The 72089-nt window shown below is 37.9% G+C and overlaps 3 protein-coding genes and 1 non-coding gene across 4 annotated transcripts; 1 reads left to right on the forward strand and 3 right to left on the reverse strand.

The window, feature by feature from the left end:
* Window positions 1-11670: 11670 nt before the first annotated feature.
* LOC120879001 (myelin P2 protein) lies at window positions 11671-16594 on the reverse strand. Its single transcript, XM_040262004.1, has 4 exons — window positions 16434-16594; window positions 14062-14234; window positions 13750-13851; window positions 11671-12732 (listed from the first exon to the last, which is right to left on the reverse strand). Exons 1-4 carry the CDS (start codon window positions 16504-16506, stop codon window positions 12682-12684), a joined length of 399 nt encoding a protein of 132 aa, XP_040117938.1. The 5' UTR covers window positions 16507-16594; the 3' UTR covers window positions 11671-12681.
* Window positions 16595-17582: 988 nt separating this feature from the next.
* On the forward strand, window positions 17583-17655 carry TRNAW-CCA. The gene has a single exon. It is a non-coding gene; the product is annotated as a tRNA-Trp (tRNA).
* A 10485-nt stretch (window positions 17656-28140) lies between these two features.
* FABP9 (fatty acid binding protein 9) lies at window positions 28141-31320 on the reverse strand. The gene is made up of 4 exons (XM_040262003.1): window positions 31201-31320; window positions 29397-29569; window positions 28491-28592; window positions 28141-28327 (listed from the first exon to the last, which is right to left on the reverse strand). The coding sequence occupies exons 1-4, from the start codon at window positions 31271-31273 to the stop codon at window positions 28277-28279; spliced, it is 399 nt and encodes a 132-aa protein (XP_040117937.1). The 5' UTR covers window positions 31274-31320; the 3' UTR covers window positions 28141-28276.
* Window positions 31321-43594: 12274 nt separating this feature from the next.
* On the reverse strand, window positions 43595-49087 carry LOC120879003 (fatty acid-binding protein, adipocyte). Its single transcript, XM_040262005.1, has 4 exons — window positions 48861-49087; window positions 45537-45709; window positions 44839-44940; window positions 43595-44375 (listed from the first exon to the last, which is right to left on the reverse strand). The coding sequence occupies exons 1-4, from the start codon at window positions 48931-48933 to the stop codon at window positions 44325-44327; spliced, it is 399 nt and encodes a 132-aa protein (XP_040117939.1). The 5' UTR covers window positions 48934-49087; the 3' UTR covers window positions 43595-44324.
* Window positions 49088-72089: the final 23002 nt, after the last annotated feature.

Genomic DNA, 72089 nt, shown 5'->3' on the forward strand with positions numbered 1-72089 from the left:
TTAATGTTCCCTGGAGTCAGGAGTTCTCTGGTGTTCTCAGGATTTGGACTTAAGCCTCCTGCTTCTGGTTTTCAGTCTTAATTTTACAGTAGTCTCAAGACATCTTCTTCTATACAGCACCATTGATAAAACATCTAGGTTAAACGTGAAAAGTTTCTCCACAGTGGGGACACCCAGAGAGGTTCACAGAATTACATGGAGAAGAGAAGGAGGAGGAAGAAGTTAGAGGTGACCCAAATGAGATGAGGTGGAATCAATAGAGGCGAGAGCAAGCTAGCCAGTAATCACTTCCTTATGTGCACTCCACAGCTGGACAGCTCAGAGATGTTCATGGAGTTAAACAGAGAAGAGAAGAGGGAGGAAGGAGACAGAGGTGGCTAGGAGGATAAAAAGGGGGAATCAAAAGGAGAGAGACAGATCCAGCCAGTAATCAGTTCCCTAAGTGTTCTCCACCGTCTGGAACACACAGAGATTCACAGAGCTGGGTAGAGAAGAGAAGGGAGAGGGAGGAGAGAGAGGCGACCTGGTGGAGAAAAAGGAGAGTCCAAAGTGAGAGAGAGCAGTCAAGCCAGTAATCTCGCTCCCAAGTAAAAATGGGTACTGAAGATTGGCTTCTTAAAGGTACAAAATTGATAACAAATACCAAAAAGCAAAGATTAAAAATCTAGTGTAGAGTTTGGAATTTCAAAAATACAATATTAAAGAAAAGAAGAAAAAAAAAGAAAGAGAAAAAAAACAAAGTCACAAAAATTATAATATATATATGAAGTTTGCTTTAAAAAAATAAGGTCTTTTTTGTTTTTGCAAAGTAATAGTAGGTTATAAAAGTGAAAATTAAAGGAGTAATAGAGGACTTAAAATTTTTTTAAAAATTTAAAAGAAAAGAATGATTGTAAAAATAGTAAAAAAATATATCTAGGACTTTCTCTGGTGTTGTTGTGGGTATTGTGGGGTCAGTTCATTTTCGGATAGTTCCTTGGTCTGGCTTATATTTCTCAAGCTCTATAGGCCCCTTCTTATGTAGTTGGTACTAATGACAGGGTGTTAATCTATTGCACCTGTCACTTCCAAGGCGGTTCCCTCTGTTTTAGCTTCTTCTGTTTGCTGCTCTCTTCAGTGTCTGATTTCCGACCTGACACAAAGGGGGCATTGGTGGACACTTTTTTTAGGCTCACTTGTTCAGTCGTGCTGTGGGGAGGAAGGGATGCTGCAAACAAATAACACTGGTGTGTGCTCACAGTGCCTCAGCCACATTGGGCCTGCCCCCACTTACGGCACATGTGCCCTCCCTGCCCACACTGCTCAGGCTCTAGGTTGCTCTGCCGGAACCGTCCGAGGCCGGCGCTGGGCTGCATGCACCTCCCAGGTCTAAGCCGCTCAGGTTCAGTCACTTGGATAGTCCTCAGAGGCGCAGACTCGGTTGGACTTGCGTTTTGTGCCCTTCCCAGATCCGAGCAGGTCAGGTGATGAAGTGTTTGGTGAGCACAGTTGCTGCGACTTATCACCTCCCCCGTCCCTGCCCCTTGGTTTTCTGGGTGTACAACAGGCGCGCCTTCTCAGGCAGATGTTGACTGTCCAGAGCCACAAGAAGTCTTAGTTAGCAAAGAAGCCTGCTTGCAGTTTGGTAGATAATGTCTCTCTGGGGCTGTGATTGCCCCCTTCCAGCTCTGGCTGCCTGTCACCAGAAGGGGATGGTCTGCAGCCAGCTAGTTCTGTTCAGTCCTTTGTTCTGTGCATGGGCCTGGCGGTGTCTTAGGGATTTTTGCTGGTAGCTATCCCACAGTCTGGTTTGCTAGCCCAAGTTAGTTCGCTCAGATTGCCCTCCGGGCATTCAGGCCAGATCCTTACTCTAAGCAATGCAGCCCGTGCCTCCCTGCCCAGCCCCCACTTGCTAGTGGCAGATGCAGGCGTCTGTGCTGCTTCTCTGCTGGAGGAGTTACTGTTGGGCTCGTAATCTGTGGGTTTAAATTATTTATTTATTTTTTCTCCCTGTTATGTTGCCCTCTGTGCTTCCAAGGCTCGCCACAGACTCGGCAGTGAGAGTGTTTCTTGGTGTTTGGAAACTTCTCTCTTTTTAAGACTCCCTCCCTGGGATGGAGCTCCATCCCTATCTCTTGTCTCTTTTTTTGTCTTTTATATTTTTCCCTACCTCCTTTTGAAGACAATGGGCTGCTTTTATGGGTGCCTGATGTCCTCTGCTGGGATTCAGAAGTTGTTTTGTGGAATTTACTCAGCGTTTAAATGTTCTCTTGATGAATTTGTGGGGGAGAAAGTGGTCTCCCCATCCTATTCCTCTGCTATCTTAGGACTGCCCTGCAAATGTTTTTAATAGTTCAGCTTAAGTAATTTTAAATTCTTATAGCTCAGCTTAGCTTAACTTGGCTTAAAAAAATGCAATTTAATAATCTTATCTGATGGGAAAATGAGAGAAACCTGGTATGTGACTGTATGCATTGTGGTTGTAAGCATTGACTTTGAGGAAGCTAACTGACCTAGTTGCACGACCTTGAACAAGGTCTCAATCACTCTGTGCCTCAGTGGCCCTATTGTAAAGGAGGAATTTTTTAGGGTTAGAGTTGGGATTAGAGTTAAGATTGGGGTTAGGTTATGTAAGAATAAAAGAGGGCTCTGTAACCAATGCTCTAAGAATAGTGCCAAGTTCATAGTAGAAGCTCAAAAAATATTATTGAACTTATATTTTTGCATAGAGTAAAATAGAAAAGGGAGTAATTGTCTACTGAAATTACTCTTTATGTAACTTAGGAGAAGTAATACAATTTTTCAGAACTTTTCCTCAGAGAACTATTAAAAAGCACTTAATTCATTAAAAAATTTTTTTCTCTCCTGGTGGCTCAGACAGTGAAGAGCCTGCTTGCAATTCAGGAGACTCGGGTTCGACCCCTGGGTTGGGAAGATCCTCTGGAGAAAGGAATGGCAACCCACTTCAATATTCTTCCTGGAGAATCCCATGGACAGAAGAGCCTGGCAAACTACAGTCCATGGGGTCCTGAAGAGTCGGACTCAACTGAGCAACTAACACTTTCACTTTTTCATTCCATGTAGGTTGTTAAATTAACTAACTGGGGTGGTTCTAATGCCTTGGCAGCCCATGTAAGCAAACCAAAGCTAAGCCTGTAAACACCTCAAGATTAAGAAACTGGAGCCAAAGGACAACCCATAACAAAGAGACAACTGGGCTTCTCTCAAGAAGGCAAACACTTAAGCTACAGCCAATTGAGTACTTTCTTGCTTTACTTCCAGGTCTCTTTAAGCTCCTATTGGTGGAAGGCTCCTAACCACTTTCGGTTTGTTGCTACCCAGTTAGAATCTATTTTTGCTCGAATAAACTCATAGAAATTTTAATATTCCTCAGTTTATCTTTTAACAATGTTGATATAGCATCACTGGAGGAAGTGTTTTGATTTGTTGGGCAATAAGAGACCAAATCATCTGAGCTAAACCACTCAGGACATGCTCCTCACAGAGTGCTAGGTTCTGTCAAGCTATTTGCATGCTGCTTTAAACTCTGAGGCATGAATAGAATGAAATTTTTCCTTTGCTCCAGTTGATGCTTGGCAACAGACATAAAAGAAAATAATATTTTAAGAACACTGAAAATACCAGCTGAAAAAACTTACTCTGCCTTGTTCTTTAAATAGGATATGTTTTCATTTCCAGGACCTAGCGTATTAATGTACTTAAGGTAAGGTTGCAGGCCTAAGTTTTAATTAATTTTTTTAAATTAAAAATATATATTGATGTTGGTTCAGGCTTCTTCAGGCTCTTTCAGTTAGTATCTTTTACTAATGATGTAGACTACTTAAAGAAGAAAAAGTAGAATTTGGCTTTCATATTTAAGGGGCTTCCCTGACCAATATAACTTGGTAAAAACAGAAAAGCCTGCTACCAAGAGTCGTAAGTGTTTCTACTTTACCCCTCAGATAGGAAGTACTTGATGTCTTCTTTTAGCACAGGAAGACTTCCCTTGTATTTATACAGCCCTGTTCTTGGTAGATCTGCTTGGTTGTGGTTGGTGATGAGACTGTGATGAAAAAGCAGGTTAAAACCCTGGGGCATCCTGGTCTGTGATCACACGGCAGGCAGTCCCCCTGCACATTGGGCCCTGCTGGGCTACACAGCAATCATCACCGGGCAGCCCTAGGGGAAATGTTGATTTGTGTTGTGAATGCCCAGGCTAAAGAAATAGAATGATACAACTGCTAAGGCATCTTCTTTGCCCTTCAGGTTTAATTCTTAATGAAGGAGAATGGAAGAGCAGAGGACCACTCAACATTCATGCATAAGAAGATCATGTCAACTACCTTTAGACCTATCCTCAAACAACATAGGAATTCCCTGGTGGCTCAGATGGTAAAGAGTCTGCCCTCAAAGTGGGAGACCTGGGTTCTATCCGTGGGTCGAGAGGATCCCCTGGAGAAGGAAATGGCAACCCACTCCTGTACCTAGGAAATTCCATGGATGGAGGAGTCTGGTGGGCTAGAATCCATGGGGTCGCAAAGAGTCGGACATGACAGAGCAAGCATTCATTCAAACAACATAAAAATCATGAACATTTTATTTATTTTTCTTAATTGACCTCCCTCAACAGGTATCCCTTCTCTCCTTCTCACCTGGCTCTTGCTCACTGAGTTGTTACCTGAAGGCTGGACCTTCAATCATTCATCTTTCTTCAGAAGTAATATTTGTTGAATGAATGACTCCGCCCCTTGAATTTAGATTGTGATTTCCTTGTAGAATGTGGTGTCTAACATATTGTTGTTAATGATTGCTGTGTAGAGAGTTTTTCTATAATTATTTTACTATATTTATTCGGATTGAGAAAACTGAGTGGGGGAAATAATTTAGTATTTCTATCGTTTATGTATGAATCATACTTTTATTTTCTGAGTAAATACTGCAAATAGTGATAGGCTCAATTGAATATTTGGTGATATTGCTTTTTTTCTACTTCTTTCTACTCTCCAAAAATAGGTGTGTGTTTCTTTTTGTTCACTTGTGAGTTATTTCAGTGCTTACCTGGGAGTTATTACAAATACTTTCACTCCATTTCTCACTGATGACCTATTGATGACCGGAGAGTTTTACCCAAAGGAGGCAAAGATGCTTCAGTTTAGACATTTGCTGGCTGTAGAATGAGCCAGCTAAAAGTGCCCTCACACAGCTCCCAGATGACTCAGCAAAACAGATACAAATCAGCAGGAAGACTAAGTGGATCTCTCTTGAAACCTGCAGGAATTCTAGATTCAATGAGCTATAAGTACAGTTCCCAAATACATGGAAAACTGAAAGGAGTTTATTCTTCTGTGCTTTTCTGACTATTCCCGGTGTCCTTTCCTCGCATATGTTATCATAGTCCCATCAACAATTCAAAAATCTAAAATCAACATGAATTTTCTATATGATAAGTACTGAGGATGCAGCTGGAAATGCTAGTTTTAATCTCTACTCCGTGTTACAAGTGGAAATAGATCTTCATCATATTACTAATTCATGGATTCCCTGGCTTTTGTGACTTCTGAACAAGAAAATCCCTTGGCTTTCCTGTGGAATCAGGAATGTAACAGGAAATCTGTTAAGTCAGGTTTTTAACTCTCTCTGTGTTATGCATGTGACTTCCCAGAGAAACAGAAGCAGACAGATTTCCTGTTTATAGTGTAGCACTCCAGACCAGTCATTTCAAGAGGAAAGAAGGGAAAGTTAGATGTGACAGCACATTATAGTGCTGTCTAGCATCTGGTTGCTTTTTATTGTCTGTAAAATTCCTGGGAAAGGATTTACCTTGACTAATCTGTGTAAACATCTAACCATCTGTTTATTTTCAAACTCAGCATGGAGAGAGCTTCTGTGTTCAGGAGACTGTGGTCAGAAGGGGTGAAGTTGTACTCAACCATGCATTTATCTATTCAGCAAATATTTGCAAAAACCTCTTCTGGGAGTTAAACACTGTGGCCTGGAAATTTTTAAAATCATAAGAATATTTTAAACGAAAAATTTCTTCAATTGCACTCTCAATCTGGAATTGTAGATGTGAATACATTGCTATATTGCCATGTAACACAGTGGAGGGAGTTATTAAATTCTCCTCCTTTGAGACAGGATAGAGAAGTCAGCATGGGATTGAAAGTTCTTGAAAAATGATGAGGAATCTATTGGATGGGAACTAGGTGAGATGGGAAAGTGAAAAAATATAAAATGCTTATTTCTCTTTCCATAAAACTTTCGGAAGTTTGGGAAATAGGCAGCTATTAAAATAGCTGAAACATTTGCAAACATAATAAGGTTATTTGAATATTAAATAGCCAATTATATTGATACAATGATATAAAATTTAGAAATAATTAGGGTCTTAAAGATCATCCAGATAAGATGCTTTTTTATTTTTTTAATATTTATTTATTTATTTGGCTGCACTGAGTCTTAGTTGCAGTATGTTGAATCTAGTTCCCTGACCAGGAATCAAACTCTGGCCCTCTGCATTGGGAGCATGGAGTCTTAGCCACTGGACCACCAGGAAAGTCCCAGATGCCCTTTTAAAGATGGAAAAACTGGACCATGCAATGGTAAATGATTTACACAAGGTCACCCAGCTGTGAGGCTGTAGAACCAGGATCTTAGCCCATGATTTCAGATGCTGAAGCATCTTATCTATTTAGTTTCCCTTTATTAGTGAAATGTATGAAGAGTGTAACATATTTGACTTTATTCACTTTAACAACTAATCATTTAGGAACATGATAAATAGAAAAGGTCTTATATACAGTCATTATTTGGAGTATTCTTATACAGAAACAAAGAAAATCCCCAAAGAACCTGTATGATGAATATAAGAATTCATATTTATGTGTTAGGTAAGAAGAGACATAATAATATTTCATGTATGAGTAATAATTTACACTTTACAAAGCATTTTCACATGCATGCTATTTTGTCCTCCCATATCAAATGTGTGGGATGCTGTTATTGCCTCCATGGTACACATTGGGAAATTGCAAATCAGATTTTTTGACAGAATGCCACACAGGTTCAAGGTAGCAAAGTCAGGGTTCAAATCCTTATTTTTCCACTACAGTTGCAGGACTCTTGCTAGTATACTCCCATTGTTTCTCTAACACTTGAAATATTCAGTAAATACCTGCACCTTCCCATATCAGTCAGGTATTTAGATCTAAGCAGCTTAGAATGTGATCTTATTTTCAACAGTGTACAATCTGGTTGAGGAAGATGGTACTTAAATAAAATGAGGCATATGAGATAGGTTTTAATAAAAAAAATCAAAATTTGTACCAGTTTCAAGTTTAGTTTAAGTTTAAGCCACAAGAGCTTCCCTTGTAGCTCAGGTAGTAAAGAATCCACCTACAATGTGGGAGACTTGGGTTCAGTCCCTGGGTTGAGAAGATCCCCTGGAGAAGGGAAAGGCTACCCACTCCAATATTCTGGCCTGGAGAATTCCATGGATTGTATAATCCATGGGTCAGACAAAGAGTTGGACACGACTGAGCAACTTTCACTTTAAGTTTAGTAAGTGTTCTTCAGATACCAAATTACATCAAGGGAATACAAGCCCACTGATGATTTATTTTGTAAATCTTAAAGTTGAACTCTTATCATCAACTTCCTTTGTATTAGTTACTTGTGTAATGTAATTTATATGCATTAATAACCTGAGAAAAATGTAAGTATAGAAAAATAATGGTACTCTAATGCTAGATTGTGAAAAAATTCATGTTCATATTGAATTTTAGCAATAAAGTGATATTATTTGGTCTTCTTCATGGATATGAAACTTTAGACTTGTCACAGATCCAGTTTTCAAGACCCTTTAACTGCAGACATCCATTCTTTGGCGGTGCTAGAATATTCACCTTGCACTACTAGACCTATTAGAACTGTTGCACAGGTCAGTTACTATGGGCAGGATTTTATACTTCAATAATAGTGCCAGAATTTCAATCCAGTAACTGGGATCTGAGCACACTGTGTTCCACTAATTTATTTTTTAAAATAGTAAAATGTGAGAAATGCTATTTCAAAATGTAGTCCTGTACTACTTTTTTTTATTTTTATTTTTTGAGTAATTTGAACTTACTTTCTAAATTCTGCTGAAAGGTGGTTTATATTCTGTAAAGGTTTAGCATTATTTTAGTTTGTTTTCCCTGTTGATCTACATTTAGCTATTTTTAAACCTTCACTTTTCCATATGTCATGGATAACAGCCAATTATGTCGCTCCCGGTGAAAATAACAAAGAGGTAAACACTGGCTTCCTGCTTACAACGGACCTGATTACATCTGAGTTGATTTTATGGTAGTATTTTCACTATGTGCTGCTATTTAGTGTCACATTGGGGACATTTAGTACTCCTAGTTTTTCTATGACATTTTACTCCATTTTAATTGATAACCACGTGAGAGACTACATTAAATGTCTAACTTTGGAAGACTTTTTAGCGCAGTGGTTCCGAAGTTGGCCACTCACTGGAATTTCCTGGAGTGTTTTTAGAAAAATACTGATGCCTGGGTCTCACCCATCACCCATATATTATGACTTAATGGGTCTGTGATGTTGTCTTGTTTTAAAACTTCTAGATGTTAAAACTTCTAGATGATTCTAATGTGCAGCCATACTTAGTGAGGTACCACCTGGTTTAGAAGAAATCATCCTAAAAGCTGAGCAGCAATGTCTTTTTAAGAAATCACCAGGTAAATCTCTACTCAAGAATTAGAAATATTGTGGTCAACATGAAGCTAAGACTCCCAATAGTAAAATCCAAGTACTATGTTACTTCTAGGTAGTGATATGCTAGTAAGTGTTTAAAGCTGTCTCAAGAAACAAAGCTCTCATTACTTGTGCTTTGCCTCTTTCCATGATGTAAATAAATATTTCCATCATGGCTGATTTCAAGCTACCAGTGGTTTAACAACCAGCTTGCCAAATTCTTGAAAATCTATCAGCTCTTGTGAAACAATTTGAGCCAGCTCCAGCACACCACTGCTGCTAAAAGAATGACTTCCAGGAAAGTTGATATCAGATAAGTTATTTACCCTTTGAGGATTAAATGTATTTATTTAGGCTTTGTTTAGCTCAGAGTAGATAATCAGCAATTGACATTTTTTAAAGTTGCTTAGGTTAGCAGTTATATAGCAATATTTGTTGGGTTTTCTTTGAATTTACCTCAGTAGGATTTTTGATTGTTTTTACTTTTGTGTAAATAATATTCTTAATAAAGTTAGTCACTTGGTATAGTAATCAAAGTCAACAGCTCTGAGATCCTGTGAAGTTCTCATCTATATGAACCTCGTGTGCATTACTAGGTAAATAATAATAACAAGACCCTTCTATAATGCTTTTCTTGTGCCATGCACTGTTAAGTACTTTGTGTATTAACTTATTTCTAATTTACAACTCCTTGAGGTATATTCTATTATTAACCCCATTTTTACAGGTAAAGATAAAATCTTTATGTGATTCTGAGAGGTGAAGTAACTTGCTGAATGACACACAGCTAGAAAGTAGCAAATTGGAATTTGAACTAGGCAGTCTGACTGCTCTTAATCAGCTTACATAAAAAAATAACTAAAGAATCAAAATAATTTTCTGAAATTATTTTTGAATCTAATTTTTCCCCCTCCTCTCTTCCGGTTGTTTGAAGATCTTTTTCAAATCTAACAATATGTAGTACCTGCTGAAACAATTACTTCATCTTCCTCATTATCAGCGTAATTCCACTTTTCCTGTTATGAGAGCAAAAGTTCCCATGATTTTTGTATAATAATGCAATTATATTTTTTGAGGAATACATTTTATGGTGAGTCATATTACCACAGACCTCTAAAAATAACACCATAGTTTTTAAAGTCTCTTTTTTATGGGTTTATCTAGCTGGAGCCAAAATATAAAAATTAAAAAAACATTACCTCAGTTATGATGTCTCCCAGACATGTGTTGACTGAATGTCCAGTGGCAGAGAAGAATCAAGTGTAGCTTTAAAAAAATTATTTGGAAATAACTTCAAAGTTGTATAAAATATCAAGAATCAGATTACTTGAAAGAGAACACATAAAGCTCTTACTGAGATTCATCTATTGTTCAATTTTACTCCATTTGCTGTACCTATTGCTTTCTCTCTGTATCTCTATGTAATGTATATCACACACATAATCACACTCAAAATATTTTTTCTAAAATTTTTGAGAGTAAATCATATACATTATAGTTCACTATTCCAAAATAGTTCACTGCATACAGGGAAATTTTCTTGCATAAACACAGTAAGCTTCTATTAGTATCTAATTTACTCCTTATATTCCAATTTACCAACTAACATAATACTGTCATTTGGAATATTTATTTTGTCTCTAGTACAGGATCCAGTCTGGGATAAATTACTGCATTTAGTTGTCAGGTATTTTTAGTTAAATGTAATCTGAAACATTTCAACAGAGCTTTTCTTTGTCTCATGGGACACTGACATTTTTGAAGAATTCCACCAACACCCCCTCCTCTTTTATAACAGAACATTCTTCATTTGGAATTTGTCTGCTGTTTCCTCATGGTTAGATCCAGATAAGGATTCCAGGCCAGAACACTACATAAGCCACATTGCTTCCTTCTCAGGATATCACATTTGAAGGCATATGGTTTTCATTTAACCTTATTGATGAGGGTTATTTTGATTAAAAAAGAGGTGGTCCAGGTCTTCTACTGAATGGTTATAATTTTTTCCCTTGTAACTAATAAGCAATCTGTATGGAGATATTTTAAGACCAAACAAATATCCTACTCCTAATCAAATCTTTGCTCTAGATTTTGCCACCAGGGAAGTCCTCTAGATTTTACATCCATTGACAATTCTTATCTGAGCCAGCTTTGACTGAAATGGTTGGAAAAATGTCAGTTTTTCCAATCTCAGCATTTTTCCCTACATTTATCAGACAGACTGTGACATTCTACTATAAGGAAGACACTTTCTTCTTTCTCTCACCCTCTTTTTCTTTCTTTTTCAGCGTATTCACGGATTCTTCTCTTTCTCCCAATGTTTTATTAATTTATAATTTTTCAACTTGTCCCCATTTTGGTCAGTTGGGAGTACCCTCAAGCTGACTCTGATATTTTGGTGACATATCTTTATTATTTTTTGGAAAACTTCCTTAATTTCTGGCATAACAAGATATTTTACACTTATGTTGTACCTACTCTGCTCTCACATCTTAATTAGCCATTTCTCTAAGGAACCATCATTCCTTTTAGTGGAGAATATATTAGACACCAAGATCTGAGCACTGGGCATACTTATTCCTACAGAGTTGTCTTTGCTTCTGAGTTCTTTAGGTAGAAAAATCTAAGAAAAGTATGCATGTGCATACATACCCATACGTATGAATTTACATTTATTCCAATCCATTTGTACCTGGTTCTCTCTTGTCTCCCTTCTGTCGTGTTTGCATGTTCCTTCTTCCAGAAGGAAAATTCTAGCTGCTAACAACATTAACACATCTTCTCATTTGCTCAATCATGTAATATATCTGAAATAATTTTATTACTTGGGCAGAATGTTACCCTATTCTTGCCTGCCAAAAATAAGTTGGACTCAGTAGTTTCATGTTTAGTTAATATTCAAAAGAAAAGGAACTCATATTTCCACAAACAGCCTTATACAAGAATGTTTATAGCAGCTTTATTCATAGAAGCCAAAACCTGGAAATAGCTTATTGTCTTAAGAGACGAACGGATGACTAAGCTGTGATATATTTATACAATGGAATATTACTCCATGATAAGAAGGAACAAATTATTGCAGCATGCAACAATATGAATGAATTCTTAAATCATTACGCTGACTTTTAAAAAGCAAATAGAAAAGAACACATAATGCTTGATTCCATTTGTATCAAGTTTGATTACAGGCAAAACTAATCTATGGTGATAGAGACTAAATCACTGCTTGCTTCTGTTGGAGCTGGGACAGGACAGGACATTGGGAAGAAGCACGAGAAAACATTCTGGGATTAGGGAAATGTGCTATATCTCAATCAGGATGTGAATTATATGAGTGCACACATTTGTCACAATGGTTTGAACTCTATAATATCTGTTCATTTCACTGTCTGTAAATTAGCCACCTTGTCTATGACCACACCACCCTGAACACACCTGATCTTGCCTGTAAATTAACGCTCAATTTTTAAATTGGTTGGAGTAGTGGCTGCTATTTTTAGCTGAAGCTAGAACTCCTCATTTTAAAACAGATCCTTCTTCTAGTTTGCCTCACTTCTGATCCTCTAACCCCCATCACTAGCATTTGAGCTTGCTATCCTGATCAATTTACTTACTTCCTTTTACTATCTTATTACTTCCTTTTACTATCGTTGCAAATATTTAAAATACAACATAAGTTAGAACATAACAGATAATTAAATGACATTATCCATTCTTTAGGTCTGGCCAATATACATACTTTAATCTTTAATATAGTAAACATGCATACAAATTGAAAATGTTTAAATAATACTGAAATTTAGATTAATCCTCAGTGTAAGACTTTGCTTATCTGACCTATTAAGACAAGAGCAAAAACAAACTGTAGTGTAGGCAGGCCTTGCTGATGGAAACATGATTTCCAATATCAGATGATCAAATATCACTTCAGTAAGAAAACTTTTCTCAGACCTTCTCATAAATTCTGGTGCAGATCACATCCTTCATTTTACATTCCTTAAAAAAAAAAGAAAGAGATTAATTGAATATCTAAACCTCTAACTAGGGTACAGCAAATTTGTATTAATAACAGACATTATAAGAAATCTCATAAGATTAAACTCAGAAATCAAATATCAATATGTCAGTTGATATATGGGAATTCAGAATCATGGCTGTTGAAATAGGGGAAACAGTTTTAACATTGATCTAAGTTACAACAGAGTTCTATTTTCTAAGTGGCAAGTTTTTGTGCATTATTTGCACAGACTGAAAGCTATTAAAACTGATTTTCAGGACAATCTGCACATTTGCATCATCTGGGGAATATTTAAAAATACCAATGGCTCCTCCTCCCTTAAGAAATTTGCTTTCAGTTGATCTGTATTGGGGCTCCCATATTGGTATTTACTTGCTATGTAAATCTGCTGTGGAGCTAGGGATCAGACCCTCTGTACTAAAGGAAAAAACATTCAAAGCACCACATGAATCTATTTATAGTCAATGTATGTGTTGATTAGTGAGAATAGCACCTCAAAAAAATTGTTAGAGATCATCTCATATAACCTTTGTCATCATTTTTATCTGCCATCTACAAAAGGTCTCCAATAATCTCAACTTATATTGATGACATGTTTTAGTACAAGTTACTATGGATTCTTGAAAACAATATGCTTAGATATCTACAAATATACTGCAATTGACCGTTTTGCAATGTGCTTTGCTTGTAAAACTTAGATTTGCTTTTGCTTTTCTCTTTGTGAGTCTAACCTAACTTATCCATACATTAAAAAAAAATCATTTTTAGATGTTGTTTCTAAAATAGCAGATAGGTTTTGTCATTTCTAAATCTTGAATCTGAACCTGAAGTACCTGTAGATGACTCTATGGTTTGAATTTCAAATGTTAACTCTGCCTTTATTCTTAACCATTTTTTCCATTTGTAGTCCAAAGAAGAAAGACTGTTTTGAAAATAACATAACCATTTTCTCTATTTAAATGCATTATTTCCATAGTTAGAGTGAAATTACTCACCACCACCATTTTTCCATCCACCAACTTTCTCTTTATTGTTGTCTCTTTGCCATCCCATTTCTGTACTTGATTCAGTGAGCCTCTTGCCAAGGTTACAGTGCTCTGCAGAGACACATTCATATAACTGAATTTCTAGGACTTTGTTTAAAGAAGCAGTTCATTCAGTATTGAATCATTTTCATAACAGATGTTTCATGAGGCACATTTATTTTTCAACAGAATGAAGGGGGCTACCCTTTTGAACATTAGTGGGAGTAATCTGTCTCAAAGCAGTTGATGGAACTAACTTTGAAGAGAAACAATAAAGTTTACCTTTGTTTTTCTATTGTCAGCTGTGGTTTCTTCAAATTCCTGGCCTAGCTTGAAGGAGATCTCTGTGTTTTTAAAGGGACTTTCAGTTCTTATAGTTATAATATCCCCTTTCTTGCTGATGATCACTCTGGGTTTGGCCAAGTTTCCCAGTTTTCTGGTGGCTAATCCCACACCTGAAAATCAAGATAGTGTTAGAATTTTGTTGACTCAGAGAGCATCTACCTAAAGGGATTATATGGGTGGTTATATTCTATACTCAGCTGTGCTTCGTGTGTGTAGGTGGCAGGTAATATCACTTATTACTAAGGATCTCCTCCCATGGTTCATCATCTGGTGGAAACACATGTCCACCAACTTGGACATTTAAAATTTTATTACAAAAGTAATGTCTGAATATTTTAAACACAGAAGTATTTAGCCTAAATAGTGCAAGTCATCTACTTTTACCTTATCCAATCCCATGCTCCATTGAGAAGCACTAATTATAGTTTTGTATGGATCATTCCAGACATTTTAGTTTGTACAAATAAATATTGTAGATATATTTTTTAAATGAGACTATGACTTATCTATGCTCTTCTATGATTTTTTCCCTCTGTAATATATTACAGATATAGATAAGAATTCTTCCCACATCCTTGATGGAAACTTATTTCTGAAAGTTTGTTGTAGCCCCTAAATTATTTGTACCACTGCAAATGATAAAGATAAATAAAATAATTAAAAAATATTTTTTCCATTTGATAGCAAAACAAAATTAGACTTACGTATCATTACTATATTACTCAAGATTATAGAAATACATAGAAAAATAGAAATGTGAAATGAGAGAGACACAAAAAGAAAAAAACTAGTTATATAGAAATATACATGTATTTATGGCTATATCTACATAAAGACGGAGAAGGCGATGGCACCCCACTCCAGTACTCTTGCCTGAAAAATCCCATGGACCGAGGAGCCTGGTAGGCTTCAGTCCCTGGGGTCGCTAAGAGTCGGACACGACTGAGCGACTTCACTTTCACTTTTCACTTTTCTGCATTGGAGAAGGAAATGGCAACCCACTCCAGTGTTCTTGCCTGGAGAATCCCAGGGACGGGGGAGCCTGGTGGGCTGCCATCTATGGGGTCGCACAGAGTCTGACACTACTGAAGCGACTTAGCAGCAGCAGCATACATAAAGAAGTGTGAAGAATTGGAGCCAATAAAGGATTATGAGCTGTATTCTTTTTTTCTGATTCTGATTAATTGTTTCTTATTTGATGTGATTTTGGACTATGTTTTTCAAACTAAACTTCTGCAATAGAGCCTAAGAATCTACATTTCACCAAGCCTCAAGATGTCTTTTTGCACTCTAAAATTTGACAATGATTCAGTTAGGGAGTCTTTTATTGAGATGTTCTTATATTTTGCTTCTACCTCAGCTGTACAGTGAAATCCATAGATCTAACCAAACTTAGAGTATGAATCTATTCCCATAAGTTCCCACAGTTTTTCAGGCAATACAACATGATTTTGCTTATTTTATCTAAAAATAGAAGCTTTCTTAAAAGCTTTCTGAATAGGTAAAATTACTAGTACTTTGATGACCATAGATACCTGAGGTCATTGGCTTCTTTCTCTCCTTATTTATACAGCTCTGGAAATTTCCAAAGACTATTCACACCACTTGTGCTCATATCTATGGAACATTTCCTCAAATAGTTGCAAATAAAGCTGATGGTGGTCATGACTAGACTTTCTGTCTCTATCCACTGCTCCAACTGCAGGAAAGCATGATATTAGTGTAATTGAACTGGAATTCACTGTCACAACAAACTTCTTTTTTTCTCAATAACTTTCCTAGACTGAATATCCTGCTTTATGAAGCATTCACTTTTCACAAACAGTTTATCCACATACTTATGTAATACCAGACAATCTAGAGGTAGAGAAAGAAAATTCTGGCTTAGCTAAATAGCACTTTTAAATTGAGGTTTTCCATTAACTTTAGTATATTTAACTCTTTACTTCATGAACACTTTAGTTGTTATACAACTAACTTTCAGAAAAGCTGAAGAATGGGTTGACTAAGTTTCTAAGATTTCTTTCCTCTGGGTTTGAACCAAAATCTTATTGATATGAAACTGCCTTTGAAATCAGTAGGCATTCTAATGCATTTAAGCAGCTCTTATTTGAGTTAAAGTCTATTAAAATTGCCACAAACATAATGAAAATTATCTGATTGACACCATGGAAGATAAATCCCAGAAGAGGGTTGTACTTCAACCTGTGAAGCTCCCAGACTCCTGGGAAAGGAGTTAGAAGGAAACAGTCAATGCATTTTTCTCAAAAAGGATCTTCTTAATTAGAACAACAAAGAACATTTCTTACCCAGAGCTTTCATGTACTCATCAAAGTTCTCACTGGAGACAAGTTTCCAGGTGCCTAGGAATTTGTTGCTCATTGTGATGGATGAGAATTCAACCCAGTGATAGGTGAGATTCAGGAGACTCAAATAAGATGCTGAAGCCTCAGAAGATTCTTTTCAAAGATGTCTGAAGCATGTGACTCTTACAGAGACCCAATGGGGAAAAGCAGTGTCAGGACTGGGCAATGAATGGCTCTTCAATCATCCACTGGGACAAAAGAGAACCTCACATAATGTCTCCTTCAGTCTCCAAAAATGTTTATAAAAATCAATGAGAGTACTATTTGAATCTTTAAAAATTTTGGTTGATCTTACATTTTTAAGAAGTGCTTTGGTCCTTAACACTTTGAAAAAGAGTCCATAAATTGAGCCCTATGCTGTATTAAATTTTATGGGCATGAATGAATGAATATGTGTGTGTGCGTGTGTGTGTGTGCTTAGGCATCTTGCTCACTCTCAATCCTGAGTCTGCACAATTAAGAATTCTTATTGAAAGAGAAGAAAGAGAGGAAAAATGTCCATGAGTATTGTGATAACTGCCTCAAATATGTTGTGGGAGAGAAATGCAGGAGAACAGTGTGAGGAAGTATTCATAGGTAAGGGAGGCTTGGAATAGTTGGCATATCCAAGGCAGGCAGAGTAGGCAGACAATACGGTCAGTTTATTACAGCAGAGCACAGAAATTGCTTTCATGGGTGAATAAAAAAAGTAGCACTAAAACATGCTCTTTGACCATAGCAAAGATTTTAATCTTAAAAAAACCTTTCAGGTCCAAATTAAGCAGGTTCTTGGTTAATAAAACAAGTTTGAGTCCTTTAAAATAAGTCTATAGTTTTAGAAAGGATATTCTATAAAAATAATATGTATTGAGAGCTCAATAGTCACCATGCTAAGTGCTTCTTATGGATTATTTTATATGATCCTTTCAACAACTCCAAGAGTAAGGCATTATTATTACATCCATCTTACCAATGAGAAAACTGGAACTTGGGGAGGTTAGGTAACTTGTGTCCAAACTTGAATAAGGAGAGGTATGATTTGAACCTGGTATCGTTTCTCAGTGCCTAGATGTTAGACCAATATTTTACACTGCTTCTGCTATAATATGGGCTTCCCTGGTGGCTCAGAGGTTAAAGCGTCTGCCTCCAATGCGGGAGACCCAGGTTCGATCCCTGGGTCAGGAAGATCCCTTGGAGAAGGAAATGGCAATCCACTCCAGTATTCTTGCCTGGAGAATCCCATGGACAGAGAAGCCTAGTAGCTTACCGTCCATGGGGTCGCAAAGGGTCGGACACGACTGAGCGACTTCACCTTCACCTTCTGCTATAATATATATGCTGGAGGTCCTGGCCAAAGATCAGGCAACACACTGATATCACCATGACTGGATAGAGACATTCACTCTCTGCTCCAAAAGCAAGAGAAGCGTGACTTCTTGGGTGGTCCAGTGGTTGGGAATCCACTTGCCAATGCAGGGGACATGGGTTTAATCCCTGGGGTGGGAAGATCCTAAGTGCCACATAGCAACTGAACCCAGGAGCCACAACTACTGACCCCATGTGCTACAACTAGTGAAACCCGCATGCCTAGAGACTGTGCTCTAAAACAAGAAAAGCCACCAGTGAGAAGGCCGTGCACCACAATGAAGAGTAGCCCCTGCTTGCGGCAACTCAAGAAAGCCGGCACAGCAATGAAGATCCATCACAGACGAAAATAAATAAATCATTTAAAAAACAAAAGAGGTGAAAGTCAAAAGATGAAGTATCCAGGTTGTATGATACATCAGACTCCCAGTCTTAGACCAAGCGGAGCAAATATGAAAACACTTTGAGCATAAGTGTGGCTCTTGGGAATACCAAGTTGATACCATACCCTTTCCTAACAGGTTTTTCATGCTGACATTAATCCTGGCCTTGAGACAATGGATATTACCAGGTTACATGTTTAGTACACAGTTTGGCACTCTTCCCAATAATTAAAATAACCGAATCAATTTACCCGCAACAGGAGAATCACTGACCTCTAGGTCTCAGGTTATCAATATCATAGTTGTACCATAACCATTGCAGTTATGTGTTTAGAGTCCAAGTTGGGTTGAAAAAATGCAAAATCATACACAGTGGGTCCAAGAATCATCTTAAATTACTTGTGCCTGGATAACTCAAGGTGGGAATGAAATAGTAACTAGAACAATTCCTCTGTTAGCTGGCTAACCCAATCCTAGGCCAGGAGAATGTAACTGGAGGAAGTATATTGTACTGGGATAGAAGAAACAGTTATGAAAGAAAGGGTTTTTGATTAGCAGAATGTGTTATTTTCTAAAACACTTAATAAAAATGAATAATGCTAGGATTTGTGTCTTCAAAAATTTAGGTATTTTGCCTAAATCTATATGTAGAATCTAAAAAGATAATACAAATGAATGTATATAGAAAAATAGAAACAGACTCACAGAGAAAACAAATTAGCAGTTACAAGTGGAGAGGGGGAAAAGCAGAGGTGCATGTTAGGGGTGCAGAGTAAGAAACACAGAGTACTTTGTATAAAACAGATAAGCAGCAAGGATATATTATTTAGCATAGAGAAGTATAGCCATTATCTCTTCATAATGTTTTGGAGTATAATCTGTAAAGTGACTGAATCATTATGCTGCTCATCTGAAACTAACATAATGTTGTAAACATTTCAGTTCAGTTCAGTTCAGTTCAGTCGCTCAGTCTTGTCCAACTCTTTGCGACCCCATGAATTGCAGCACACCAGGCCTCCCTGTCCAACACCAACTCCCGGAGTTCACTCAGACTCACGTCCATTGAGTCAGTGATGCGATCCAGCCATCTCATCCTCTGTCGTCCCCTTCTCCTCCTGCCCCCAATCCCTCCCACCATCAGAGTCTTTTCCAATGAGTCAACTCTTCACCTGAGGTGGCCAAAGTACTGGAGTTTCAGCTTTATACTTCAATAAAAAAATAAATAACCATGCCCATAGGGTTATTCCTGAACTCTCAGCTCAGTCATTCTTCTCTACCTTTGGAGTGACAGCCTTTAGATTTCAATTCAATCATCTTTCCTGACATTTTCTAGTATACCTTTATTTAGCACTCAAAGCAATTAGTCATTTAACATGTTAACTTTTATTAATTTTGGACATTACTTCATTAACATGAAAGTCATGCACTGAAGTCTTGATTCCATGTGTGGGGGGGAATAATACGTGAATATATTCACATAATGTAAGGAAAAGAGGAGAGTAAAAAGGCTGACTTAAAGCTCAGACTTCAGAAATGAAGAACATGGCATCTAGTCCCATCAATTCATGGCAAATGGATGGGGAAACAGTGGAAACAGTGACAGACTTTATTTTCTTGGGCTCCCAATCACTTCAGACAGTGACTACAGCCATGAAATTAAAAAGATGTTTGCTCCTTGGAAGAAAAGCTATAACAAACCTAGACAGTGTATTAAAAAGCAGAGGCATCACTTTGCTAACAAAGGTCCATACAGTCAAAGTTGTGATTTTTCCCACGGTCATGTATGGATGTGAGAGTTGGGCCATAAAGAAGGCTGAGTGCCAAAGTATTGATTCTTTCAAACTGTGGTGCTGGAGAAGACTCTTGAGAGTCTCTCAGACAGTAAGGAGATCAAAGCAGTCAATTCTAAAGGAAACCAACCCTGAATATTCATTGGAAGGACTGATGCTGTAGCTGAAGCTCCAATACTCCATACTTCAGTCACCTGATGCAAAGAGCCGGCTCACTGGAAAAGACCCTGATGCAGGAAAAGATTGAGGGCAGGAGGAGAAGGAGGTGACAGAGGAAGAGATGGTTGGATGGCATCACCAATTCAATGGAAATGAGTTTGAGCAAATTCCGTGAGATAGTGAAGGACAGGGAAGCCTCATGTGCTGCCATTCATGGGGTCACAAACAGTCAGATACAAGTAAATGACTAAATAACAACTACTCACATAAAGGCCCAAGTACTTAACCCCATGCAGGCATACAGTAGGTAATCGTTTGTTTACTGCCTGAATGAATAAATGAAATGTAAATTTTGTACTTATGAGGGATTTTCTTTGCATTAAATCATATAGCAAATATGAAAGCATCTAAAATTCATGCTTATAATCAATAATATGATTCTTCTAAACTTCCTTTCCTCTTCTCTTCCTTCCATTTGCATACACTCCGGAGTCATGGAAAGAGAAAGGCTGTGAGTTACACTTAAGTGTAAAACTTAGTTGTTGTACCCATTCCTTCATTTAGGCACTCCATTGGTCAGTAGCAAAGCAGACGGTTCTTTCCCTATTCAGGACGACACTATCTTATGATAGCACTAGGAAAGTGCATGTAAAATAATTCCAGGGTTCGTTGTACATATGCTCACTGCATGGACACAGATAATTGTTCAACATGAATTTATTGAACTGAAGTAGCACTGGAGATAACATGGTGAATGAAACAACTCTTCCTGCCCTCATGGGCCTTATACTCCAGTTAGGAAGATATGCATTAAACAGACGCCCAGAGACATTTTAGAATATGCAATTATTAATTTTTTTTATCATTTGCAGATGGATACAATGAATGACACTAAAGAGTCAGTGAACCATTTCTATGTTGGAAGATACTTTTCGTAATTTCTTACACACCAGATGCCCCGATTGCAATAGGCTTATTTATCTTTAGAACTCAGACACTAGGGCATCTGGTGCCCCTCCAGACACCTATTTGACAGAAAGCGACAATGGCAATTCAGGCTTGAGCTTCCTCTTTCATGTTGCAAGTAACCGTTTTCGTCTCATCTTAAAAATGCTGAGATTAAAGTTGTTTTCTTAATGAAAACCATTTCTTGGAGCTTTCTCAGCCACCAGTGGGTATTTGATTTTTTAGTTACTATGGTGACAGGTGCATTATGCTGCCCAAAGGAAGTTAATAGCTTTTCTTTTGTTGAATGGCAATAAATAGAGGGAAGAAGTAGTTTGTCATTCCTCCAAACAATGCAATTAGCTTTGTTTTTTACTAGGCTTGAACATACATGGCCTCTTTTAGAGACTGGTCTAAGATTTCACATCATTATTCCTAATAGAACACTTAAGATCTGGTTACTCATTCATTGGGGAGGTAACCAAAGACAGAATTTCTGCATTTCAGTGTTCTTCTCTAGTCATTACAGAATATACAGAGCTAGCCACAGTTTTTTTCTACCCCATTTGCATTTCTTCTTAGAGAGAAAGTGATATCAACAGCATTAAAATAGCTAGTATTTTCCCGGCATTAGCACAAAGAGCTGTAGGAAACACTTTTCAAGACTCAGCCATCTGCTCCCTTATAGTCTATGGGAGAAGGCAATATCTTCAAAATAATTCCTTGCAAAGCATAGTGAAAAGTGTGTGAGTATATGTGTGAGTGTGTGTATGTAGCTTTATTTCATAAGGAATAAATATAAACTCACAAAAATTCAGATGATTTTCTAACCATGTGTTATCCAGGTTTCCTATTTTATTTCCTTGATTACGTTTTACAAATTTTTTCAATAACTGAGATGGTATAATGTAGTTTATGGGCTTCCCAGGTGGCTTTAGTAGTAAAGAATCCACCTGCCAATGCAGAAGACACAAGAGATATGGGTTTGATCCCTGGGTCAGGAAAATCCCTTGGAGGAGGAAATGGCACCCCACTCCAGTATTCTTGCCTGGAAAATTCGGTGGACAGCCTGTCAGGCTATAGTCCATGGGGCAATGAACAGTCAGACATGAATGAGTGACTAAGAACATACAATGTGGTGTACACACACATATGTATGTGTATACACACACACACACAACCACGTATTTCAGATAAGGTAAAGTTAGATCAGAGAATCAATTCATGTATAAACTATACTTTCATTTATTCATGTCAAACCATGCCTTCCTTCAAGCAATGAAAAACTAGTTTTGTAGTTAAATTCTAGCCTGTAACATGCTCATGACTGGGGATACTTGGTGAAAATGCATTATCTTAAATGGGCACACTGACTCAGTAATGTGAGCTGCTGCCATGAATCCCAGGATTTCAGAAGTTTATTTCTTGCTCCCTGTATTGTCCACCACAGGTGCTCCTGATCTGTGGGTAGCTTTACTCCATAGAGAAAGGCTCAGAGGCTTTCAATCCACTCATTTCATGCCTATAGCACCCTTCAGATTTCAGAGTCCTCTCCTCCAAGCAGCCAGGGGTTAGGGGAGATGAAAAAGACACACTTGCCTCTTTATTCTCTTGACCTAGATGTGGCACATGTCATTTCCACTTAGACTCTGATGCAGGAAATAGTCACATGACCCCAAGGACACAGGTGGATACTGAGCCATGTCTGGCTTGCAGACGCTTCTCAATGCCAATACTGTATTGGCAAGCCCAGATATCTAGTGGGAAATTAACTATCTCTTCTGTATTCAAATCTGGGCACACTAAGTCCTGACATTATGTCTGAATAATTATCTTAAAGTCTATATTCTGATAGAATGTTATAAGGAACTTGGAATACTGGTCTAGCTTTACCACCTACCAAATGGATAGCATTTGAGTTGTAGCTTTATCACCTATACAATATTGATTGTTCTGAGACCCAAAAAAGAAAACCTTTGTGAAATTGTTTTGTAACTTATGTATTGACACATGAACTCTATATTACAAAGTAAACCAGAATTGATTTCTCCCAAATCCCATTTCTAACTGATTAGTTGCTCCTAGACCCTGCCTGCCTCTGCTGTAACACTCTTCTAATCCAGCTTTGTCTGCCCACTGTTTTAGTGCACATGCCTTCAGTTCTGTGGTTCCTATTCTTTGCATTGTAATTGCCTTATTATCTGGGAAGGGGATGTGGGAAAAATGAGAAGACCTGAGGGATTCCCTGTGCTGGCCCATTGAAGAATGTCTCATTTAGCCTCATCACAAACATGTGAAATAGGCAGTCTCCATTTTGCAAAGGAGAAAACCAAAGTGGGTGAACAGCTCATGCAAGCTCACACAACAGTCATTGGCAGAAGCAGGATTCAAGTCCTGCTTTGTCTGGTTCTCAAATTTCATTTCCTGCAATGTGTTTCGGAGGGTGGCAGTCACTTCCCATTCTATCATGAGGCTCGTTGTTAGAAGGTTCCTCCCAACTTGACCCCCTCAAAAAATTACTCAAGGTCTAGATACCAACCTTCAAAGCGGACAGATTATAGTTTTCTGTAAATGTTTAAAATAGAAATAAATCAAGGATTAGGTTATGTCCTGATTTCTTCATCCTAAATTTCTGTCTATTTTCTGTTACTAGCTTTGAAATAGTCAGTTGTCTTTTAATCACTTTCAAAGCATGTTCTTTTATGATTTTTACTTTTGTGCAAATGTATGAAAATTAAATACACTAAAAATGTTCAAAATAAATTATCTTTGTCAGCAGTTTTCTAAATAGTATTGGGTAGCAAAAAAGAAATCTGGTGAGTTATTCATTGATAATAGTATTAATCATGTTTTTAGTATGCTTAATAGTTGGATAATTAATTCTTTTCTGTAAACTTCAGTGTGAATTTAAAATGTAATAGTTTATCACTAAGTTTTTCAGTCTAAAAATATTCAAAAATACATATTTTATTTTATAGTTTATAAAATCTGTCATTCCCTTTACTTCAAACCTTTATGGAAAGTGAATAATGGCTTTTTATTGCTCAGCAATAATTGTCATTATTATCCTTTTTCTAGAAATCCAGTGCAACTTGACAAGTTGTTATTTGTTTATAGATGAATGGTGACAGTTTTTAAAGGTAAGTCATATCATGTCAATGTCCTTAGTAAAGCCTGATAATTCTAAGTATAAACTTTAATGAATTTTTTCTTATAGAAATATTAACACAATTTGACTGAGAATAAAAATAAAATCAATAGGGTTTCAAGATGCCTCTGTTACTTGTAACAATAAAAGGCAGTTATGAACTCTATCCTTAACTGATTTCTATTTGCCATCACCTAATAGAGTATTGGGAGAAGGCAATGGCACCCCACTCCAGTACTCTTGCCTGGAAAATCCCATGGATGGAGGAGCCTGGTAGGCTGCAGTCCATGGGGTTGTGGAGTCGGACACGACTGAGGGACTTCACTTTCACTTTTCACTTTCATGCATTGGAGAAGGAAATGGCAACCCACTCCAGTGTTCTTGCCTGGAGAATCCCAAGGATAGCAGAGCCTGGTGGGCTGCCGTCTATGGGGTCGCACAGAGTCGGACACGACTGAAGCGACTTAGCAGCAGCAGCAGCAGCAGCAATAGAGTATTGATGGAAAAGAAAATGGCAACCCACTCCAGTGTTCTTGTCTGGGAAATCACACAGACAGAAGGAGCCTGGTGAACTACAGTCCAGGGGGTCGCAAAGGAGTCAGACATGACTGAAACAATAGAGCATTGAACAGATGGTGGTCACTGAGTAAGAACTTGCAGAATGAGTGACTTTCTCAGGAGTAGCATGCTTGATTCTACCTACTAAAGACTATAACTTGAGTTGTGACATTATTTGAAGAGAAATAAGTCTTGAAAATTCAAAACTACGTAACACTTTTTAAAATTTTGCCTCTGTAAAGTCAAAGATTTAAATGAGTAAGTGCCTAGTGCTTTTTAGAATACCCTAATCCTTGACTCCCGGAGTTCACTCAAACTCACGTCCATCGAGTTGGTGATGCCATTCAGCCATCTCATCCTCTGTCGTCCCCTTCTCCTCCTGCCCCCAATCCCTCCCAGAATCAGAGTCTTTTCCAATGAGTCAACTCTTCACCTGAGGTGGCCAAAGTATTGGAGTTTCAGCTTTAGCGTCATTCCTTCCAAAGAACACCCAGGGCTGATCTCCTTTAGAATGGACTGGTTGGATCTCCTTGCAGTCCAAGGGACTCTCAAGAGTCTTCCCCAACACCACAGTTCAAAAGCATCAATTCTTCGGCACTTAGCTTTCTTCACAGTCCAACTCTCACATCCATACATGACCACTGGAAAAACCATATCTTTGACTAGACAGACCTTTTTGGCAGAGTAATGTCTCTGCTTTTGAATATGCTATCTAGGTTGGTCATAACTTTTCTTCCAAGGAGTAAGCATCTGGACAGGGAGGCCTGGTGTGCTGTGATTCATGGGGTCGCAAAGAGTCGGACATGACTGAGCGACTGAACTGAACTGAACTGAACTGAATCCTTGATTGGTTCCAAATAGGAAAAGGAGTACATCAAGGCTGTATATTGTCACCCTGCTTATTTAACTTCTATGCAGAGTACATCATGAGAAACGCTGGGCTGGATGTAGCACAAGCTGGAATCAAGATTGCCAGGAGAAATATCAATAACCTCAGATATGCAGATGACACCACCCTTATGGCAGAAAGTGAAGAGGAGCTAAAAAGCCTCTTGATGAAAGTGAAAGAGGAGAGGGAAAAAGTTGACTTAAAGCTCAACCTTTAGAAAACGAACATCATGGCATCTGGTCCCATCACTTCATGGGAAATAAATGGGGAAACAGTGGAAACACTGTCAGACTTTATTTTTGGGGGTTCCAAAATCACTGCAGATGGTGACCGCAGCCATGAAATTAAAAGACACTTATTCCGTGAAAGGAAAGTTATGACCAACCTAGATAGCATATGAAAAAGCAGAGACATTACTTTGCCAACAAAGTTCCGTCTAGTCAAGGCTATGGTTTTTCCAGTGGTCATGTATGGCTGTGAGAGTTGGATTGTGAAGAAAGCTGAGCGCCGAAGAATTGATGCTTTTGAACTGTGGTGTTGGAGAAGACTCTTGAGAGTCCCTTGGACTGCAAGGAGATCCACCTGTCCATTCTAAAGGAGATCAGCCCTGGGTGTTCTTTGGAAGGACTGATGCTAAAGCTGAAACTCCAATACTTTGGCCACCTCATGCAAAAGGTTGACTCATTGGAAAAGACTCTGATGCTGGGAGGGATTGGGGGCAGGAGGAGAAGGGGATGACAGAGGATGAGATGGCTGGATGGCATCACCGACTCGATGGGCATGAGTTTGGGTGAACTCCAGGAGCTGGTGATAGACAGGGAGGCCTGATGTGCTGCAATCCATGGGGTTGCAGAGTTGGACACGACTGAGTAACTGAACTGAACTGAATCCTTGTGGAAAACACTTCAACCAGTGATCTGAGTTGTTGCTGAAGTGCTGTCATCTGCGCTCCCATCGCAGAGACCATACTCGGATGAAGGCAACATCAGCCTCTGCTCCTCTGTGCACAGGATGCTACCTTGGGCCTTAAAAACCTCTTGGACTTCTGGAGAATGAGTACAGGTACATTTTGTACATGCTTGAGTCCTTTAGGAAGGACAGAGACAAGCATGGGGGAATGACTTTCACTGCCCACATCTGGCAGTAGTGTGGCTACTTCAAGTGCAGTTTTATGCTGATGTCTTCAGGTTTAATATGACAGTCCTAGCTCCTTTCCTTGGACAAGAATTCAGTTACTGTCCCAACTCCATGCTAAGTCCTTTTCATTACTCTTTAAGTTCATCCTTACTAAGGTAACCATACTTCTTAGTTTGCCTAGGACAGTCCCAGTTAATGCTTTTGGCCCAGCTGTAATTATTGATAGTGCCTCTCTCTTTCCACTTTTCACTTCTCATTCAGTTTAGATGACAAACTAGCACAAAATTAAACACCACCCTCAGGGGTTATTTTTGACTAACTAATTTAATTTGCAGTATGAGATATACAGAATTCTTCCTCTTTTTCCTTTTCCTCTTCTCACTGCCACAAACACACTCAATTTTAAAATTTTACCTGTAATTACTCTGTTTCGCTCTAAGCCCTGAGAGTACTTCCTAGCAACAGTAATCAGTGAAACTATTAAGGGACTTTATGAAGCTCTAACAATTATATTCCCACTAGGTGTTTAGAAGTCCAGGACTGGCATTCAATAAAATATCATTCTGCAAAGACTAAGTTGTAAGTGATGTTGACAGATGTACTAGCCTGATTATGTGAAACAGATTTATGGAAAAGTAGGATAATGACTGTTTTAAATGTTCTATAATAATTCAAGCACAGTGTAGAATGTTCGGGCTATATTTTGTAGCCTTTTTGTCTCTGTGTCTGTCTCTCTCCCCTTCTCCCTGTCTCTCTCATCCATCTATCTATTATTCATTATCTATCTGTTTATCATCTATCTGTCCTATCTACAAGACTTTAAGAAGGGACAACCTTCTGCAAAAATAGATAGCAACACTGGTTTTCAACACCTATATAGTTCAAGGGGGATGTTAGCTGCTCAGTCATGTCTGACTCTTTGCAACCCCATAGACTGTAGCCCACCAGGCTCCTCTGTCCCTGTGATTCTCCAGGAAAGAATACTGGAGTGGGTTGCCATCCCCTTCTCCAAGAGATCTCCCCAACCCAGGGATCGAACCTGGGTCTCCTACTTTGCAGGCAGATTCCAATGATTATAATATATCCCTCTTTGAAGTCACATGAATTTCAACAGAGCATCCTTTGACAGAAAGCCTTAACCTAAATAGAATGGGTCCATCAAAGGAAAAGCAAGGATTGTAGAAGTCAAGTGTGCAAAGTATAAAAAACACTTAGTGATCTTAAAATCATGCCAGAGACAGGTAGTTTCTTGTATCACCCATTTAGATTGTCCCTAACTCTCAATTACACAGCTTCATAATTGCACTTAATTTGGTTTTATTGAGCAATTTTATGTTGAGAAAGTTTTTTTAAATCACTGGCCCTGAAGCACATCTTCTTCAAGTCCCAGTTTCCTGTTAGTGAACAAGTTTTCACTGATGCATATAATTTCTTCACACCTTTTCATAGACACCAGTGCTGACAACATTATTCATGATATATTCCTAAAAGCAAAGAGGGATCTATTAGAGTTGGTACATGACAGGTTAAATTTGCTCTGTCCCTCTTTCCCCAGACTGCCTCCTTGGGCCATAAAGCAATTGAATGATTTGAAAGGTATGCGTCAAATAGTAGCATCAAAATTTTTTAAATTTAGAGAAAACTCACCACTACCATTTTTCCATCTATAATTTTTCTTTTGATCATTGTCTCTTTACCAAGCCATTTTTGAACATGAATCATTGAGCCACCATCTAGTGTTATGATGCTCTATAAATGTAGAAAGGAATCAGTCAGAAATAGCAATTCACAACATCCTAATGACACAAGACTAGATATCTATTTTTTTAATTTCCATTTTGAAATTCTTTTCTCCAAAATTCTTACATCAGTTCTTGTCCTAATTTAATACCATCAAACTAGGGAAGTCTTAAAAGATTATTCAAGTGATGCTCTTTTCCCCCAGGTAAGCAATACCTAAACTATTTGTGAATGATTGTTCCATATTCTGTTTTATAAAATGACAAAGAAGGGGCTTCTCTGATGGTTCAGTGGTAAAGGATCCACCTGCCAATGCAGGAGACAAGGGTTCAACCCCTGATCTGGGAAGATCCTACATGGTTCTGAGCAGCTAAACCCGTGCACCACAACTCAACTATTGAACCTGTGCTCTAGACCCAGGGAGCCACCACTACTGAAGTCCAAGCCCTAGAGCCCTGGAGCCTGGGCTCCACAATAAGAGACACCACTGCAACCAGAAGCCTGTTCACCACAACTAGTGAGTAGCCCCCACTCACTGCAACCAGAGAAAAGCCCATGGAGCAGCAAAGACCCAGCACGGCCAATAAATAAATAAATAACATTAAAAACAAATGAAAAATGTCAGAGACCAGAGAAGCAGTGAAAACGCGTTGAGTTTTTGGGCCCTAAATCATTTGCAAAAGAATTTACTTTAGAGATGTGCACTATTAATTAATAAAATAAACTCAAACTGACTGGGTGAATTAGAACAGATTATGCCTAACGGCCTTCTAGATTTTTCCTGATTATGGAGCAGGAAGATTTAGTTCTTACCTTCACTTTCCGGTTATCTATGGTGGTTTCATCAAATTCTTCTCCCAGTTTGAAGGAGATCTCAGAGTTCTTGAAAGAACTTTCAGTTTTGATGCTAACCTTATCCCCGTCAGCACTAATAATGATTCTTGGCTTTGCTGATCCTGCAAGGTTCTGGACTGCAACACTCACTCCTGTAGGAATGAGTGAGAAGAAAACTCAATGAATAGAGGAAACAACACGCCTTCTTAAGAAGTTTAGGAAGAAGTGTTAGCAATCATTTTGGAAAGCAGTTTAAAAAGAACGCGTCCTCTCCCCATTGACATATTGGATAGTATGCCATGTTTTTTCTAGTGCTCTCTGTATCAGCTGGTTGAGCCAAACCTCCCAATCAGAAGACATGTCTAGTAATTATACTTGACATTTTGAAAGCTAACTTCACTTTCTGAGACTATTGTGCTTCATCTAAAATCACAGAGACTCTTATACTTCATCTAAAATCTATATTTGTGTGGTGCCTTTCAATCATATGCTTGGGCTTTACCGCATGAAGTGTTTCAACAACACTATTTCAACAGCAGGGGGTATTATTACCCTCATTTTAGAGATGAGTATATTGACTCCCAGAGAGGTAGAGAGGCTTATTCTAGATGATGTGCTTGGTAATTAGCAGAACTGAAACTTAAACACAGGTTTTCTAATTGTCCATAAACTTTAGCATGCTTTATTATTTTCCTAAAAAAAAAAAAACAAAAAAACAAAAAACATTTCAAAGTATCTAACCTACTCTAAAAGAATATGACTTATAAAGTGCAGGCTTCTCTTATTTGTAGGTACAATTCAGATCTGGCTGAACAAAGAGGAGATAGGCAAATTAGACAATTTGGCTAAGAGCCTAGCCCTGCTATTCACTTTGGGAATTGTCCGTTGTTGAATTTGTCTCCTGCAATAGTTGAGCAGAAGGGTTGACTCCTGTCTCTTAATATAGAAATCGATGTCACATTCATATTGTGGGCAGATGGGAAGCCTCTGACTACATAAAAACAGAAAAACTTTATACATAGTTTTTTATTAAAAGGAAGGTCTCTCTTATATGTTTAAAATTGCTTAATTAAATATTAAAATTACTATTCTTCTAGCATTAGTAAAGAATAGTTTAGTTATTATTAGTTATCTGAGCCATTGTAAATGATATTAATTTCAACTTGAATAAGAGCTAAAGTATGCAGAACTTATAATTCTGAGAGATGTCAAATGGTGGGAAATTCCATGAGTAAAAATATTCTATTTCTATGAGTTCTATTTCAATAAAACATTTGAAACTCTTCAAAATAATGTTTTAAAAATCTCCCATGTGTATCAGAACTCTAAAAATTAATCCACTAGAAATTTTGCTTGTTGTTATTGCTCTTTTGAAGTTATAACTTAAAGTAAACCTTGAAATGAATTTAGTTAATAAATTTAATTATAGATAGATATTGCTATCTATAATGGGGAGCTGGGAAAAGCTATTTAATGAAATTACCAAGATAAAAAGAAACTCTATCATGAAGGTAGGATGAAGTATTTTCAAAAAGGATATATGGTCTAAAAATATAGATAATAATTAGAAGGAAATATCTGTGAGCCTAGTATTGCAGAAAGAGATAATTATTACTAGTAATAAAAGAATAAATGTAGATACATAAACTTTGTTAACCCCATGAATATACCCTAAGATCCCAAATGAACAAGATAATTGTAGGAAAATTCATTGTAAAGTGCAAGCCCAACCACATCACAAAAAGCATTGCCAGTTTCCAAATCTTGTAAAGCTATTTCTCACCCAGCTCTTTCATATATTCATCAAAGTTTTCACTGGAGACCAGTTTCCAGGTTCCCAAGAAGGGCTTAATCATGATGAAAAGCTTGCAGAGAAGAGCTGCTCACAACCAAAAGCCAAAGAAACTTAAGTGACACACTGCTACCAGAATCTTAATTTAAAAGACGTCTTCATCATGTGACTCTTCTGAAATGGCCAATGGGGAGCACAAGACCAAAGCTAGAAAATGAACATGTTAAGTTGAATTTAAGTCAATGATTATAGCTTCTAATAAACAGATTGGTAACCACAGAGTCACCTGATAAATATTGTGGAATGGAGACAACTTTCAACAGAGATCAGCATTTTGAACTATGAATGCTGAGTCAACTTTGAAGGAATAACCTAACAAATGTCTAATGAACACCTGACTGAGATGTTTTCCTACCTGAACCAGGGACATCCTTGCTTGCTTGCTCTACCTCAGCTGCTTTTTATTTGGACAAGTCACAGTGCCAGAGTACTCTCTTCATTATAAGAACATGCGCCCCTCCCTTCCTTGCAGGGCTGATGAATTGATACTACTTAATGTAACTGAAATGTCTACAGTTGATTGGAGTGAGGCGTAAGGCATCATTGCTGTTAATTAAGAGTAATTGCAGAGTGAGAAGAAAACTAGCAATTATCATTTATGGTGTTTTATAATTTAAGTTCTAAAAATGAGGGGAAGCTAATGCTAAAATTCATCTTTTAGGATAACAAAGAAATCTTGATATTAAAGGAAGAGTAATTAAAATATTAATCTTGATAATAAATATCAAAATATCTTGATGTGAAAATAAGATTAAATAAAATTTAATCTTGATAATTAATATCAAGAAATATTTATATTGAAGTTGTGAATGGAAGTTTTAGGTAGAAATATGATATTTTGATATCTTCATTCTAAAAGAAAGATGAAGGCAGGAAGTAATTTAAATATCTGTGCCATTACTTCTAAAATCTTCTTCTGTAACCCAAGTAATGGAAGTGAACTTTAGGCAGGTAAGGCCTTTACTGGGAAAGATTGGATTCTGAGGTTGTAGATTTACATGACAGCTTTGAACTCCAGTTGTTTTCAAGAAGGCTGGAAAATTAGAGTGAAGAATAATATTTATACGATCATCTGCCTGGGTCAAAATATTCCTTAAAGTCAAAGAAATCTTCATTCAGACCATCTATTTGTGGGGAAATTAAAAAAAAAAAAAAAGCAGATGCTTTGGCACCGCAAAGTTAAATCTTAAGTGGTATGAGGAATTTGTTTTGATGGAAACTTATTAAAAAGTTATTTATAATACAATATAGGGGAAATAGCTAAACTATCTGGAGGGCAAAACAAGGAAAGAAAAAACCTTAGAGTCAGTTTTAGGGAACTGAGACTGGACTGAATATAAGTGCCTTAGCAGTTGAAAGCACACTCAGAGGTGATGCTCATGTAAAGAGCAAGTGACTTGATCTTGCTTTACTGGTTCTGGATTTGTGTGTACTCAGTCTGAAACATGGCAGGCATACAAGTCTATGTATGTTTGCCGGGGTGGGGTAGCACAATCAAGGTCTGCCCTTAGTCTAACCAGTTTTGTTCCAAGTATTCTACCATCGATTGATTCAGTAATCAATCCTGTGGCCCATGACGCAAAAGAGAAGGTCAAATTTCTGCCTTTTATGAAATTCCCTCACCCTTAAGAGAGAATCACAGGGACGGTCCCCTCCTTGGCAACTTCTGCTCTCTTGTATGATATTTAGGGGCTTCACAGGTGACGGTGGTAAAGAACCTGCCTGCCAATTCAGGAGATGCAAGAGACACAGGTTCAATCCCTGGTCAGGAAGATACCTTGAAGAAAGGCATGGCAACCCACTCCAGTAATCTGGCCTGGAGAATCCCATGAACAGAGGGGCCTGGCAGGCTGCAGTCCATAGGGTTGTAAAGAGCTGGACATAACTCAAGTGACTTACCACACACACACACATACACACACACACGATATTTAAAACTGCCGCATCCATTGTGTTACCAACTCAAAAATGAGGCCAAAACTGAGAATGGGAGAGAGGAAAAGGAGGAAGAACTCAAGACCACTTTGTTTCTGGAATCTTTATAAGGAGAGTTGATGAATTCCATTATTATTTAAAAAACGTTGTGTCTGAGTTTTTGTTCCTTGCAGTTTAAACCATAATTGATATGCCTTTGTAAATAGCTCCACCTAAATTTGGACTTTGAAAACCAATTCCAGGACTTCCCTGGTGGTCCAATGGTTAAGTTTCTGTGTTTCCAATGCAGGGGGGTGGGGGTGGGGGGTGCAGGTTTGATCCCTGAACAGGGAATTAGATTCCATATGCCATTTGGTGTGGCAAAAAAAAAAAAAAATATATATATATATATATATATATATTAAAAGAAAATCCTATGTATCATGTGATATTGGCCTCATGCACCATATCTCCCAGGTCTCCAGATCCAACTCAAAATCATGTCCTATGTGAAACTAGTTCCAAGCTGGCTAATCCTTGTTTATGTGATACGATTATACCTTAATAAAAGTATATTCTGGAACTTTTCTCACAGTATTGCATCGAGTCCTCCTCCAGCTGTCCCCTGAGCTCTTTCATGAGTACATCAAGTAAAGAAAATATTTCTGATTCACTTCTGAATCCTTGAGAAACAGTGCCCGGTATATTGTAGGTGCTCAATAAATGTTTTATGAATGAATGACAAGAGGAAGAAAATGTTTGTTTTAACTGACAGTTTCCCTCATCACTAATATTAATCTCTCTAACAAGTAAAGATTTTTTAAATTAAAATAAAATTTATTCTGGTGAAAGTTACATAAAACATACTATTTTAATCATATTTAACTGTACAGTTCAGCGGCATTACGTACATTCCCATTGCTGTGCAGTTCTCACCATTATCCATCTTCTGAAATTTTCACTTTCCTAAACTGAAACTCTGTCCTCATTAAACAATAACTCCCCACCCCCACCCCCACCTTCCCCGCCTGCTGGGTCCCTGGCATCTACCAATGTAATCTCCAGCTCTATCAATTTGACTATTCTAGGTACCCCATATTAGTGGAATCGAATTATCTTTAAGACAGAGTTTTGGCTCAGTTTAAAGCGTCTGCCTGCAATGTGAGAGACCTGGGTTCGATCCCTGGGTCAGGAAGATACCCTGGAGAAGGAAATGGCAACCCACTCCAGTATTCTTGCCTGGAGAATCCCATGGACAGAGGAGCCTGGTGAGCTACAGTCTACGGGATCGCAAAGAGTCAGACACGGCTAAGCGACTTCACTTTCACTTTGAATACATTGCTCTCTCCTGCCCTGCTCAATGACACACCTTTCATTATGGTCATCAGACAGTATAAGGATTCTCAGACTCCTTTCATCTTTGCTTAGTGTTTCATTGTTATCATACACATTTACCTTCTCAACCAAGAAAGTTCTCTTCTAGTCCTGCCGCTATCACTACTAGCTTTGGCATCTTTGTTTGATTATTTAAAAAAAAAAAAAAAACAAACACCATTTCAGATATCCATGGTGGGACAATGGATAAGAATTTTGCCTGCCAGTGCAGGGGACATAGGTTCAATCCTTGGTCTGGGAAAATTCCACATGCCATGAAGCAACTAAGCCTGTTTGCTGAACTACTGAAGCCTGGGGTCTAGAGCCCATGCTCCCCAAGAGAAGCCACTGTGATGAGAAGCCCACACACCAAAACAAAGAGGAGACTCCACTAGCTGCAACTAGAGAAAGATGGAGTGTGGCAACAAAGACCCAGTGCAGCCACAAATAAACAAATGGTTTTAAAATGATCATTCCCTCCAGTAAAAAAACTTTTTAATTAAGATGTTCTTAATTGTTAATCCCAACAAAAGAACTAGAATACAATATTGTGTTATAGAACAGTTGCACATTTTATATTCATGACAGGTTAAATACTTATTTCTCCATGATCTCACTTTTCTATGCTTTTCCAGTATCTCATTTTCGACATTAACTTTCTTTCTTGAGACTGTTTAGCTATTAAACACTTTTAAAATAAATTTTAATTTTGAGATATTGCATTCCCCATTGGTACATGGATAAAGTTAAACATGTACTAAAAGCTACAAAATGATTCAGCAATACATCTGCTACTTTATTGCTGTGCATAAAATAGCTGGAGGTACACTAGATTTTTTTTTCTATTTTTTTTTATTGCGGTAGAATAGACATTACACAGAATTAACTATCTTTAACCATTTCTAAGCACATGCTTCAGTGGTATTCACACTGCTGTGCAACCATCACCACCATCCATCTCTAGAAATGTTATCTTACAAAGCTGAAACTCTACTCCGTTCTCCACACCCCTGCCTCCTGGTAACCACCATTCTACTTTCTGCCTCCATGACTTTCACTTCTGTAAGTACCTTGTCTAAGTAGAATCATGCAGTGTTTGTTTTTGTGTGTATGTGATCAGCTTAGTTCACTTAGCACAATGTCCTCAAGGTTTACCCATGTTGTAGGAAATCTCAGAATTTTCTTCCTTTTTAACACAATGGTATTCTGTTGGATAAAGCAAAATGTGTTATTTATATTTTGCTTATACATTCATCCTTTGATGGACATTTGGATTGCCTCTACATTTCAGCAATAGATGACAAATGTTGTTATGAACTTTTATTGTTGTTTAGCTGTTAAGTCATGTCCAACGCTTTGCGATCCCAAGAACTGTGTCTTGCCAGGCTTCTCTGTCCTTCACTATCTCACGGAGTTTGCTCAAATTCATGTCCATTGAATAGGTGATGCTATCTAACCATTCTATCATTTGCCACCCTCTTCTGTCATTGCCTTCAATCTTTGCCAGCATCAGGGTCTTTTCCAATGAGTTGACTCTGTGTCAGGTGGCCAAAGGATTGGAGCTTCAGTTTCAGTATCAGTCCTTCCAACACGGTTATACACGTATCTCTTTGAGACCCTGCTGTCAATTATTTTGGGTGTATAACCAGAAGTAGAATTGCTGGTGTGTGCATGCTCAGTCGCTTCAGACATGTCCAGCTCTTTACAACCCTAGGGACTACAGCCCAACAGACTTCTCTGTCCATGGGATTCTCCAGCAAGGATACTAGAGTGGGTTGCCACTTCCTACTCCAGGGGATCTTCCCGAACTAGAGATCAAATCCACATCTCTTGAGTTTCCTGATTGGGAGGCAGGTTCTTTACAACTGGTGCCACCTGGTTAATTCTATTTAAAATTTTTTGAGGAATTGTCCTGCTGTTTTCCACAGCAATTGTACTGCTTTACCTTCCTACCAACATTGTACAAGTTTTCCAATTTCTCCACATCCTCACTAACAAGTTATTTTTTTATAGCCTCCATCTTAATGTGTATGAGATGCATCCCATTATGATCTTGATTTGCATTATCACTAATAATTAGCAACACTGAACATCCTTTCATGTGTTTATTGACCATTTATATATATTCTTTGATACAAGACATTTGCCCATTTTTGAATCAAATAGTTTTTTTTTTGTTATTGTTTTTAGGAGCTCTCTATATATTCTGGATATTAGTTCCATATTAGAAATATCACTTGCAAATATTTTCTCCCATCCTGTGGGTCACTTCTTAAATTTTTATGTATGTATGTGTGTATCTATTTTTGGCTGTGTTGGGTCTTTATTCCTGGATATGGGCTTTCTCTAGCGATGAGCAGGGGCAACTCTTTGTTGCAGTGCTCGGGCTTCTAATTGCTGTGGCCTCTCTTGTTGCAGAGCATGGGCTCTAGGCAGGTGGGCTTCAATAACTGTGGCACTGGAGCTCAGTACTGTGGCCCACAGGATTAGTTGTTCTGCGGCTTGTAGAATCTTCCTGAGCCAGGGATCAAACCCATGTTCCCTGCGTTGGCAGAGGGATTCTTAACCACTGTACCACCAAGGAAGTCCCGTGAGCCACGTTTTTACTCTGTTGATAATGTCTTCTAAGGCACAGGATTTTTCATTTTCCTGGAATCAAATTTGCCTATTGTCTCTTTTGTTGCCTGTGCCTTTGGTATTATATTCAAGATATCACTGCCAAGTCCAATGTTGTGAAGTTTTTTCTAAAAGTTTCAAGTTTTAGGTCTTACATTTGAGTTAACTTTTGCATGTGGTGTTAAAAAAAGACATCAGTTTCACTCTTTTGCATGTGGATATCAGGTTTTCCAAGGCTTTCCCAGTGGCTCAGAAGTAAAGAATCCACATGTGATGCAGAAGATGCAGGAGATCCAGGTTCAATCTTAGGTCAGGGAAGATCCTTAAGTCTGGGAAGAGCCCAGCAACCCACTCCAGTATTCTTGTCTGGGGAATCCCATGGACAGAGGAGCCTGGCAGGTTACAGTCCATAGTGTCACAAAGAGTTGGACATGACTGAAGTGACTGAGCATGCATGCATCTGGGTTTCCAAGCAGCATTTGTTGAGAGGATTGTATTTTATCCACTGAATGGTCTTGGCAATATGCAAGAGTTCATTTTGGAGCTCTCTATTCTTTCCATTAGCCCATATGTCAGTCTTTAGGCCAGTATCACACTGCTTTGATTATAGTAGCTTTGTAATAAAATTTGAAATCAGTTCAGTTCAGTTCAGTTGCTCAGTCATGTCCAACTCTTTGCGACCCCATGAACTGCAGCACACCAGGCCTCCCTGTTCATCACCATCTCCCGGAGTTCATTCAGACTCACGCCCATCGAGTCCGTGATGCCATCCAGCCATCTCATCCTCTGTCGTCCCCTTCTCCTCCTGCCCCCAATCCCTCCCAGCATCAGAGTTTTTTCCAATGAGTCAACTCTTATGAGGTGGCCAAAGTACTGGAGTTTCAGCTTTAGTATCATTCCTTCCAAAGAAATCCCAGGGTTGATCTCCTTCAGAATGGACTGGTTGGATCTCCTTGCAATCCAAGGGACTCTCAAGAGTCTTCTCCAACACCACAGTTCAAACGCATCAATTCTTCGGTGCTCAGCCTTCTTCACAGTCCAACTCTCACATCCATACATGACCACTGGAAAAACCATAGCCTTGACTAGACGGACCTTAGTCGGCAAGGTAATGTCTCTGCTTTTGAATATGCTATCTAGGTTGGTCATAACTTTTCTTCCAAGGAGTAAGCATGGCTGCAGTCACCATCTGCAGTGATTGTGGAGCCAAAAAAAAAATAAAGTCTGACACTTTTCACTGTTTCCCCATCTATTTCCCGTGAAGTGATGGGACCGGATGCCATGATCTTCGTTTTCTGAATGTTGAGCTTTAGGCCAACTTTTTCACTCCCCTCTTTCACTTGCATCAAGAGGCTTTTTAGTTCCTCTTCACTTTCTGCCATAAGGGTGGTGTCATCTGCATATCTGAGGTTATTGATATTTCTCCCAGCAATCTTGATTCCAGCTTGTGTTTCTTCCAGTCCAGCATTTCTCATGATGTACTCTGCATATAAGTTAAATAAGCAGGGTGACAATATACAGCCTTGACGTACTCCTTTTCCTATTTGGAACCAGTCTGTTGTTCCATGTCCAGTTCTAACTGTTGCTTCCTGACCTGCATACAGATTTCTCAAGAGGCAGGTCAGGTGGTCTGGTATTCCCATCTTTTTCAGAATTTTCCACAGTTTATTGTGATCCACACAGTCAAAGGCTTTGGCATAGTCAATAAAGCAGAAATAGACGTTTTTCTGGAACTCTCTTGCTTTTTCGATGATCCAGAGGATGTTGGCAATTTAATCTCTGGTTCCTCTGCCTTTTCTAAAACCAGCTTGAACATCAGGGAGTTCACGGTTCACGTATTGCTGAAACCTGGCTTGGAGAATTTTGAGCATTACTTTACTAGCATGTGAGATGAGTGCAATTGTGCGGTAGTTTGAGCATTCTGTGGCATTGCCTTTCTTTGGAATTGGAATGAAAACTGACCTTTTCCAGTCCTGTGACCACTGCTGAGTTTCCCAAAGTTGCTGGCATATTGAGTGCAGCACTTTCACAGCATCATCTTTCAGGATTTGAAACAGCTCAATTGGAATTCCATCACCTCCACTAGCTTTGTTTGTAGTGATGCTTTCTAAGGCCCACTTGACTTCACATTCATTAGGAAGTATCAATTCTCCAACTTTGTTCTTCATTTTTGAGATTTTTTTTTGGGGGGGGCTTTTCAGATCCCTTGATATTAGAATGGGCTTTTCTATTTCTGCAGGAAACATCATTGGACTTTTGACAGTGATTCCATTAAATTGGTAAATCACTTCAAATGGTATAGTATTGACAACTTCCAGTCTATGACTATGGGATGTCTTTCCACTTATTTACATCTTTTATAGTTTTCATAGTACAGAACTTCCACTTCCTTGGTTAATTCTCAAGTATTTTATTCTTCTTGGTGCTACTGTAAATGGAATTATTTTCTTAATTTACTTTTCGAATTGTTCATTGTTAATGTATAGAAATGTAACTGATTTTTGACTAGTGAATCCAACTTCAAGTCTTTCTCAGGGACAGTTTCTGTTGGTTTAACTTTTTCTTTGAATGGGCCAAACTCTCCTATTTCTTTCTATGTTCTGTGATTTTACTGTTGAAAACTGAAAATTTGAACTTAATAATGTGCTAACTCTGGAAATTAGATTCTTCTCCTTCTCTAGGGTTTGCTGCTTTTTGTTTTTGTTTTCTGGTTGCTGGAGTCTGGCTCTGTGCCAAGGACCAGCCTAAGGAAGAAACTTAAGGTCTTCTCATGTCCTTTCTGACCCTGTACCTTCTCCTTGGAATGTACTGTGACTTCCTAATATCCTCTGTATATGAAATTGCTTTTGAATGTCCTGGTCTTTAATTATGGCTCCTCAAAGAGGAAATAGTAAGAAATGAAGGGAAGGAAAAGGTGCTGGCCCTTTAAATTTCCTGACAATCACTTGAGGAGGGGGAGGAGGGTGGTATTTGCAATGGGAGGAAATGCAACAATAGTGGCCACCACCTCTTCTTTGCACTTCAGTGATCAGAAGCAGCAATCAGTGATTAGAACACATATCCCAGGTATTTGGAGGATAGGGTCTTCATTGGGCTTTCCTAGGTGGCTCAGTGGTAAAGAATCTACCTGCAAAGCAGGAGCTGCAGGAGAGGTGGTTTTGATCCCTGGGTTGGAAAGACCTCCTGGAGTAGGGAATGGCAACCCACTCCAGTATTCTTGCCTGGACAACCCCATGAACAGAGGAGCCTGACAGGCTACAGTACATAGGGTCTCTAAGAGCCAGACACGACCGAGCGACTAACACTAAGATGGTTTTTGCCAAGTCATTCCACTGTAAAATTAATTAATAAGCAATTAATTAGTTTTATAGTTATCTTTCATGGCCTAGCTCAACTACACCTTCTATGCTGAAAACCTTCCTCCAGCACATACCGAGTACTCTGCTTGCCCTTGGCTTCCTTCCAATCTGTAAAATATACCACACAATTTATATGCAATTCATGTCCTCCTCTATATTTTGTCTTCATTCATTCCATTAAAATTTATTGAGTGATTACCACATTTCAGGCATTGTACTGGATACTACATATATACATAAGTGTCCTGAGGCTGTGTCAGCCTAGTGATGGAAAAGATGAGAAATTAAAATGTGGTAATATCATGTTATAGTAAGAACACGTATTTTTCCTGTGGTCATGGGAGGAAGAGTTTAACTCATCTTAGATATGGAGGGTGAGGGAGGAGGAGGAACTATTAGAAAAATTTTCCCAGGTGATGTGATGACATTCATGGTATTTCTCTACCACACTGAGGGCATGATCATGAAGTGTTTCTGTGTTACAAACCACACCTAGCACAGGGAAGAGTGTTCACTCACTTACTCAAAACTGTTTACTAAACTCCAAATCTGCTGTTTATTGTGCCAGGGTCTGGGGACGTGGCTATAAACAGGACATAATCCTTGCCTTGAGATGCTCTCAGTAACTGAGTTTTTCCTGTTGCCTAGCATTTTCTGGCTGTTTGGCTACACATAAACTATTTTAATGTCTTGTAAATTGAGATGGGGTGGTTGCACAAATGGATGGATAGATCCATAATCGGATATAACATTAAAATTGTGTTTTCCATATAACTGAGCACAGGGATGTCCATTGATAAGTGATCTAAGTGCTATGTCTCATTCCCTAATCCAGAAATTCTTGGTACTCATAGACTCTTGTTAGAAGTGCTATAACCACATTGTTCAGAAGCCAGATCTCAAATACCAAAAACATTGCTACCCAAAGGCCATCTTGGAGGCTTACCTATTCCAAGTCAATTATTCACAGAAATTGGAGCTCAGTGATAGTGACGGGAATTGTATTAAAGAAGGTATAAGTTGGCCCAGTATTTCACCCAATTCTTAATATTTCCAAGGAGGGAGTGAGTGGCTTTTTTTTCATATCTGTTTTAAGATATAGATGGGCTCTATGTCCACACATCTCTGAGAAGTACCCATTTGATCCTGTCTCTCTTCCTTTAAAAGTAGAATCGCCTCTATATTTCTTTGTGTGTGTTGATAGAAGCAATGTTAATGAAAAATTATATGAGGTTCCAAGAGGTCCCAGGGAGGATAAATCAGAGAACTGACATTGAAGACATATCTTGTTTCTACAGCTTTAATTTTATGGTGAAAACGTAGAAAATAAGAAACTGACTTATCTAGCAAATTTACATTGGACTGAATCTTCTTATTCTATGCTTCAACATCAACTGAAAAATAAGAAAACTTGAAGAGTAGATTTTGAAAAAAATCCTTGAATGATCACAGCACCATTTATGAATTAAGCCACCACTTGAATGCTGATGGTGCATGCTCAGTTGTGCCCAACTCTTTCCAACTTCATGGATTGTAGCCCACCGGGCTCCCCAGTCCATGGAATTTTCCAGACAAGAATCCTAAGGTGTGTTGTCATTTCCTAGTCCAGGGCTCGAACACACTTCTCTTACATCTCCTGAATTGGCAGGTGGATTCTTTATCACTTTGCCACCTGGGAAGCCCACTGAATACGGGTGGTTTCTGGATCTACGTCCCAGCTAGGATTGCCCTCTTGAATATCAAATTCCCATGTCTATTCCCTACTTACTTTTACAGACTTAAACTTTGAACTTTAGTTTTCTCATCTTTAAACAGGAATACCAAATCCTCATCATAGGATTATTTTGATAATAAATTAAGTTAGAGCATGCGAAGCACATGGACCATAGTAAGTGTTTAATAAATATTGATTTACCAAGAATTTTTCTAAACAATTCCTATAAACCTCTCTTTGAATTCTCCAATTCTTAAGTAATTTCAAAGTGAGAGTTTAACTCTCTGCTTTTGTAAAGTAAATTATTATGATCAGAAACTTAATTTACTTCTTCTGGCTTCTCTGTCTGTATCTTGGTGTTATATATATAGTGTGTGTGTGTGTGTGTGTGTCTGTGTGTGCTAAGTTGTTTCAGTTGTGTCTGACTGTTTGTGATCCTATGGACTATAGACCACCAGGCTCCTCTGTCCATGGGATTCTCCAGGCAAGGATACTGGAGTGAAGTTGCCATGCCCTCCTCCAGGGGATCTTCCTGACCCAGGGATCAAACCTGCATCTCTTATGTCTCCCACATTGGCAGGTGGGTTTTTCACCACTAACACCACCTATGCATATGGCGCATGTGTGCATGCTAAGTTGCTTCAGTTGTTTCCAACTCTTTGCCACTCTATGGACTATATTCAGAAAACAATAAATTTTTTTTTTTTCCATGCTGTGTGGAGTGTGGAAACTTAGTTACTTGACCAGAGATTGAACCACTCCTCCGGCAGTGGAAGCATGGAATCTTAACCACTGAACTGCTGGAAGTGAAAGTGTTAGTCACTCTCTTGTGTTTAACTCTTTGCAACCCCATGGACTGTAGCCCAGAAGGCTCCTCCATCCATGGAATTCTCCAGGCAAGAATACTGGAGTGGGTTGCCATGCCCTCCTCCAGGGGATCTTCCCAACCCAGGGATCGAACTGAGGTCTCCTGCACTACAGGTGGATTCTTTTACCATCTAAGCCACCAGGAAGTCTCTAATAAACTTATTTTTAAAGTAAGCATCACAAACAAATGTATCAATTGCGAGACACACTTTAAAAGATTTTGGCTTCCTATAAAAGCTAAGTATGTGATAGGGAAATTTCAGTCTATGTACATGGAACTCCAAGGATCTATAGAGGTGCCTCAAAGTTCCACAAAGTGCAGAAGAAACAAATTTTCTCTTTCTTTCTCACACACACACATGAATGAAAACACGCCCTTACTGGCTTTATTATCATTTTTGTTTGTTTTATATATTGAAATTCCAGGAAAATTTTATTTGCATTAAAAATTCCAGGACATATTCAATATTTTTTTAAAAAAAATTCCACTGGTAAGAAAAAAAGAAAACTTTGGAAATGACTACAGGAACATTTACATCATAACTCATTACAAGCTTGTCATGTCTTTTCTGGAATAAATGTAACATGTGATGATTTGGACTTAATTCTAGACAGATTCCAGGGATACCTTGGTTTACTAATAATTTTTCAAGTTAAAATTTATAGCCCAGAAATCTTTTTCTACACTCTTCGTTCCTATTCCACCTCTCTTTCTTGATGCTCTAGGACAGATTTTTGTGAAATGACAACACTTGGCCCAGCTGACTGTGGACAATTTCACTACATTTAAGTCTATCTTAGGTCCCTGAGAGGGTGTTGCTTGACTGTAGCTATGGTAAAGAAGGACTTCATATTCAGTAATAGTACATATTTATCATTTTCTACCTAAGGCTATGGGAAATTCATATTTTTTTTCACCTTGTATTATTATTTTACAAATCATATTATACTGGAAACAAAGCAATAATACAATTTTATATTTCCATCACTAAATTATGAGTAAGAAATTGTTAAACATAATGAATAAATCATTACATAGCTTTATAAATCTAAAAAGTTTTATTTAACCAACACAAGCATATCAAAATCAGTCTGGGAGAAAATCAGTTTCTTGCTTATTAGTGGAAAATAACAATATATGTTTGGACAACGCATCCAACAGAAAGTCATGGAGTTCGATGCAAACGTCATCCATTTCAATATCCCTTGGCTTATGCTTTCTCATAAACTCTGGTAGCAGTGACACCATTCATGACACATTCCTAGGCACAAAGGGAAAATATTGGTAAAAACCTCAGGACTAAACAACTTATGGTTCATTTATTTATTGTCTCCTTCAATGCTGAGAAGGAAAAAATGTTCATCAAAAGATATTCACTCTTGGCTCTTCTTATATACCTGATATTGTAATAAACTAGGGAGACACAAAGATCAAGAAGATACAAGTCTTGCCCTCAAGGAATCTTACAATCTATGTAGTGAGTGAAAAACATAATTAGAAATGCACAATACAATACGGTTCACATTGAGAGGGATAAGAAAATACTTCCTGGGGCACAGTATACATAGACGGAGCTTAGAAGGATAATTGCCAGAGTGAAACCATAATCCCAATAGACTAACTTTTCATTCTACAAGGGTGATTGTCTTTTTCTCTAGGTAGGATAACGATTATGGGATGACCTAGCACTAAAATCTAGAATTAAGTAGTGAGAAGATACTCACCAGCACCAGCTTATCATCCACAAGTTTTCTCTTTATGGTGGTTGATTTCCCATCCCAGTTTTGTACTTGTACCAGAGCACCTTCATCTAAGTTTATGATGCTCTGTGGGGATAATTAAAAGTGATTACAATTATGGAGGGAAAAAAAAATAGAGCGCTTTTGTTTGCTTATTTTGAGGTACTTAGCAATTTTAAATTACAAGAAAATGTTGCAAAAGAAAACAATGAATGCCAAAAACAACATGCAAAATTACATGTATATATGATCAGAATATTATACAAACATGCATTTGAAAAAAATACTGTGAAAGAATATAGATAATAAATTTATGTGGAATAGCATCATAGGTGTTTTTTTTCTTTCCCCCCATTCTTTTAAAAGTTCTCTAACATTGTTATGTTACTTCAATTTACTTTAAATAATATATATATATATATATATATATACACACACACACATATATATATGGTATGACAAACAAATTAGTATGTTAAAGATTTTTAAAGTAGTAAGGACAATTTTATTAAATGGGAGAAAATTCACCAACTAAATATCAAAGGTAACATGGTTCAGATCTAGCAATCTGAGCTTTTTGGCTTATAATGGAATGGCTTTCTTCCTTCTACAAAATGGCTTGCTATAGGCAGCAGTCGTTTATAAATCAGGCTTTTACTCTGCTCCAGTTCTTTATTCCTCACCTTGACTTTCCTGTCATCTGGAGTGACTTCATCAAATTCCTGGCCCAATTTGAAGGAAATCTCAGTATTTTTAAAGGTGCTTTCTGATTTAATGTTGACCACATCCCCATTTATACTGATGATCAAAGTGGGTTTGGCCATGCCAGCCACTTTCCTGGTAGCAAAGCCCACACCTATAGATGGGAAAAGAAAAATGTCAAGTATACGATCTTTCTCTCATGTATTTATCTAAGAAAGAGCAGGTGTGTGTGTGTGTGTGTTTAGACGCATGTGTGCCTAGGTACCTATCTGCATTCCAATGAGTGTATTAAAGGAGAAAGACTCCAATGAGTTTATTATTAAAGTCTTTATTTAAACATCTCCTGAAAATAAGTAAAATCAGCTAATACTTAAAGAACACACAAGGCACAATTAGATGTAAGTCTGTTCTTTAAATTTCCCTCTCTGAGTTTCAGATGAGACTCTTCAGGAGACCCATTGTTAATTTTCCATAAGCATATGTAAAAGATTATATTTTCTGGGACATATGTATTTTAAAAATCACTGCACTCTCAAAATATCTGGCCATCTCAACCATGAGAGTAGATACCTTCATTTGACTCAGTTTGTGAAATACTTGGGAATCTCAACCATTGCTTCTTGAATAACAAAAATGATCTAAACCATAGTCAAAGGTAGAACTCTCAATAGGATTCAGGGGACCAATAGAGAGTCACTCAGTTAAAATTTAATTTGGGTGTACAAAAACCACGTTTTATGGCATTCGCTGCCATGCCTAGTTTTCTTGGCTTTTCATGATTACTCTGAAATGAAGATCTTGATTAATTTTTCTGAAAGGCAAAACGTTTCTTGCATTCATACCATTTTAGAATGGTGATGGTATTCCCAATAAATTATAGAAAATTTTAAAGAGGGTTTAAGCCTCAATTGAAAATTTCAAAGTTTAAGAAATCATTATTTTAGTACGTTCAGAAATTAATACTTTGCTTCCCAATCACTTAAGTGGCAAACTCCTCTTTAAAAAAAAAAAGAAAGAAAAAAAATAGGAATGTGTTTTGGGGAATGTTACAGCTTTGGTTGAATAAATTACAACTTAACATAGGAAACAGTACCTTACCATCACTGCATATGTTATAGAGATTTTGCAACAGTCATAGTTGTGTTGGATTTTTTAAATGCACATGCACAAATCTACTTCTTGGACTATGTATAGATACCAAAATTTAAGAATAGTGGGGAGGCAATATATCATTCAAAACAAGCAATGCCAAGGCTCTGATTTGAAGCTCCCTGTCTGAAAGTGGTGACAGGTGGGAAGATAATATGCTGCTTCATCAAGTCTTGTCTCTGTTACAAAATGTAACCTCAAATTCATGGAGTGAGTCAGCACAGTGAATGCATGAGGCATCGGGTGTGGTTCCAGATTCTCCGAGCTTAGGAAAATCACACTTTCCTCTTGCTTGATTCTGTTTTCATTTGACTGATGAAAACGATACCTGCTGACTGAAGGTAATCAGTTAGAGCAGCTAATTTCAGAATGTATCTTATTGTCTTTCATTATCATCAATACTTAATCATTTTAAAAGGCCATGGTGCCTGCACGTGTGCGAAGTCCCTTCAGTCATGTCTGACTCTGTGCAACCCTGTGAACCATAGCGCACCAGGCTCCTCTGTTCGTGGGATTCTCCAGGCAAGAATACTGAAGTGCGTTGCCATGCCCTCCTCTAGGGGAATCTTCCTGACCCGGGGATCGAACCCTCTGTCTCTTAAATCTCCTGTATTGGCAGGTGGGTTTTTTATCACTAGCACCACATAGGAAGCCCACATGCAATGGTATAAGAATTTAAATAAAATACGAAAAGTGAAGACTCTTGAGAGTCCCATGGACTGCAAGGAGATCCAACCAGTCCATTCTGAAGGAGATCAGCCCTGGGATTTCTTTGGAAGGAATGATGCTAAAGCTGAAAGTCTAGTACTTTGGCCACCTCATGCGAAGAGTTGACTCATTGGAAAAGACTTTGATGCTGGGAGGGATTGGGGGCAGGAGGAAAAGGGGACGACAGAGGATGAGATGGCTGGATGGCATCACCGACTCAATGGACGTGGGTTTGGATGAACTCCAGGAATTGGTGACGGACAGGGAGGCCTGGCGTGCTGTGATTCATGGGGTCGCAAAGAGTTGGACACGACTGAGCGACTGAACTGAACTGAACTGAAAAGTGTAAAATGCTTCTAAAAATAAATAGGTAAATAGACTCAAGTCCTGTAATATCAATATCAGTGCATATTGATTAGTTTGTTGAGTTACAACTAGTCAGTAGTCTGGAAAACTAGTTCTCATGGACTAGTTCCATGAGATGTTCCTGATTTCCTTCTTGTCTATAGACATGGAAAACAATAGTTATAAATAAGCAAGAAATAACTATAAGATGTTCCTGATTTCCTTCTTGTCTATAGACATGGAAAACAATAGTTATAAATAAGCAAGAAATAACTATAAGATTTAGAAGAAGGTTAAGTCTTGAGGTTTAGGGATTAAATTATAACCTCTAATAAAGATATTGTGAAAAAAATCCCTCCCCAATTTGCAACCTGTGGATACATCTTCATCATGCATGGGTGTGGCTGCCTGACTGAATTCCCGCCTCTCTGCTTCTTTGCTTTACTTTTGTAATTATCTGGGGAACACACAGGCAATCTTAGCAGAATCCCAAAACCTGAAAGCCTCTATTATTAATAATTCTGTGTCATGCCTTGTAATATTAAGTCAAACAAGTATCTAAGAATTTTAAGGAGAACATTTTCAGAAATTAGAATTTTCCTTCCATAATACAACCACACATTTTAACAGACTGACTTTAAAACAATAAAATAATTGGTTAACATACATTACTGAAAAAATTACGTTAAGATGATACAGTGCTTTCAGTTTCAAATGGAAATTATCACATGCCAGGGAATAAATATAGGCTTATTTCCAAGTTATTGCTTATTTTATATGCAAAAGAAATGAATGAAAAAGAGGCAGAAAGCCAAGTAAACCAAAGTTATTCAAGTTTAGCAATCAAATAAAATCTTGTCATTTCTATACAATGCCACTTATACTCTTTTTCATATCAGTTCACCTTTAGGAAAGGAAGTATTGTGACTTCCGTCTAGAATGTTGCTGGAAACAAATGATTCTCACTTGTTATTTTTATCACCTCTATATAAAAAGCAGCATTTCATGTCAGACCAGTGCTTCCAGAGTGAAAAAGAACCATAGTCTTCTCTTTCCTAGAGAAAAAGTTATAAGCCCAGCCATTCAACAATACATTTCCTTACCCACTTCTTTCATGTAATCATCAAAGTTTTCACTGGAGACAAGTTTCCAGGTACCTACAAATGCATCACACATTTTGTGAGCTTTCTAGATATATTCTTCGAGGTGAGAAAGAAGTGCAGCTTTCAGCAAGATGCTGTTACCCTCTGAGTCCAGATAACTTCCTTTTAAAGGTGCCCAGAACATGTGATCTTGGGCATAACCAATTGGGAATGATATAAGATCATTTCCTTCATTGCCAGCCTCTGCAGTTTTTCCTCTGAGTCATGTTTTTAATAGAAATTTCTCAACTTTGGCTCTCCTTGGCAAATGGTGATGGACTCAGAGTACAACTTATTTTTAACCTTTAACAGAATATTTTCAACAACCTTGTTTTGACAGCTTAAAATTCAGTGCATTGAATTTCCTATTTTTTTCATACATATTTATCCCAGTGTAGAGTGGACCAGTGTAATTATCTTGGGATAAATTCTGACTCCCTTTTCTAGAGTTCCTATTAAAATTGTAATTATGTGATTTGTTTGAATTGAGGGACGTAAGAATTGCCTTGGATATTTTTAAGTAATTGCAAAGGCTATTGGGGGCAGTACTGTCTCAGGAATTACCTGGAAATTAAAACAAAATAAGTAATGGCATTTTAAAGTACCCCAGCTTCCTCATTTCAAATGTTTTATATGAATGAAAAAGAAAAAGTAAGTTTAATTCTCCACCAGGAATCTAGACAGCAGTTTAAACTGACAAATGATCATTTAACCTCATTCTTTCCATTCCCTAAATAAGAGCATAGTGTGTATTTCCACAAACTTCCTTAAAAAAAAAAAGGCACCGATTCAAAATATACTCCCCTTACTGAGAAAATTCATCCTGTTCCTGACCTATATTATAAACTCTAAATTTATTCAGATCTAAATGGTGTTGCTTTACTTAAATACAATCTGGAGTGGGGTAGTCACAAGCTTCTGAAATCTAATTTCCTTCTTCTACATAGTAAATAAGTCATAAGAATGCTTTTCTAAAGTAACCATGTTCATTGGTCCTCCCCCCACACCCCCACCAGAATGATGGAAGATGGTCACATGGGCAACAAACTCCCATGAACACACCCAGATTTTAGGAAAGAAAAAAGAAATTCAAATATCATGGGGTGTTTTCCTTATCACTGCACTGTATATTGCATTGAACAGTATCTGCTGAGCATATCATTGATTTGTAAGAATCCTAAGGGCTTCCCAGAAATGGTTGAGTAAAAGGATTCCGTAAAGGACAGATTTTCTATAGGCAAGGAATTTGCAAAGAAAAACTGGTAATGTTGTGTTACAATAGTAACTTTTAATGGTTGCATATGTTAATGGCACAGTGATAATGTTCATTCACTCTGAACTGTTGCATAGATATACAGACTGTGGGTGACGTACCATGCAGGGTAGGCTTACTATTATGAATTCATCAAATAAACAAGAAAATAAAAATGATCAAGTTTCATACAGGGATAATTTCATGTTCTAAATTAATAAATGGCTTTTATTTTTAGTTTGTTTTGCTTTTATGATAATTTTTTAGAGAAGTTTTAGGTTTATAACAAAATTGAGAAGGAAGTACAGAGATTTCTCATGCACTCCGTGGCCGCCCACAGGCATTGCCTCCCCCATTATCAATATCATTCACCAGAATGGTAATTTTTACTAAGAATGAACCTATATTGGTATATTATAATCACTCAAAGTCCATATATTACGTTAGGGTTCACTTTTGGTGTGTATGTCCCATGTGTTTGGACAAAGTATTGATATAATGACATGTTGTTTAGTTACTATGTCATATCTGACTCTTTGCAACCCCATGGACCATTGGCCACCAGGCTCCTCTGTCCATGGCATAGCCTAGGGAAGAATACTGGGGTGGGTTGCCATTCTTCCTCCAGGGGATCTTCCTGACCCAGGGATTGAACCTGTGTCTCCTGCACTGGCAAGGGAATTCTTTGTAACTGAGCCACCATGGAAGCCCATAATGACATATATTCATCCTCATAACATCATACAGAGTATCCACTGCCCTAAAAGCCCCCTGTGCTTTGCCTATTCATCTCCCTTCCATGCTCCCACCACTGTCCCCCAACCCTGTCACCCACTGTCATTTTTCTTGTCTCCATAGCCCTGGCTTTTCCTCAATGTCATGTAATGGGAATCATATAATATGTGCCTTGTCAGATTGGCTTCTTTCACTTAGTAATGTGCATTTAAGTTTCCTCCATATTTTTTCATGGCTTAATAGTTCATTTCTTTTTAGGACTGAAAAATATTCCGTTGTCTGGATGTACTACAGACCATTCATACATTCACCTTCTGAAAGGCATCTTGGTTGTTTCCAAGGTTTGGCAATTATGAATAAAGCTGCTGTAAAAATCCACATGCAGGTTTTTGTGTGGATGGACATAGTTTTCAACCTCTTTGAGTAAATGATGGGGTAATACTATGTTTAGTTCTATAAGAAACTGCCATATTGTGTTCCAAAGCGAATGCACACATTTTGCATTCCCACCAGCAATGAATGAGAGTTCTGTTGCTCCACGTTCTCCGCAGCATTTGGTACTGTCAGTGTTTTGATTCAGCTGTTTTTATAGGTTGCAGTGGGATCATTGTTTTAGTTTGCATTTTCCCGATGATGTGTGATGTGGAACATTCTTTCATATGCATATTTGCCATCCATGTATCTTCTTTGGTGAGGTGTCTGTTAAAGTCTTTGCCCATTTTTTAAACTGTGTTCTTTGTTTCTTATTATTTAGTTTTAAGAGTTCTTTGTACATTTGGGCAGCAGTTTTCTATCGAATGTGTTTTTTGCAAATATTTTCTCCCAGTCTATAAATAATGGTTTACTTTACAAAATATATGTTGATATTTTATTCTAGTAACAAATTGTCTCAAATAGATTTTCAAATGAGTATCACATTTGAACGTATATCATGTGTATGTGATACTACAATTTAAACATTTTTTTTTAGAGATGGACTGTCTAATACAGTAATCACATGTGGCTCTTGAATACTGGAAATGTGCTAGTATGAACGGAGAAGGCAATGGCATCCCACTCCAGTACTCTTGCTTGGAAAATCCCATGGATGGAGGAGCCTGGTAGGCTGCAGTCCCTGGGGTCGCTAAGAGTCAGATACGACAGAGTGACTTCACTTTCACTTTTCACTTTCATGCCTTGGAGAAGGAAATGGCAACCCACTCCAGTGTTCTTGCCTGGAGAATCCCAGGGATGGGGAAGCCTGGTGGGCTGCCGTCTATGGGGTTGCACAGAGTTAGACACGACTAAAGTGACTTAGCAGCAGCAGTAGCAGCAGTATGAACGAGAAACTATATTTTTTATTTACTTAATTTTAATTAAAATTTTAAAAATGGTCTTGACTCAGCTGTTATAAAACTTTTAAACGTATGAAAAGCTATGACCAACCTAGACAGCATATTTTAAAAAGCAGAGACATTACTTTGCCAACAAAGGTCCGTCTAGTCAAAGCTATGGTTTTTCCAGTAGTCGTGTATGGATGTGACAGTTGGACTGTAAAGAAAGCTGAGCACCAAAGAATTGATGCTTTTTTTTTTTAAAATTTTTATTTTACTTTACAATTCTGTATTGGTTTTGCCATACATTGACATGAATCCACCACGGATATTGAAATGTGGTGTTGGAGAAGACTCTTGAGAGTCCCTTGGACTGCAAGGAGATCCAACCAGTCCATCCTAAAGGAAATCAGTCCTGGGTGTTCATTGGAAGGACTGATATTGAAGCTGAAACTCCAGTACTTTGGCCACCTGATGTGAAGAACTGACTCATTTGAAAAGACCCTGATGCTGGGAAAGATTGAGGGCAGGAGGAGAAGGGGATGACAGAGGATGAGACGGTTGGATGGCATCATCGATGCCAGATGGAGATGAGTTTGGGTAAACTCGGGGAGTTTGTGATGGCCTAGGGTGCTGCAGTCCATGGGGTCACAAAGAGTTTTACAAAGAGTTGGACATGACTGAGTAACTAAACTGAACTAAACTGAAAGAACCTGAATATGTGAATCTATACTTTCAACCATAAATTTTATGCAATGTAAATGTCTGTCAGCCATTTCAAAATAAACTTCAGAGTCTGAATGGAGGTGTACTGATAGTATAAAATGCATACTGAATTTTGAGGACAATATGGAAAAAAGTACAATATCTCATTAAAAATGTTTACATTGATGATATGTCAAAATGACAACATTTTAGATGTATTGGGTTAAATAAAATATAACCCAATAAAACTCTAAATTTTTAAAACCCTAAATTTTAAAAAATGTTTTTAAAACAAACCCTAAATTATTTTTATTTATTTTTTACTTTTATTTTTACTATTTATTTTTACTTTTTAGTGTGGCTGCAAGAAAAATTTAGGTTATGTATGTGGCTCACATAACATTTCTATTGAGCAGTGCTGTTTTAGAGTACCATGACACTAAGTTTCATTCATATATTCAACATGTCTCATATGCCATTTACTAGCCACTGGGGATTCAATACTGCACAAGCTACACCAGGCACTTGATTTCTCTCATGGATCTTATATTCTAGCACTGGACAAGATAATATACAAAGAGATAAATAAATAAACTAATTCAGCTGTGTGTTTCAAAAAAACACACAATATTATTTACTTGAAGAGATGTCTTTAAAAGCAGCTCTATTTATGTTCCAAACACATGGGCCATTCTATGGGATGCTAACATACTTTCTATGCACAAGTCCTTTAAGTTATGTATCAGGTAAGATAGAAGATTCTTTCTGCCTTGCAGTAAGCAGTCCAGAAATTTAAAACAGAGTCTCATACCTCTTGCTTTATGCATCTGCTCTATAGGGCAGCGGGGAATATACCTAACTGCCTAGTTCCTCCATAATTTATCTTCATCTCAGTTCCTAAGATGAACTCTTGCTACATAAATACATAAATAAAATAGAATAATCCCTCACCAAATTACCTTTCACCACAGCATCCAATGGACTGCTATGTGAGTAAAGTGTTTCATGATAAGGAGAGTCACACTAAAAAAAGATTTAATGCTATGCAACCTTAGAATCAACACTTTTTAAAGAATACTCTCTAACAAGGACCTATTGTATAGTACAAAGAACTGTACACAATATTCCATAATAACATTTATGGGAAAAAAACATGAAAAGGAATATAGATATAGATATATGTATAACTGAATCACCTTGTTTTACACCTGAAACTAGCACAACATTGTAAATAAACCATACTCCAAATTAAATTTTAAAATTGTTAAAAAGAATTAAGGAGAGAAAAGAATATTTTCCCTTTGTATTAATAAAGAAAATTCAGATTTAACTAGATTTTAGTGATCAGCCTTCCATGAAAACTAGTAGAAATTATACTATTTACATTTTCAAACCTAGTTTCAATGTATGAAGCTCAAACTAGCAAATAGTTTTCACAAAATCTTTTTTGCAAACCTACTGTGTCCAAGACATTAGCCTAGATGCAGTGAGGAAGTGTAACAATAACATGTGACTTTTGCCTCTCTTTAATGATTCAACTTCCCATTCTTGTTACCAACCTGGGACCAAAATAAAATACAATATAAAGTGTTTTTAGATGTTTTGCTTTGTCAGTCATCTTAATATTAAAATTTTTTGCACAAGAAGCTCTTGCTGGTCTCCTAAACTTTTAAAAATGCTTTTAGCATCTTTCTTTAGCATATACAGTATAAAAGATAAGCAATATCTTCATTCCAAACCCAGTTCCCCCTCATCCCTTACCTCCCTTCTCCATCCTAAACCATATCGTATCCATGACTTAAACTTCTTAGTATTTCTTCCACCAAATATTTTCTGGATTAATACATTGATTAACACAAGGAATGAGGTATGGATTTAGGGTACATAATCGTCCTTAATGTTTGTGTATGAGTTTTAAACCAACAAAGCTATGGGCTCAAATCTGTGTTTTACAAAGATATAATGGCACTGGGAAGGGTGGATTTTAGAGGGGAGAGCAAGCAGATATAAATTCATTTACAAAGCAAGAGTTAAGAGATGGTGAGAGACTGAGCAAAAGAATGGCAACAAGATGGTGGGAAAGCAGCAGGATAAACTGAGCCGTGGCTCAGACAGTAAAGAATCTGCCTGCAATGTGGGAGACCTGGGTTTGATTCCTGGGTTGGGAAGATCCCCTGGAGAAGGAAATGGCAACCCTCTCCAGTATTCTTGCCTGGAGAATCCCCATGGACAGAGGTGCCTGGTGGACAATAGTCCATGGGGTCGCAAAGAGTCAACACAACTGAGTGACTAAGCACAGCACAGCACAAGCTGAGAAATGGTACAGGAAGCTCCTTCCTTTTGGAGGAACCTGGTTCCCATAGGCAAGGCACATGGGAGAAAATTTGACTGTTTAGAAAAGGAATTCCCACAAGGAGAAACCATGGTTTTGTTCACAAATATTCAAATACAACATTGATACACACATGTAAAGCCAGCCTCTTCCCCCAGAGTTGTGAAAAGGGGTATTCAACAACCAGAGTCTCACTCTGCTTTGGAAATATGGAGATGGGAGATGTGGTCCCAGCCTCTCAGTGCTGTTGGTGGGCTGTGTGTATTGGGGGGACAGGCACTTTCTGATTCAGGCCAGCTGCTTTGCACTTTGCTCTACGATGAACAGCTTCCATGGAATGCATCCCTCTGACCTTTGCCTCTGCTTATTTCTTCTGGAGGAAACCAGGGTTTTTTTTTTTTGTTTTTTGTTTTTTTTTTCAGACAGTTTTTAAGTTGAAGAGGAAACATACCTAATCACCGGATAATAAGGAGCAGAGACAAAGCCATGATGAGAGGGAGTGTTCTCACAGCATGTGGGTGGTAGGTTAAAGAAGAGTTCATGCCAAGGCTCTCCTTTTATTGAAGCAAAGTTGCTGTGTTAATGCAATATCATTACCAATGTTTTAGAGCTTATCAGAGTCTTAAGATGAAATTTTACAAAAAAATTAGTCATATTTCACTTGATTTTCTCTCCCCACATACTGCTTGGACCATTTAATATGAGAATTGTTTTACATATTTTAGGATTAAGAAGCAACATAAAGGTAACCTGTATTAGTTTGTGTACCATTCACTGAACATATGTTCCCAGTGACTGACTGTTGACTCTTTGACTTCAGAATGGTGATGATTTTGAAAAGAGTGAGTAAGCCAGTAGACTATGAGTCAGTTAAAAAGGTAGTGGCTAATTACAGACTTGTGTTGTGGCTTCAAGCATGTTGCATAACTTCTTCACTTGCCCTCTTATTCTTAAAAGGGATTCTTCATCCACAGTGTAGTAGGCACAAGTAGGAATCAACTAAAGAGCTGGCAAAGCACTTTCTGAACATAGAGTGTGCCCTACATTTTCTTTGTGTCATAAAGCAAGCACCATTATGGAGAACTGACAGTAGGCAAAAGTGAAAATATTAACTAGAAAAACCACAAAGAAATGTGCAAATGAACCAGAAGACATCACCAAGAAAATGTCCAGAAAGATGGACAGAAACACACATGCACAGTGTCAAATTTTTTCTCTTCTAGCTATGAGCTCTTTAGGGGTAGGGATTTTATTCTGTATGACTTGGTAGTTCTGTAGATCAGCAGTCTCCAAAATTTTTGGCACCAGAGACCAGTCTCATGGAAGACAATCATAGACCAGGAGCAGGGTTGGGGAAATGGTTTCAGGATGACTCAAATGCATCACATTTACTGTGTACTTTATTTCTATTATTATTACATTGTGATATATATAATGAATAATATAATATTTACATATATAATATAATAATATACAACCCACCATAATGCAGAATCAGTGGGAGCTTGTGCTTGTTTTCCTGCAACTAAGGAGCATGCAACCTAGATCCCTTGCATGCGCAGTTCACAGTAGGGTTCTAGCTCCTATGAAAATCTAGTGCCGCCGCTGATCTGACAGGAGGTGGAGCTTGAGCAGGAATGCGGTAATGCAAGCGGTGGGGAGCGGCTGTAAATACAGCTGAAGCTTCACTCGCTCTCATCTGCCACTCACCTCCTGCGATGTGGCCCAGTTCCTGACAAGAGGGTTGGGAATCCCTGCTGTAGAGTTCATTGTTGAATTAAGAGGAAATCAATCAGATGGGCTTTCATCATATTAAGTTATATATGACAGATAATATCCTAACATTACTAGAAGTGTTTACCTCTTTTAAAACAATCCTGAAAAACTCCCCAAAATTGTGACAAGGGGAAAATTTCAGATGTTGAGGATAAACCATAGAGCCGAAGAACTAGTTCGGTGCCCTGAAGTTTAGTAGCATGCTAACTGTTACTTGTGCTTGTAAGAACTCTTCTCAATCCACAAACAATGAACATACCCTATCTTTTCCACACTTCTATTCATATCCTTGCTTTTCCCCATTTCTCAGCCCAGTTACCTTCTATAGGCTTTTAAAATTGTATACATATTGTTTTAAATTAAATATATAGAGCTAAAGGCGAAGAAGATATTCAGCTATGTATTCATTGAACGTTTAATAAGTACCAGTCTTTGTGTTTGATACTGTGTCACAAGAATGAATAAAACAAGCAGGGAAAGTAGGTGAGGACTGTGAAGGGATGTGCATCCAGAGTGTTTCTGGCTGACGGTTGACATAGTTTTGGGTTCATAATAGGCACTTGGGAAAAAATAAAGTTTAAGAGAGAGAAGAAGGAAAAAGAGGTCAAGGCAGAGGAATAGAAAAAGAAGAAAAAAATAAAGAAAAGGAGAAGAGAGGAAGGGATTGTGAGACAGCACTGCTTGGGATGAACACGTTGGTACCCTGAGGTTGTAGACAAAATGAGGATCACATACTGGAATGAAAATACAAGAAAGCAGCAGATGCCATACTAGGCATTGACTGTGACTAGATAGACAAAACAGGAGCAGCCCATCCAAGAACGATTTTGATTACAAGGAAACACTGAGTATTCTTTCTGTGGGGCCCTTTTGCGGTGGGACTTCCCTCCAGTGAACTCTGATCGAGTAAGAAATTACAAATGTCAGGCATCTGCAAACTGTGTTTGCCATGTGGGTGTTAACTTCCCTCTTGATGAAAATCCTCTCTCACTGGGTGAAATGTGCATTCCTGTATTATTCAGTGGTTTGCCAAGATTCTCCAAATCTGGGTATCATTACCCCTTCCACCAGATTCTTGATAATGATTTTTGTGTTGTAAAGATACAGCCATTCATTAAAATTTTGTCATTATGCTAAATTTTTTATTCAATGAACACTAATATATTCGTGATATTTTTCTGGTTGCCTTATAAGAAGTGTTATATAAAAGAAAGAATCATGAGTTCTGGAGTTAAGACATGTTGAAACTCTGTTTCTACTATTCACTAGCTTGTGACCTTTGGCAAGCTAGTTAATTTCTATGACACTCAGCTTTCTCATCTGTAAAACTGAGAAGCTATATTTGATGTTGTTGTTTAAATTAGCAATCTTAAATGTCAGATACTTTATATGTTTCCTAGCATATACTCATAATAGGCACTTGGGAAAAAATAAAGTTTAAGAGAGAGAAGAAGGAAAAAGAGGTCAGGGAGGCAGAATAGAAGAAGAAGAAGAAAATAAAGAAAAGGAGAAGAGAGGAAGGGATATGTTGCCTTGCATACACCTAACAACATATGACAGTTAGTACTGACAGGAGTAGTAATAATAATAATAAATCACCAGAAGATAAACCACATTCTTGGGATATGAGTCCTGGGCTGAGAAGACTTAGAAAATGTTCTCTAATGCAAAATAGTCTTACTTTCAGTCATCTTTGGTTTAGAACTCTTAAAACGTTGAGCTTTTTCCAAACAATGATTCAAGAGTGAAAGTTCAGTTATGGGACCATAGGAATCATGACATTCAAAAAGAGTTTTCTTGATATCCATGATTCAGAACCATTATCATGATACCATGTTAATCCTTCTTTCCTCTCACTGGGGTAAATTTTCCTCCCCAAATAGAAATAGCTTAATATTAAAAAAAAAAAAAGTAACATAGGCTTGATGTAAAAATTCAAACAATATAGATATAGAGGAGAAAGGAATTGTTCTACTCTCTAGATCATTCCTTTTAGTGATTCAATGAGTATTCTTTCAGTCTAGCCATATACAAACACATGGAATCTGAGTATGAATTTCTAGTAAAGACGTTGGATGATACATTAAGACTTTGTATACACTTGGTCTCCCATAGCTTTCATCTTCACTTAGTAATATATCATAGTCATCTCTTCATGTCAAGGAATATAACTATATCTCATTTAAACAAATTGCTTCCAAGTATTCCATTTACATATGCACCATATTTTAGCAAATACTTCCACTTTTCATTGTTAAAAAACTTTAGCAAACATTGTTGTACTATGCATCTTTGTCTATTTAATATTTCCATAGAATAAATGCCTAGAGACAGATTTGAAGGGTCAGTGGTTACACACATTTTAAATATTGATACATACTATAGAATTGTCCCCCCCAAAAAAGGTTATGCCCTTTCAACTTCCACCAATAGTGAATGATATTACCTAATTCTTCTCAATGAAACTGGCAAAAAATGGGGCTTGCTTTCAATGGATCTTATCATTTGAAACAGTCAACTTGGGCACAAGACGAGTTGACAACAGAAACTTGTAGGCTATCTAGCCATGATCATCAAGGGCCTGACTTAGGAAATGCAAGTGAATTGGATGAAGAAATAAGTAATATTATGTACAAACAGTCTTCTGCTTAAAAAAAAAAAGTGTAAGACATTGAAGCAATGTCTCTTGAGAAGGTTTAGGGGAGATGGTGGGACCTTTTCAAGTTCCAGTCAGAGAGACCTGAAGTGCCCATCCTTTAATCGTGTCTTTTCAACTGCTTTCCAAATAATGAAACAGGAAAATCACAATGACTGTACTTTGGCCATAACTATACTCTTAAGGCCAATCAAGACTTCATGAAGTATGCTTTTTACTTTTGTACCTTTTGTGGGGTTGAGCATTTGCTTTTATAGTTCCCAATGGAGGTAATCTGTTAGTAAGTATAGGAAGTAAGTTTGTAATATCATAATTTTCTAGAATAAAAAGACTTACTGTGATTCTAATCCTCTTGAAATGCTTATCCCCTTTCAGGTATAAATATGAAAGATTGCCCTACACAGATTAAAGACTGTTGTACAAGTGGGTTTATCAGTCAAGGAACCAGGTAGCCTCATCAAATTAAGTGTAAATCTGCAATAAATATATAATAATCAAAGGTGTATCAAAACAGAGTTCCTTTGACATGGAAATAGAGAGAAAAATCGAACATAAAATCTAACTTAAAATTCAGGAAACTATGGATTGTCTTTCCTAAAGTTTGATCCCCATGCCCAAAGGTGCACTTTTGGGACCCTATGCCCTTTCATGACCTTCCCTTGCATACACCAGGAAGCTGCCTCTTGATCATTAGTATCTCACACAACAAGGATTCCACCAAGAATAATTGTTTTGCCTCCATAAAGGCGTCAGTCATTCTTCAAAGGCCTATTAATGAGTACAAATGCTGGAAATCGTCTTTGAGCTACTCTGTTAAAAACTGCCTCTAGGGTCAGATATTGGTAAATAAAAACTCCATGTAGCAGCAGTTTCATCTAACACAAATAAAATTAACCCCTTGATTATTTCTAAATGTTTTAATCATTACTACGTATGTGAAGAATCATGAATTACTTTGACAAATTAATTTTTTGCCAAGGATTTCTTTTTAAAAAATTTTAATTTTGTATTGGGGTATAGTTGGCTAGCAAACAATGTTGTGATAGTTTCAGGTGAACAGTAAAGGGACTCAGCCATACCTAGATATACGTATTCATTCTCCCCCAAACTCCCCTCCCATCCAGGCTGCCACACAACATTGAGCAGAGTTCCAGGTGCTGTGCAGTGGGTCCTTGTTGGCTATCCATTTTAAATATAGTAGTGTGTACATGTACATCCCAGACTCCTAACTATCCCTTCCCCCCATTCTTCCTCCTGGCAACCTTAAGTTCATTCTCGAAGTCTGTGAGTCTGTTTCCATTTTGTAAGTAAGCTCATTTGTATCATGTCTTTTTAGATTCCACATATAAAGGATGAATATAATATTTCTCCTTCTCTGTCTTACTTCACTCAGTATGACACTCTCTAGGTTTATCCATGGTGCTGCAAATGGCATTATTTTCTTCTTTTCAAGGGGTGAGTAATATCCCATCATATATATGTACCACATCTTATTTATCCATTCCTTTGTAGATGGATATTTAGGTTGCTTCCTTATTTTGGCCATTGTAAACAGTGCTGCAGTGAACATTTGGGTGCATGTATCTTTTTGGATCATTTTCCTCTCCAAATATATGCCCAGGAGTGGGATGTAGAGTCATATGGTACTCTATTTTTAGTTTTTTTTAAGAAACCTCCATACTGTTCTCCATAGTGGTTGTACTAATTTACATTCCCACCAACAGTTTAGGAGAGTTCCCTTCTCTCCACGTTGTCTCCATCATTTATTGCTTGTGGATTTTTTGATGATAGCCATTCTGGCTGGTGTGAGGTGATAGCTCATTGTAGTTTTGGTTTTCATTTATGTAATAATTAGTGATGTTGAATATCTTTTCATGAGTCTATTGGCCATCAGTATGTCTTCTTTGGGGAAATGTCTATTTAGGAGTTCTGCCCAATTTCTGAGTGTATTGTTTGTTTTGATGCTATTAAGCATTGTGAGCTGTTTGCAAATTTTGAGCACTAATCCCTTATCTGGACTGGTCTAAAATTAGGAAAGGAGTATGTCAAGGCTGTATATTGTCACCCTGCTTATTTAACTTATATGCAGAGCACATCATGAGAAACGCTGGGTTGGATGAAGCACAAGCTGGAATCAAGATTGCCAGTAGAAATATCAACAGCCTCAGATAAGCAGATGATACCACCCCTATGGCGGAAAGTGAAGAGGAACTAAACCTCATCATCTCTTGAGGAGGGTGAAAAAGGAGAATGAAAAATCTGGCTTAAAACTCAACATTTACAAAACTAAGATCATGGTATCCAGTCCCATCACTTCATGGCAGATAGATGGGGAAACAATGGAAACAGTGATAGATTTTATTTTTTTGGGCTCCAAAATCACTGAAGTCATGAAATTAAAAGATGCTTACTCCTTGGAAGAAATGCTGTGACAAACCTAGAAAGCATATTAAGAAGCAGAGACATTACTTCACCAACAAATGGCCCTGTAGTCAAAGCCTTAGTTTTTCTAGTAGTCATGTATGGATGTAAGAGTTGGATCATAAAGAAGGCTCAGCACCAAAGAATTGATGCTTTTGAACTGTGGTGCTAGATAAGGCTCTTGAGAATCCCTTGGACAGTAAGGAGATCAAACCAGTCAAGTCTAAAGGAAATCAGTCCTGAATATTCATTGGAAGGACTGATGCTGAAGCTGAGACTCCAATCCTTGATCACCTGATGCAAAGAACCAATTTGTTGGAAAAGACTCTGATGCTGGGAAAGATTGAGGGCAGGAGGAGAAGGGGACAACAGAGGATGAGATGGTTGGATGGCATGACTGGCTCAATGGACATGAGTTTGAGCAAACTCTAGGAGATAGTGATGGACAGGGAAGCCTGGTGTGCTGCAGTCTATGGGGTCGCAAAGAGTTGGACATGACTTAGCAACTGAAAAACAACAAAATCCATCATATCATTTGCAAATATTTTCTTCCACTCTGTGGGTTGTCTTTTTGTTTTGTTATGGTTTCCTTTGCTGTGAGTTTAAGTAAGTCTTATTTGTTTATTTTTGTTTTTATTTCCATTATTCTGGGAGGCAGATCAAAAAAGGTATTTCTGTGATTTGTGTCAGAAAATCTGCCTCTGTTTTCCTCTAGGAATTTTGTAGTGTTTGGTCTCACATTTAGGTCTTGAATCCAGTTTCAGCTTACTTTTGTATGTAGAGTTAAAGAATGATTTAATCTCATTTTTTAACATATAGCTGTCCGGTTTTCCCAGCACAATTTGTTGAAGAGACTATCTTTCCAACACTGTGTAGTCTTGCTACCTTTGTCATAAATTAATTGTACATGGACTTATTTCTGGGCTTTCTATTAAGGCTTTCTTTTATCTCCTTTTTTCCCCCTGGAGAAATCATTTCATGTTTTGGTTTTAAGCTTTGGGAAGTTGTAAATTTATTTATGCATTGAAGCCTGTGCTTTTTCAAAAAATCATTGAAGCTTATATGTTTAACATGTATGTTGTTGCTCTTAGATAGTCCTTGAAGTATATTTATGTCCCTTAGAATGTTCCTAATTATTTATTTCTTAAGTCATCAAAGAAAGGAGTTCTGGCTTTGGGAAAACATCTAATATGAAATATTCCTTTAATTTTTTTTTTATTTTGCCATAATGTGTCTGTTTTATTATAAGATGTGTTTTCTTCTCTTTCGTGCTTTAGACAAAGGAAAGGATCAGCATCCTTTCAATAATATGAACAGGCAAGACTATCCACTTAAGCATTCCCAGGGATGCCAAAGTGGAATTTCCCTTCATCCAGATTTCTTCAGGGTTTTGATTCCCAACTGCCCTAAAACTTGGAAGCAGCTCTTCTAGCTCTTGCTCTTTCCCATAGTTATCTTGCCAAATTTTGTAAATGTCATTCTTGCTTCCTTCCAAATCACACCCAGGGACATTGTCCTCAATTTTTTCTAGATGACTTTTTCCCCCTTGTCCTTTGACATACTTCTGAGTTCCTCAGGGCTACAGACCATGGACTATTTTAAATCAAGTCAATGACACATTCTCAGTTCCCAATATTCATGTTTCTTTTTTTTAAGTTCTGATCATGTTTTGTCTTTATTCAAAAATAGCATTCTATTTTTAAAAAATCACAGAAGAGCAGTCCAAAGTACAACCTCACTAATTTCATAGATGAGAAAATATCTTGAACATAAAACTTTAGTGAACAGATCTTAAAAATACCTTATTTCTTCTAATTTGTGGATACTTGTCTAATAATGTAATTTGGAACTGTAAATGAAAAAAAGTCTAAATACGTAAAAGAAAGCATATGATAATTTTACATATCATATATATTTGGTGTTTTAAGTTAATTTTTTAAAAAAATGTGCTTTTATCCTTTATGGACTATAAAGTATATTATTCTTAAAATTTTTACTATTCTTAACTTTTCCCCTAGTTTCTTTTAATTACTACAATTTTACAATAACAACAAAAAATAATTAGAAAAATCATAGAATTATATTGCCATCACTGAACTCTGTGAATTCTCTTTGCTTTACAGATGAGAAAATATATCCTCAATATGTTGTATGGCTTGTCCTAATTCACACAGATACCAACTTAACCAGCATGAAAATAGAGTTATTTTCATTTTCTCTGTATGCTCTCTTTCTACTGAAATTTTATTTTCCTAGTGCTATTTTATTTTCCCTAAATTACTGTCCAATGTACATCATGCTAGAAGTTATAATACTCACTACATGTATTGAACACATTGAAGCATCTCTTCAGATTTTCTTCATGATATTGTCTCTTGGGATCTCTGCCCCAGCTCCCATAGCAACCAAGACAGTAAAACATAAATAACACTGCATTCCTAGAAGGACTGTGGATTCTAGTGTCAGCAACAATGCAGGGATTGGGGTCTCTATACCTCTATGCGATTACCTACCTGTCTAGCCCCCGTGAAAACTAGATGGACTATGGAATTGAAAACAGACTAATCATTGATTTAACCAGTTGGTATCTCCAAAAAAAAAAAGCCCATATGCCAGCTGTGGGTATTTTTACTGCTTTAGAATTTTCAAAGACCTAGGCAAGCAGGCACTGTCAGGGGGGGCTCCACGTAGCAGGATCATAATGGAAGGGTACTTCTTGGGCCTCCACTGGAAGGCTAATTAACAACAACCAGGCCCAGCCGCTGCGGGAAGGCAGCAAGCTCATTACGGTGGTCTGCAAAATAGGCACTGGGAATAAGAAGGAAGCCCAATTACCAGAATCTAGGCACTGAGGCTCAGCAGACTGGGCTGGCAGATTGGAGGGTGTGACAACGCTGTCTCCAAATGAGGACGAGATACAGCTCGTGCTTTCTGGGGACAGCTAGGGTGAGACTCCAGGAAAGGATGAAGTGGCCTCAAGCACTGGGAGGGGTATAATGAGTGACCAGGGCTTAAATGGGTTATAATAACCATGCACAGTTCCCACCCTTCCTCCCTTGATTGGGCTTTTAAGGTCATTTTTTTGGTGTATATTTCTTCACATGTGTATTTTATTTTAATGCCTATCTACTACCCAGCTACTATTATTACTTTTACTTTTATTGATATTAATGATAATAACATTAAAACATCATTAAGTCTATTGGGAAGACTGGACTTTAAAATAAATAAATCCAATATAGGTTATAGGTCCTCTGGTACAAGTGTGTACAAGATTTCAAGGGAATAATAGTTCTACTTGGAACAGTCACAGAAGCTTCGACAGGTTGACTCATGTTTTAACTTAAGGTTGAAAGTTGAAGAGTCCACGAAAAGGGTATTGCAGGCAAAGACATTTCTTAACCCTACATGAAGCGAGAGGGCAGGTGAGGGTGGAAATGTACCAAGAGGCTACGTGACAGATAGCATTAGATTCTTTGCAAGAGTGTGGATTTGGTATAGGAAAACTACTGAGAAGATTTTTAAGCTACAGAGATTTGAAGACAAGTCACTGAGAAACGCAATTTACCTCTTATAAAATTCATTCTAGCAGCACAATGGGAACGGGGGCTGGAATCCAATTGGGAAAAGGGAGATGGACAAGCCAGGGGGACCCTGAAGGCAAGAAAGCTAGAGAAGAGCTGTTAAACTATATCAGTGGGAAGGAATGAGCATTTGTTTAGCCCATGTTTTTTAACTGGAGTTCTCCCATCTTCATCCTGAGCAAAATAAACCCTGAATCCTGCCCTGTCCTGGACAGGCACCCTCTCCACCCTCGCTCTCCCTCTCTAGCACTGAGGTTGTCCAGGTACAGGTTGATACAACATTTAGAAGGTTTTTGGAACTGACCTTGGACAGAGCACAACTGAGTCTCTCAAATCTTTGCCCTCCTGCTTCCTTTTTGCTAAACCTTCAGTGAAGTTGTTGCTGTTTAGTCGCTAAGTCGTGTCCAGTTCTTTTGCGACCCCATGGACTGTAGCCCACCAGGATCCTCTGTCCATGGGATATTCCAGACAAGAATACTGGAGTGGGTTGCTACTCCTTCTCCAAGGGATCTTCCTAACTCAGGGATCAAACCTGCCTCTCCTGCATTGGCGAGCAGTTTCTTTACCACTGAGCCACTGGAGAAGCCCATCTTGAGTGGAGTTGCTGCTGCTACTGCTAAGTCGCTTCAGTCGTGTCCGACTCTGTGCGACCCCACAGATGGCAGCCCACCAGGCTCCCCCGTCCCTGGGATTCTCCAGGCAAAAACACTGGAGTGGGTTGCTATTTCCTTCTCCAATGCATGAAAGTGAAAAGTGAAAGTGAAGTCGCTCAGTTATGTCCAACTCTTCACAACCCCATGGACTGCCTACCAGGCTCCTCCGTCCATGGGATTTTCCAGGCAAGAGCACTGGAGTGGGGTGCCATTGCCTTCTCTGTTGAGTGGAGTAGCATTTCTTAAAGTCTGGCCATGTGCTTCAGGAGCACTTTGAGGGCTTACTGAAATACCCATTTCTAGACCTCTTGCAGCAATCAGAATCACTTGGAGCTGGACATCAAATCTATACTTTTCACAGTCTCCCCAGAGGAGAATGACTTTGAGAAGTCCTGCAAGAGACCGCTAGCTAAGTGATCTTTAGCTAGTAATACTAGCTGTGGTATTAGCAAAGACTCTTGAGAGTCCCTTGGACAGCAAGGAGATCAAACCAGTCATTCCTAAAGGAAGTCAATGCTGAATATTCATTGGAAGGACTGATGCTGAAGCTCCAATACTTTGGCCACCTGATGAGAAGAGTTGATTCATTAGAAAAGACCCTGAGGCTGGGAAAGATTGAAGGCAGGAGAAGGTGACGACAGAGAATGAGACAGTTGGATAGCATCATTGACTCGATGGACATGAATTTGAGCAAACTCTAGGAGATGGTGAACTACAGGAAGTCTGGTATGCTATAGTTCATGGAGTCACAAAGAGTCGAACATGATTGATCAACAAAACAACAACAACCAGCTTGGGGAACTTTTTAAAAGTAGCCTTTGTGACCCCATCCCTCCAGAGATCTGAAGGCCTACAGTTGAGTGTGGGGTCCTCATATCATAGCAAGCAAGATCCCTGCTGGGGGTGGATGCTCCTCAAGTTTGAGAAACATTGCCTAATAGTGCCTTCCTGGTGAATTACCCTTCTGCTGTTTGGATAAATGAAATAATTAGTCACAAACCTTGCCTTGTGTAATTACAAAGGGCTGACTGAGTTGCCATTTCATTGAATTACCACAGAAAGATTTTTAAAAAACAAAGAGGCTAAGATGAAAGAAGGTCCATTTTAAACTTACTGCTTAAGAGATGCTCTTGAGAAGGAATGGCTCCCAATGATCACAGCATTTCTTAATTTATGCCTGACAAGGTGCACAGCAGGCAGAAAACCACCTGACGGGGACAGACTGCCTTTGATCTAATCATTTGTATCAGAGTCCTTCTCCAGCTCCTCCCTCATTTGTTTCAGAAATACAAGGGAACTCCCTTTAGCTAAGTAATGCTTGTGCTTCCAGTTCAGAAAACAAGGGTCATCACTTTTCTACTTGTTCATCTGCCAGGCTATGTGAGGGTTTTAGGCTCTGAACATGATCTAATCCAATAATGAACCTGTTTGGGGTGGGAGAAGGCAAGTAGGATAGGAACTTTCCTAGGGATGGATTAAATAACAACTAATAATTGTAAATAAAATGACACCAATGAAAAAAGTACCTACCTGGGTCTTATTCACCATATCAACATCCAAGCCTAGGACTACAGTAAAAGAGTTTATGTGACTTAAAGTGAGATTAAAGAGTTAAAGGAGTAAGTCCTACAGAATCAAAACATATGCCATGCGTTATCACTGAGACTGGATCTGATATGGTTCCACTACTTACTTTTTTCCTGGTTTAATGAAACCCTCATGGGATTGACTATTAAAGCTCTTTGTTCCATAAGACACTCTGAATACATGGAGTAAGTTTTTTTTTGTTTTTTTTTTTTTAACCAGTTTCAAAATGATGAAAAGATGCTTTTGGAAAATTTTTCAAGGGAGCGATGGTAACAACTCAAAATGCCTGTTTTGATTTACTCAGCTGGAATTAAAGTCTGTTTAGGCAGACTTCCATCCAGCAAGAGATCTTTTAAGAACTTGCAAGCAAGCACAAAAGAGATTGAGCTTTTGCCTCAGGTAAAATGTGAACCTTTTTGTAATTTCTATTGTGTAAATGTTTATGAAAAGAGAATAACCCAGAGAATAATATTAATTCTCCTTTCTACCACCAGGAAGACCAAGAAGATAACATTTTTGGAAGCATAGCCCTGCCAGTAGCTCATCCGTTTGATCTGGAAATTTCAGAAAAGTCTTGGAAAGAAAAAATCCCTCTGCAACCTAGAAGTACTTAATTCATAATTAATAAGAAAGGACAAAAAAGATTTCCCTGAAAAGGTGTCACTGGAGTTGAATATTGTGGAATATTACAAGTTTGCCAGATAGAGGAGGAGAAGTGAAATGCGGCAATTAAAAAGAAAAAAAGTACATATTTTAGTGCCCAAAAGTGTGTGGGAGGGTAAGGATGAGAGCATACAGCGTCTGTGTTTGGGGCCGGGCCATCTGAGGGGGTGGACCTGGAGGTCAGGCCCAGGTGTTTGTCAGTAATGTGAGCATCATTGTGTTTTCCAGCAGGGGAGTTCATTGGGAAATCAGATCCAAGTTTGAACAAGGTAAAAATTCTGGTTTCAGAGTGCCTTAGTTTAAAGGGTGACTGGCAGTTGTGACTAGAGACCAATTAGAAGGCTAGTGCAGTTGTCTAAAAGAAAAATAAAGTGGGGGTGCACTAGGATGGGAATAAAGGGGGGCACCAGGCTTTCCAGAAATTTGACTAGGGTTGCATAGAGAGGATTTTTGATCTGCAGCCCGGTAGCTTTTCATACTCCACTCCTTTTACTGCTGTATCATCATTTGCTCTCATTTGCTTCTTTTGAAAATTGTCTTATCTCCTGCTCCCACACAGCTGACCACAGTCTCCCTTCTCTGGAATACCATTGCACATGGTTTGTATGCTTGTTTGAGATAGGATTCTTTTTTTTCTGCTTTGAACCCAGCTTTGAATGTTACTGCCTATTACTCCACTTAGGAACCAAACAAGTATATTAAATGGAGCCAAAATGCATTTTTCCCCTCCACCACCATCACCATAACTTCAGTCTTAATGAGATAAACTATGAAATGCAGAAACTTCAAAAAGACTCTAATTTTCCAGAAAAGACTAATCCTAAATGAAATATACAGTGACTCCATTTTTCCTTCCTTAGTCCCCAATATTGCTTTTTAAAAATTTTCCCAAAGGGTAGTATTTCTCAACCCCAAGAAATAGATACACAAGTCCCCAGGTCTTCTCAGACTACAGAGGAAGAGAAAAAAAGAGACAGCAAAAGGAATAAAATATTTACAATTCCTTTCAACCCTCCTGTTAATTTTTTCATGCCTTAGACTTGTTGGAGGTGAGAGTCAGGTCACTGCTTTTTGGTGGCCCCACTCTCCAATCAATGTTAGGGACCAAATGATGATAGGAATGGATGGGATTTTCACCTTTTTGAGAGCAAGGCTGAGGCTCCTACTATACTATAACTGCGACAGGGGGTTACTTATAGTGGATATTTAATTGTAATTAAATAAATTATATTGAATCCTCATTATAATTTTTAAAAATTTGTGTTGGTCTTCATAGTTTTAGAGAATTGCTAGCCTATCTCCTTCTGTCCTTTCCATAATTGTGTAACATAATCAGTCAAAACCTTACTGGTCTTATTATATAAACAATCATTTAAAATGTGGGTTAAAATGACCAAGCTTAACCAAGCACCAGTAGGCAGTTAAGTGGCAAACCAGAACTCAAGCTCAGGGGTTTTGACTTAGTATTCCGGTCTCTCCATCAGTCTTAGGTCTTTTGTGGGATTCTTATTATGTCTTGCATTGAGGAACCTGGATCCAGATAAAAGCAGATAGTTTCAAATCTGGGGGCAGTGGTGTCAGGCCTCCGTTTTCTTTCTGTGAAGGAATTTTTGAAAACTAGGAAAATGGGAAAGAATAGTAGTGATGGAACAAGTCAAATATTTGTCCATCTACCCAGAGTTGAAAGTTTATCTGGATTAGTTTTCAGATAAGAGTATAGCACAGGATATTCCCTGATGGCCTCTTATATCAAAGCACAATCTCCCAAATTCTGCATTTGGGGACCATCTGAGGATCTTCTGAAAGATGGAGATCCTAGGTTCCACCCCCACCTACTAAGTCAGACTCACTAAGATTTGAATCCAGAAAACTACGTGTTTAAAAATCTCTTTTTAAAGTTTGAAAAAAATCACTGGACTAAGGATTTAGTTCCCTCATTTAACCTCTACAGCTGTTTTAGCATCATCTGTTTAATCAGCAAAACGGTATAATAAATAAGATCCTACCTCCCTAAAGCTAGGAGGCTAGATCTGAGTATGTCTTCCTGTCTCTCGTGTTTGTTAAGCTTGTCATTCAATTATTTATTTTTCATTTTTCAATCATTGCTGACGGTTCATCCATGCTTTTCATTTTCAATCATTGCTGACGGTTCATCCATGCTTTCATGTGGTCACCTCATTGTCTTTGTCCAGATTCCCTTGTCCAAATCCTTCTCTCATTTACAATCCACCCCTCTGTGGAAGTGTTCCCAAATGCTCCCACCCTGAGTTTATTCCCCTCTCTTCTCTGAACTCTTAAAGCATTTCTAGTCCCAGTGCTGATTTGGCCAGAGGATGCCATTGCCTTGTGGGGATCACCTTTCCTAAGTCTTTACCTTGAAGATAAAGACTGTTCTTGTTGATGATAATGATGCTAACCAACACTACACAAACTATCATTTCCCTCTGTAATAGATTAAATATATACAAGTTTTATAGTCACTTGATGATGCATGTTCAAGCGTCATGAAATAGATTCTCTGAAAATTCCATAGCTAAAGCAGTTAATGCTCTAGTGTCTAGTTCTCTAGACTCTTCAATTCAGAATGAATATAAAGTATTTCTCAAAAACAAGGAGGTTGTAATTAAACTATAAAAAGATGCTAAGTTGAAATTACCAGTCGATGGCTTATAAGAAAAATTAATATACTTGAAAGATAATGTAAAGCATGTAAAGAGGATTATAATCAGAAAGTCATCTCTTCCAAGATGCCCCCCCCCAAAATTGACGGGGAACACAGTAAACTATATTTTTGACATTGAAATAGGAGGTATTCAACTTTTCCTGAAAGCAACACCTCTATCTAAACCAAGGCTATCTGCTAAAATTTCCGAAGTCACTAGTTAAAAAAGTTCTCTTAAGGCAGGACTGCAGTAAACAATTAGCCCCTAGTCTTAGAGTTGGTATAAAACAATGCTCATATGTTACCTAATTATCAGCTCTAAGGTTTCTATTTAAATTAACTATTTAAAATAAGAATACTTTTATTTTCATTGTGAACTTTTGAATTTCATGATATTTGGGTTTGAAATCAGAAAGAGAAAACTAATCTCCTGAATAAGTAATTGTGTAGAGAAAGCCATTGGATATTAGTGATGTCAAGGAGGAATCAATATTTGAGCACCAGAATTTTCAGAGAGGGCCCTGGTGGCTCTCTGGCAGTTCTCTACACTTTGCTATATTCCTCATTCAAGAGCAGCAAAAACAGTTCTTAAAGGTACGTTTATAATGACACAAGACTACCTTGGGAAACAAGAAAAAAATCTCAAATGAGGAACTTAACCATATACCTAAAGGAACTAGAAAAAGAAAACAAAATCCAAAGTTATAGAAGAAAAGAAATCATTAAGATTAGAGCAGAGATAAGTGAAATAGACTAAAATATAGACTATCATATCAATGAAATTAAGGGCTAGTTCTTTGAAAAGATGCACCATTCAAATTCACAAAAAAAAAAAATCAGAAAAATATAAG

The sequence above is a fragment of the Oryx dammah genome, unplaced genomic scaffold, assembly GCF_014754425.2.
Source record: "Oryx dammah isolate SB20612 unplaced genomic scaffold, SCBI_Odam_1.1 HiC_scaffold_19, whole genome shotgun sequence".
Classification (NCBI taxonomy): domain Eukaryota; kingdom Metazoa; phylum Chordata; class Mammalia; order Artiodactyla; family Bovidae; genus Oryx; species Oryx dammah.

Coding starts and splice junctions, on each gene's coding strand:
- LOC120879001 (XM_040262004.1), bottom strand. CDS start 16,506: ATGAGCAACAAATTCCTAGGCACCTGGAAACTTGTCTCCAGTGAGAAC. Junction 14,235..16,433: donor TGAGTACATGAAAGCTCTGG/GTAAGAAATGTT, acceptor CTTGATTTTCAG/GTGTGGGATTAGCCACCAGA. Junction 13,852..14,061: donor CTGACAATAGAAAAACAAAG/GTAAACTTTATT, acceptor GTGTCTCTGCAG/AGCACTGTAACCTTGGCAAG.
- FABP9 (XM_040262003.1), bottom strand. CDS start 31,273: ATGATTAAGCCCTTCTTGGGAACCTGGAAACTGGTCTCCAGTGAAAAC. Junction 29,570..31,200: donor TGAATATATGAAAGAGCTGG/GTGAGAAATAGC, acceptor TCATTCCTACAG/GAGTGAGTGTTGCAGTCCAG. Junction 28,593..29,396: donor TAGATAACCGGAAAGTGAAG/GTAAGAACTAAA, acceptor CTACATTTATAG/AGCATCATAACACTAGATGG.
- LOC120879003 (XM_040262005.1), bottom strand. CDS start 48,933: ATGTGTGATGCATTTGTAGGTACCTGGAAACTTGTCTCCAGTGAAAAC. Junction 45,710..48,860: donor TGATTACATGAAAGAAGTGG/GTAAGGAAATGT, acceptor TCCCATCTATAG/GTGTGGGCTTTGCTACCAGG. Junction 44,376..44,838: donor TGGATGATAAGCTGGTGCTG/GTGAGTATCTTC, acceptor CTTTGTGCCTAG/GAATGTGTCATGAATGGTGT.